Source organism: Bufo gargarizans, chromosome 3 (assembly GCF_014858855.1).
Source record: "Bufo gargarizans isolate SCDJY-AF-19 chromosome 3, ASM1485885v1, whole genome shotgun sequence".
Classification (NCBI taxonomy): Eukaryota; Metazoa; Chordata; class Amphibia; order Anura; family Bufonidae; genus Bufo; species Bufo gargarizans.
In genome coordinates this window covers 70,104,557-70,176,645 of record NC_058082.1, presented here as the reverse complement: position 1 = coordinate 70,176,645, position 72,089 = coordinate 70,104,557, and positions in this window count along the sequence as shown.

Below are 72,089 nucleotides of genomic sequence, written 5' to 3'. Positions count from 1 at the left end.
CAATTCTGACTTCGGATTTGTAATCTGCACACTCGATTTAGTATAGGACAAATTGTTTTTGCCCAGTAGCAGATGAAAAGGTTTTTTTTTGTTGCGTGGTGATATGGTTGTAATCAGGACATTTTTCAACTCAAATGTTTGCGGATCATAAAGATTCCTTGTCTATTCAGTACAGATAAATATGCCAAGACACATGCATGTAGTGAAGTGTCATGTAGGCAAGTGTCATGGCATGAATTCTGCATATCTTAAACTTTTATTTTTAGGAGGTAGTGTGAGTTATGGGCCCACTTAGGCAAAAATAATAGCCTCAAACTTTGTATGCATTTTTCCAAGACATCATTACATGAAGGTGCTCATGATTGTAAAGTTCTGGGTAGCATTTTCACAATATCTCAGGTAGATTTTTAGTCTGTCTGAATCCCAGCATATTAGCCATTCCATCATAGGCAATGGGCCCAGCGGACATTGCAGTAACATCCAGTTATGCCGGAATCCAGAGAGCTCTGGCAGGCTGTTCTCTGCCAGAATAGGCTGCTGGAGACCATAACGCTAGTGTGAAGCTAGCCTGTCCAATGTGTCCAAATTAAAGTCAGGTAGAATTTAATTTGGTATATTATTGTGACTTTGATGTTAGAGTTATCAAATTTGAAAGAACATGTTGTATCTGCTTCTTTAGTTAATATTCAAAGCCAACTCCATAGCAGAATTTTGTTCTAGGTGGCTAACCACTGGTTTGGCAGGACATTGTGTGCCCTGTCATGAACAATAAAGAAGTTGACCATGGAGAATATGTGCTATACTTTGTGGGAAACACATGCTTGACATTAATGAATTAATTTTCATAAAACAGATAGACTGGCCCAGTGTGCTCTTATAATAAGATTTAATGCTTGAGATTTTGTAATCAGATTTAATATTGTTATGTTTGTTACAACAGTCTTTACTCTTTAGAAGTTGAATGTGCTTCCAGTTCGGCAATGTGTTTGCATTACCGAAGAATGACTTCTGATGTTTTGTTATTTTTGCTTAACCCCTTTCTACCCCAGGCCAGTTTTGACCTTTCTGCCCAGGCCATTTTTTGCAAATCTGACATGCCTCACTTTATGTGGTAATAACTTTGGAACGCTATTACTTATCCAAGCCAATCTGAGATTTTTTTTCTGGTGACACATTGTACTTCATGACAGTCATAAATTTGAGTCAATACAGTTCACCTTTATTTATGAAAAAAAAAAATAATTACCCAAAATTTGGAAAAATTAGCATTTTTCAAAATTTAAATTTCTCTGCTTTTAAAACAGAAAGTAATACCTAAAAATATTTATTAGTTAACATTCCCCATATGTCTACTTTATGTTTGCATCATTTTGTAAATGTCATTTTATTTTTTGGGGATGTTAGAAGGCTTAGAATTTTAGAAGCAATTCTAAAATAATTTAAGAACATTTCCAAAACCCACTTTTTAAGGACCAGTTCAGGTCTGAAGTCACTTTGTGGGGCTTACATAATAGAAACCCCCCCATAAATGACCCCATTGTAGAAACTAGACCCCTCAAGTTACTCAAAACTGATTTTAAAACTTTGCTAACCCTTTAGGTGTTCCACCAGAATTAAAGGAAAATGGAGATAACATTTCAAAATTTCACTTTTTGGCCAGATTTTCCATTTTAATCCATTTTTTTCTTTAACACATCGAGGGTTAACAGCCAAAAAAACCTCAAACTTCTCAAAATTATTCTGAGGTTTACAGAAACACATGGCAAGGCGCAGAAGGAAAGGACTGCCGCATGGTTTTTGGAAGGCAGATTTTGCTGGACTGGTTTTTAGACACCATGTCCCATTTGAAACCCCCCTAATTCACCCTTACAGTAGAAACTCCCGAAAGTGACCCCGTTTTAGAAACTAGGAGATAAGATAACCGTTTTATAGTTTGGTACTATTTTGGGGTACTTATGTATGATTTTAAATCGCTCTATATTACGTTTTTTGTGAGGCAAGGTAACCACAAAATGGCTGTTTAAATTGTAATTTTTTTACAATGTTCACCTGACAGGTTAGATCATGCGCTATTTTTATAGAGCAGGTGGTTATGGATGTGGTGATATAAAATATGTCTACTTTATTAGTTTATTTGTTTCAGTTTTACATAATAAAACATTTTTGAAAAAAAAAATGTTTTTGTGTCTCCATTTTCTGAACGCCATATTTTTTTTTCTGCCAATCGTCTTGTGCAGGGGCTCATTTTTTGCAGGAAGAGTTGACAGTTTTGTTGGTACCATTTTTGGGTACATAGGATTTTTTGATCATTTCATCATTATACTTTATGAGGCAAGGTGACCAAAAAAATGGTTGTTTTGGCACAGTTTTTATTTATTTATTTTTACAGCATTCACCTGAGGGGTTCGGTCATGTGATATTTTTATATAGCAGGTCGTTACGGATGTGGCAATAACTTATACGTATACTTTTTTTTATTTCACTTTAACCCAATTTGCTTCAAACATTTTTGAAGTAAAAAAAATAAATCATATTTTAGTGTCTCCATTGTCTGAGAGTCATAGTTTTTTTTTATTTTTTGGGCGATAGTCTTAGGTAGGAACTCATTTTGTGCAGAATGAGGTGACTGTTTGATTGGTACTGTTTTGGGGGGCATATGCGTTTTGATCGCTTGGTGTTGGAATTTTTGTGATGTAAGGTGACAAAAAAATATTTTTTTTGGGACTGTTTATATATTTTTTTTTTACTGTGTTTACCTGAGGGGTTAATTCATGTGATATTTTTATAGAGCTGGTTGTTATGGATGCGACGATACCTAATATGTATACTTTTTAATTATTTATTTCAATTTAACACAATAATTGCAATTTTTGAAACAAAAAAAAAAATGTTTTAGTGTCTTCATGTTCTGAGAGCTATAGTTTTTTTTAGACGATTGTGAAAAATAGCTTTTTTTAACAGTTTTTTTTAAAATAAATTAATGTTTTTTATCGGACGGGGTGGATCATGTGATATATTTATATAGCCGGTCGTTACGAATGCGGCTATACCTAATATCTGTGTGTTTTCTTTTACTTTTTCTATTTTTTTATTTTTCTTTTTTTTACCTGAAACATAATTTTTTTTATTAAAAAATTATTTATTTATTTTTACTTTTTTTAAAACTTTATTTCTGTCCCACTCTGGGACTTTACTTTTAGGGGTCTGATCCCCTCTGCATTGCATGAAAATACATATGTATTGTAATGCATTGCCTGTTAGTGTATTACGCTGAGAAATACACTAACAAGTTGCCTAGGAGACCCAGCCTGAGGCTGGATCTCCTGGGCACCTGTAGAAGGCAGGTGCCGATGTCATGCAGGGCATTGGGCAGCCTCTGCATGGCATAGGGCTGCCTTCTCAGCCATCGAGTTTCCACCACAGCAGTACAGGCACTCGATGGGCTCCCTCACCTGCCTCAAATCCCTTCTATGTCGCAGTCAGCACTGATTGTGGTATAGAAGGGGTTAATCCGCCGGCATCGCTGTACAAGCAGGGGCCCGGCTATCAGGCACTGCCGGACCCCTGCAGTGATCGCGTGCGCAGCACTCTAGTGTCTGCCCAATCACCATGACGTAATAGTACATCAAGATGCAGGAATGCACCTGCCGCCATGAAGTACTATTACATCATATGTCGGGAAGGGGTTAAAGGAACATTGCAACACAGAATAATTAAATTGGCTGGTAAACAGCTGCAAAAATGAAGTAAGATGAGACCGCACACTAATCCATGTTTTGATTGGTAATCCACTTGTTTGTATACACTCTTATTCTGCAGGAAGAGCTTAAAAAAATTTCTACTGTATAAATTCATAATGTTTACCAGCTGAAAATGTAACATTCTCAGAAGAATAATGTTAAATTAGACATCCCCATTCAGCTGTATTGAGTTGTCGAGGCTGGAGGACATAGAAGGTGCTATCATGGCAGACCCAAAGGGGCCAAACATCTAGCCGGACATCACCAAAATTAAAAATGGACCTATAACCTCTCTGGATGTGTACAGTGGTGCTTGAAAGTTTTATATATATTTGCATAGATGTGACCTAAAACTACATCAGATTTTTACACAAGTCCGAAAAGTAGACACAGATAACTAAATAAAACAAATGAGTCACAAATATTAGACTTTGTAATTTATTTATTGAGGAAAATTATCCAATACCACATGTCTGTGAGTGGTAAAAGTATGTGAACCTTTAGTATTAGCAGATAATTTCAAGGTGAAATTAAAGTCAGGTATTTTCAATCAATAGGATGACAATCTGGTGAGTGGACGATCAGTTGTATTTAAAGAACAGGGATCTATAAAAGTCTACTCTTCAGAGCACGTGTTTATGGAAGTGTATTAGATTTCTGAGGACCAAAGAAACCCAAGGTAACTTTTAGGGAACTAAAGGCCTTTCTCACATTAGCTAATGTTAATGTTCATGAGTCCACCATCAAGAGAACCCTGAACAACAATGGTGTGCTTGTTAGGATTGCAAAGAGAAAACCACTGCTCCTCAAAAAGAACATTGCTGCCGGTCTGCTACTGGGACATTGTTTTGTGGATGGATGAGACCAACACAGAACATTTTGGTTTAAATTAGAAGCATTATGATTGGAGAAAGGAAAACACTGAATTCCAGCATAACAATGTCATCCCATCTGTGATACAAAATGGTGGTAATATCATGTTTGTGTTGCTGCATCTGATGGAGCAATGAATTCCGAAATAAACCTGCAAATTCTAAAGGAAAATGTCAGGACATTTGTCCATGAACTGAATCTCAAGAGAACATGGGTCATGTATCAATACAACAACCCTACAGTAAGTACACAAGTTCCACCAAAGTAATTGTTAAAGAACAATAAAGTTAAAGTTTTGAAATGCCCAAGTGTGTGTGTGTATATATATATATATATATATATATATATATATATATATTTATACACTCACCTAAAGAATTATTAGGAACACCTGTTCTATTTCTCATTAATGCGATTATCTAGTCAACCAATCACATGGCAGTTGCTTCAATGCATGTAGGGTTGTGGACCTGGTCAAGACAATCTCCTGAACTCCAAATTGAATGTCAGAATGGGAAAGAAAGGTGATTTAAGCAATTTTGAGCGTGGCATGGTTGTTGGTGCCAGACGGTCCGGTCTGGGTATTTCAGAATCTGCTCAGTTACTGGGATTTTCACACACAACCATTTCTAGGGTTTACAAAGAATGGTGTGAAAAGGGAAAAACATCCAGTATGCGGCAGTCCTGTGGGCCAAAATGCCTTCTTGATGCTAAAGGTCAGAGGAGAATGGGCCGACAGATTCAAGCTGATAGAAGAGCAACGTTGACTGAAATAACCACTTGTTACAACCGAGGTATGCAGCAAAGCATTTGTGAAGCCACAACACGCACAACCTTAAGGCGGATGGGCTACAACAGCAGAAGACCCCACCGGGTACCACTCATCATAACTACAAATAGGAAAAAGAGGCTACAATTTGCACGAGCTCACCAAAATTGGACTGTTGAAGACTGGAAAAATGTTGCCTGGTCTGAATCTCGATTTCTGTTGAGACATTCAAATGGTAGAGTCCAAATTTGGCGTAAACAGAATGAGAACATGTATCCATCATGCCTTGTAACCACTGTGCAGGCTGGTGGTGGTGGTGTAATGGTGTGGGGGATGTTTTCTGGGCACACTTTAGGCCCCTTAGTGCCAATTGGCCAACGTTTAAATGCCACAGGCTACCTGAGCATTGTTTCTGACTATGTCCATCCCTTCATGACCACCATGTACCCATCCTCTGATGGCTACTTCCAGCAGGATAATGCACCATGTCACAAAGCTCGAATCATTTCAAATTGGTTTCTTGAACATGACAATGAGTTCACTGTAATAAAATGGCCCCCACAGTCACCAGATCTCAACCCAATAGAGCATCTTTGGGATGTGGTGGAACGGGAGCTTCGTGCCCTGGATGTGCATCCCTCAAATCTCCATCAACTGTAAGATGCTATCCTATCAATATGGGCCAACATTTCTAAAGAATGCTATCAGCACCTTGTTGAATCAATGCCACGTAGAATTAAGGCACTTCTGAAGGCAAAAGGGGGTCCAACACCATATTAGTATGGTGTTCCTAATAATTCTTTAGGTGAGTGTATATTTGTGCTTGTTTTTTACTTTATTATGATCATTCTATAGTTAAAACATTACAAATAAGAAATTAAATTACAAACTGGCTGATTCAGTGTCATTAAGCATCATGTACTCTGTGCTTAAAATAATTGAGTGATGCAAAGATTACTGTATGTTTAACTCCAATCTCACATAAAAGGATCTTCACCTTTCAATACAATCTAGAAAAAGCCCCTGAATATACAAAGCTTGTTAGAAAATGACAAATGTAATATATTGACTTTGACTATAGAAAGATAAATGAATCCATACTCCCATCTACCCTTTTAAATATAAAGTCAGTCATCAGTTTGTTGGCAGACTGTGTAATTCTTGTCAGCTTTACATGTAATGTAAATACTTAATGTATTCTGTCCAGGGGTCAAGTCCTGGGGAAAAAAGTGTGGGAACTCACCCAATATACACTGCTACTCGCAGAAAATTCAGTGCAACATAAAACGTAAACAAAAACTGGAATTTGCACTATATGTCTGTTCAGGCGTAATTCGTCTCTTTCATATTATAAGACCCCCTTATATATAATTTACTTACAGTTCTGAAGACTCAGGTGTGCTGGGTGGCTTGGCCTTCGGGGTGCTGTCAGGCTTGGCCTCAGGGGTGCTGGGTGGCTTGGCCTCAGGGGTGCTGGGTGGCTTGGCCTCAGGGGTGCTGACAGGCTTGGCCTCAGGGGTGCTGTGAGGTGGGAGACTGTGTGTGGGAGACTGTGAGGCCTTTTTTCTCCAAGCTGCTCCGGAAAAAACTATTTCATTATACCTCAGGTCAGACCTCAGCTAACAGCCCAATAAGATCTCCAATGTTAATAAGACCTCAGATAACACCTCAGCTCAGACCCCAATATGAATGACCCCCAATCAGACCTCATATAAGAGCCCCATGCCTCATAGCAGCCCCAGTAGCCTTATAGCAGGCCCCAGTAGCCTCATAGCAGGCCCCAGTAGCCTCTCACCAGCCCCCAGTGCCTGAATTTCTGTCAGACATGCCTGAGTGCCTGTTTTGAGAGATTAAATAAATCACCTATAGTAAATATGAAGCATCTAGATATCCCTGACAGAGGTATCCGACAGATCAGACACAGACATCTAATTTAAGGCTACTTTCACACTAGCGTTTTGTTTTACCGTTTGTGAGATCCGTTTAGGGCTCTCACAAGCGGTCCAAAACAAATCAGTTTTGCCCTAATGCATTCTGAAAGGAAAAGGATCCGCTCAGAATGCATCAGTTTGCATCAGTTCAGTCTCCATTCCGCTCTGGAGGCGGACACCAGAACGCTGCCTACAGTGTTTTGCTGTACGCCTGACGTAGTGGAGCCAAGCTTTTTCTCTGACAGTCTGGCACAATTGGAGATTTTCCTAGCTATTGTAACGGAAAATATGGATTTTATTGAAGACAGGAGGCGAGCATTGTGCATTAACTTTCTTTACTACTCCCATTAGCAGCAAGAATAACTATTACAACTAGTGAAAGAATTTTTTCAAGACAGGTATTGGATATGTAAATTAGGTAGTCCAGGTAGCCAATCAGAGACCTCCCTAATGTATATAAGGTGCTGTTGCTGTAGATTCTGCCTCTTTCTTGATGATGACTCACGATGAAGTAACTTGAAATTAAACAGATCTTGACCATAAAGGAATAAAGCGTAGATTCACACGAAGGAAATCCGAAGTAACAGGAACAGTGTAGGATGAATGGAAGATTGGAGATATCCTAGTATGCTATAGAGACAGAAAAACATATTTGAAAGATGATTAGGGTTGGGTTAAAAAAGGGTGGGACAATGCTCGCCTCCTGTCTTCAATAAAATCCATATTTTCCGTTACAATAGCTAGGAAAATCTCCAATTTTATTGCAACAGGAGGCTCACATTGTGCAAGTTTAAAGCTAATTTTATGCTAGACAATATAACTATCCTTCAATGATAGACATGGAAACATGAGTGTCAGGTTTGAAGTAAAATGTTTTAAAAGTGGATTCCGAAGACCAGTCCGCGGCCTTCAAAATCTCAGATAGAGAAGCTCCTTTTTGGAATGCTTTAGTAGAAACCGCCCCTCGGATAGAGTGTGGGCCAAATATTGTAGTATTAATCCCTGCCATTTGCATGGTAAGTTTAATCCATCTTGCTAGTGTAGGGGAAGATACTGGAAGGTGTGGTTTACGAAAAGAAATAAGAAGTTGTGAAGATCGAGGAGAGCGTAAAGATTGGGTCATGGATTCGTATGTTTTTAAACAGCGGACAATGCATAGTTTGTCGTTAGACGGGAAGGCCGGGTAGAACACTGTGTGTAGGTTGGTTTTGGTTCTTCTCGTTATTTGGAAAGTTACTCTGTTAGGGGTGAAGGACCTATGAGATATATCTAAGGCTCTAACATCCGATACTCTTTTTATGGATATGAGGCATAAGAGGGTCGTGATTTTAAAGGAGAGTAATTTTAGTGAAAGGTGTTCATTGTCTTCCCAGTTAGAAAAAAGGTTTAGAAGGGAAGTAACATCCCAAGTGGAATGGTACCTAGGTTTTGGGGGATTTCTAAAACGAATGCCTTTCATGAGCCTACAAATCATCGGGTGTTTGCCGATTGGAATGGAGTTAATAGGGGTATGTTCTGATGATATAGCGGAACGGTAAAGGTTTATGGTCCTATAGGCTTTCCCCATATTGAAAGCTTCCGAAAGGAAATTTAATATGTGGGTAATAGGTGCTCGAATGGGATCCAAGTCTCGTTGAGTGCACCAATGAAGCCAAATTTTCCAGGCTGATCTATAAGCCTTTTTGGTTCCCGGGGCCCATGCATCAGAGAGGATGTCGACAGTAGATTGTGAAAATCCGAGATCGATTGTTGGTTGCCTGAAATCAACCAAGCTATCAGTGTTAGATGTTCCGAAAGTATTAGGGGGTGTAGATGTCCCGAAGGGTCTCGGAGAAGATCTTGTGGAGAAGGAAGGATCCTCGGGATGTCTATCGTCAGACTGAGTAGTGTGGGGAACCATGTCTGAGACGGCCACCATGGGGTGATGATCACTAGTGTGGAATTCTGTGCCATCGTCTGTAGTAGGACTCTGGGGATTAGTGCAAATGGGGGAAAGGCGTAAAGACGTTCCTGTGGCCAAATTTGGCGGAGAGCGTCTATGGCTAAGGCCTCTGGATCCGGACGCCAGCTGAAGAATTTGGGGAGTTGGGTGTTCAGTCGTGATGCAAAAAGATCTATGAGAAAGGGACCCCATAATTTGTTGATCTGTTGAAAGATGAGCGGGTGTAATTGCCAGTCGCTGGAATCCGAAAGGTATCGGGAATTCCAATCGGCCACTGAGTTTATCAAACCTGGGAGGTACTCTGCTTTTAAGGTGATATCCCTGTCTAGACAGAAGTGCCAGAATTCTTTGGCAATGTCTGTTAGAATCTTGGAGGTGGTGCCTCCGAAACGGTTGATGTATTGAACTGCTGCAATATTGTCCATACGTAGGAGGATGCAGCAATGTGATTTGTCTTTTGCGAAACTTTTCATGGCGAAAAAGGCCGCCAGTAGTTCCAGACAATTGATGTGTAGTTGAGATTCCGAGTCTGACCATTTTCCTCCTGTGGAGTAAGGGCCACAGCGAGCGCCCCATCCCGAAAGGCTGGCGTCTGATTCCAATATCAGATCTGGTAGGGAGTTGAATATCATTTTCCCATTCCAGATCTGAATATGTTGAAGCCACCAGAGAAGTTCTTCTTTGGCTTCCTGGGATAGTGGGACTTTGCTTGAATATTGTAATCCCTCTCGTAAATGTTGCGTTTTTAGACGTTGAAGGGCTCTGTAGTGTAATGGGGCGGGAAATATTGCTTGTATGGAGGCCGACAAGAGGCCTACAATCCGTGCTATGGTCCTTAGTGATACTATTTGTTTGTTTAGTACTGAACGGATTTCTTTTCGAATCAATGTCAGCTTTTTTGTAGGAAGACTCAACAGAGCCGAATGTGTATTGATGTTGAAGCCCAAAAACTCTATTTCTTTGGAAGGGGATAGGATAGATTTTTTGTGGTTGATTAGAAAACCAAGATTGGTTAGAAGAGAAATGGTCCATTGAGTATGTGTGAGTATTAATGAGAGTGTTTGTGCCATAATTAGGATGTCGTCTAGGTATATGATTAGACGTACACCCCGGGATCTTAGTGAAGATATCACTGGTTTCATTAATTTGGTGAAGCACCAGGGGGCTGATGAAAGGCCAAACGGGAGACAAGTGAATTGCCATTTCTGATTGTTCCAATAGAATTGTAGGAAAGGTTGATGTGAATGGTGAATGGGTACAGTGAGATAAGCGTCTTTTAGGTCTATTTTTATTAGCCAATCTTGGGGAAGTAGGAGATCCCTGAGAAGGTGAATTCCCTCCATTTTGAAATGATGGTAAGTCACGAAATTGTTTAGAGTCTTCAAGTTTATGACTGGTCTGTGACCGCCGTCTTTCTTTTTTACTAGAAAAATGTTGCTGATAAAACCTGGGGATAAGAGTGGTACTTGAATGATAGCTTCCTTGTGGAGCAAATCTCGTATCTCTGACTCTATGAGGTATTGGTCTAAATTCGAGAAATGTATTGGTTGAGGGATGTGGTTCTGTGAGGGGAGAGATTGGAAATCTATCATGTATCCTGAGATAGTGTTCAGGATCCATAAGTCTGAGGTTAGAGAGGACCATATTTGGAAAAAATGTTTCAGTCTTCCCCCTAGAGGGAAGTGGGGATAGTTTGGGATAGAAAAGCTTACCTGATGAGGGTCTGGATCTAGGGAAACCTCGTTGGCCTCGGGTTCTCCATGGGCGCCCTCTGGTTGGGAAAAAAGGTGTGGTGTGCGGTGTGAAGGTGGTAGTTCTGTCTGATTGGAAGGGAGCCTGCTGGGTCTGTCTGAACTGTGAAGTTCGGCTGGGAAAGCGGCCCCTGCCTTTCCCAGCCCTGCCAAAAATTTTGGGTTGACCTACTTTTTTCAAAGAGGTTTTGGCTTTATCTAGGGAGGAGAATACTCCCACGAATTTTCCTATTTCTTTTATGAGGGAATCCCCAAAAAGAAGACCGTCGGCAGACTCATCGGGGTCAGAATTGGCCAAATGGGTGAGCTGAGGGTCTAATTTCATCAGAATATTTCTTTTTCTTTCCGCACTCAAGGCGGAGTTGATGTTTCCGAAAAAACAGATGGCCCTTTGGGCCCAACCACGTAGAACTGATGTGTCTACTGGTTCGCCTGTAATAACGGCCTGTTCTGATAGGTCTAAAATTTTTGTGAGGGGTCCTAGTAAATCTAAAAGTTTATCCTGGCATAGTTTAAAAGATCTGTCCAGACCTCTTTTGGGATTTTTTCCTGTTTTGTTTAAATATTTAAAAATTATGGGGTCTAACTCTGGAGTTAAGGATTTTTTCTTTGGTAAAGTAGGCCTGGGACATTCGGCTTTTAGTTTGTTCCTGGAGGATCTATCCAGGGATTTATTGACCCATTGTGCCAAAAATTTGGAAATTTGGGGTTGGGGAACCCATTCGCCCGACCTGGGGTGTTTTATTTGATCGGGATTGAAAAAGGGGATACCCTGACTGTCTAGGATCAAGGATTCTGAGATTTGATTATTTGAAGAGGATTCCTCAGGATCCTCGGTATAATCATCCTCATAGAAAAAAGGTAATTCATCTCTTAACACGGAATCAGAATCATCTGAATGTGATGAGGAAGATATTTCTTTGTAAGAGATAAACTTAGCCCTCTTACTGGCTGTCATAACCCGGTTATTGGTAATCTCCTCCCGGGTGGAGGGTCCTTTGTGGGGATTTTCGCCACTGTTATCGTTATCGTGAGGTTTATGCGGACATTCTTGGGGATTGTGACCCTTTCCCATGGTATGGGGTTTAGGGTCATCTATAAATCTCCTCTTTTTGGTTGCTTTGCCTGATTTTTTAAAACCTTTGGCAAGTTCCGTAACTGAGTCCTCCGCTGAGAGGAAATTGTCAGTTGGAGTAGAGGGGTAATTTTGCGGTCTTTGGTTTACTACCAAGGAGAGAGATTTGGAGATTGAATCCTGAATAGATACCATGGCTGATTGTATTGCCACTGATACCGATTTAGAAACGGATTGATCAACCATTTGTTGAATGGAATCCGAAATTAGTAGTTCATAATCAATGGGTATTGGTTGAGTGGGTTGGGGGTTAGGTTGTTCTTCAGAAGGGTTCATATTGCTAAATAAGGGATAGAAAAGGGAAAAATGGGAAAAATTTAAATGAGAGTTTTATTCATAAACATACATATATATATATATATATATATATATACATAGAAGTGTGTATATTCATATATGTATATATGCAATCATATATACACTAATGCATGCATTTCAGGAAAACACTAAATCCGTATAATACATACAGACCAGTATAAATTACCTGAGTGTATGCAAGTGTAAAATTTTTTGAAGTAAATGTGGTGTAATGTGTGGGTATACTCACAATTAGTTATGAAGTGTATTAACTGTTTGAATAATCTGTGAGAAACTGTTAGCATGTACTGTGTCCAGTGAGGTGACTGGCCGCTCTGAGGTAATTTGAAAAGCGCGCACAATCACCTCACAGGTCACAAGACCGGAGCGCTCGAAATCTCGCGATAGACGGGACTTCGGCGCTGAATGCAGGAGAAGGAGCTCAGAGACTGGGGACGAGACGGAGGCACGTTAGGAGGTATTGGGGGTTGGAAATAGTGTTATGGGCCGCAATAGAAGATGGGAGGGAGGGAGAAGAAACAGCTCATTAATATTGTAATGAATGGCGGCATACAATGCGCACCGCTGAACGGGGGACACGCGCCGTTGTTAAAGGTGTCAATACCGGACCTCAGTCCTGGTAAAATAATGCAAAGACTTATAATTTTGCTCTAAATACAATAATTATAATCGTAATAAGGTACTATTGAAAATACATATCTTTTCTCTGAGGGAGCAGCAAGAAAGAGGCAGAATCTACAGCAACAGCACCTTATATACATTAGGGAGGTCTCTGATTGGCTACCTGGACTACCTAATTTACATATCCAATACCTGTCTTGAAAAAATTCTTTCACTAGTTGTAATAGTTATTCTTGCTGCTAATGGGAGTAGTAAAGAAAGTTAATGCACAATGTGAGCCTCCTGTTGCAATAAAATTGAAAATTACTTTCAATGGAGTTCAAGACGGATCTGTCATGGCTGTAGAAGACATAACACAACTGGATCCGTCCATGACGGATCTGCAAAAAACGCTAGTGGGAAAGTAGCCTAAAATGAAACCTGAAATATCCTGTATATGAAAAATAAATTAAATTACAAGATAAGTGATTCCTGTATTGTGAAAAGCAGTAATATCTTTATGTTGCCAATCTGCCTGAAGATTATACTGCACATATTGACAAACTTAAAGAAGAACTCCCGAAATAATTTGTATTCTCTAATCTGCTAGGAAGGTACATGATGTAATCTTTAGTGAATGTAATCTTCTTACCAGTGACTGTATTGTGAGTTATAACCTCCCTCCTGATCCACAGCTGTATCATGTGACCAGCACTCTGACGTTCCAAATAACACAGCATCGTATGTCTGGCCAGGGAGCCAGTTTCTCTATGTATTCCTATAGGAACCTCAATTTCAGTCTCATAGGAAGGTAACTGGCTTCCTGTCCTGTGTCAGTTGGAGATCATAGAGTTGGTCACATGACACAGCTAAGAATCAGAAGGGAGGTTATAATTCACAAATTCAGTCTCTGGTAAGAAGATTACCTTTACCAACCAACCTCTTGTCACTACCCCTTTCCCTGACTATGTACATATGCCCTAACTACAGTTGCAAGAAAAAATATGTGAACCCTTTGGAATGATATCGATTTCTGCACAAATTGGTCATAAAATGTGATCTGATCTTCATCTAAGTCACAACAATAGACAATCACAGTCTGCTTAAATTAATAACACACAAAGAATTAAATGTTACCATGTTTTTATTGAACACACCATGTAAACATTCACAGTGCAGGTGGAAAAAGTACGTGGTAACGTGAACCCTTGGATTTAATAACTGGCTGAACCTCCTTTGGCAGCAAAGTTTCCTGTAGTTGCAGATCAGCGTGCACAACGATCAGGAGTAATTCTTGACCATTCCTCTTTACAGAACTGTTTCAGTTCAGCAATATTCTTGGGATGTCTGGTGTGAATCGTTTTCTTGAGGTCATGCCACAGCATCTCAATCGGGTTGAGGTCAGGACTCTCCAGAAGGTGTATTTTCTTCTGTTTAAGCCATTTTGTTGTTTATTTACTTCTATGATTTGGGTCGTTGTCTTGTTGCAATACCCATCTTCTGTTGAGCTTCAGTTGGTGGACAGATGGCCTTAAGTTCTCCTGCAAAATGTCTTGATAAACTTGGGAATTCATTTTTCCTTCAATGATAGCAATCTGTCCAGGCCCCGACGCAGCAAAGCAGCCCCAAACCATGATGCCCCCACCACCGTACTTCACAGTTGGGATGAGGTTTTGATGTTGGCGTGCTGTGCCTCTCTTTCTCCACACATAGTATTGTATGTTTTTTTTTTGGACAGCAGTGGCTTTCTCTGTGGTATCCTCCCATGAAATCCATTCTTGTTTAGTGTTTTTTATGTATCATAGATTTGCTAACAGGGATGTTAGCATATGCCAGAGACTTTTGTAAGTCTTTATCTGACACTCTAGGATTCTTCTTCCCCTCATTGAGCAGTTTGCGCTGTGCTCTTTCAGTCATCTTTACAGGATGGCCACTCCTAGGGAGAGTAGCAGCAGTGCTGAACTTTCTCCATTTATAGACAATTTGTCTTACCATGGACTGATGAACAGCAAGGCTTTTGGAGATACTTTTATAACCCTTTCCAGCTTTATGCAAGTCAACAATTCTTAATCATAGGTCTTCTGAGAGCTCTTTTGTGCAAAGCATCATTTACATCAGGCAATACTTCTTGTGAAAAGTAAACCCAGAACTGGTGTGTGTTTTTATAGGGCAGGGCAGCTGTAACCAACACCTCCAATCTCATCTCATTGATTGGACTTCAGTTGGCTGACACCTCACTCCAATTAGCTCTTGAAGATTTAATTAGTCTAGGGGTTCACATACTTTTTCCACCTGCACTGTGAATGTTTACATGGTGTGTTCAATAAAAACATGGTAGCATTTAATTCTTAGTGTGTTATTTGTTTAAGCAGACTGTGATTGTCTATTGTTGTGACTTGATGAAGATCAGATCACATTTTATGACCAATTTGTGCAGAAATCCATATCATTCCAAAGGGTTCACATTCTTTTTCTTGCAACTGTATCACTGCCCATCACCCTGCCTATCTCACTTGTTACACACAGACATCTTCAGCACTCAGTAAAACACTGAAGACTGACGACAGAATGTCCTTAGCAACGTTCAGTTAGAGCTTTGCTAAGAAGACTTCTGTCAGAACAGGGTATTTTTTATAAATAATATTCAAAGGAAACTTTTTAAAGTATTTTTTAGCTTTTTTATTTTCCAATTTACCAGTTCTATAACATTGAAAATTAAAGTTTGCCCTTCTGTGGAAGTCAGCACAGGGTGATAACTCTCCTGTATAGGTAGTCCATTGTCAGATTACTGCTATTGTGAGGGAAAGATGCTGTTAGTATAATTGTAGATTGTAGAATTGGGATTAGAGATGAACGAATCAAAGTTGACAAAGTGGAATTCAATCTGAATTTCAGGAAAAATTTAATTTGCACCCAAGCCGAATTTCTTCACGATTTGTGGTAATGAATCTCATTTTTTCATAAAATGGCTGCTGCACGTGTGAGGACATGGAGCAAGGAACTCTAGAAAGGTGGGATCATCCACAATGCCATGCATACAGCCAATCAGCAGCCAGCCAGCTCTGTGATGTCACAGCCCTATAAATAGCCTCAGCCATCTGGGATTCTGCCATTTTCCAGTGTACTTAGTGCAGAGAGAGACGTCAGCAGGCGCTAGGGACAGTGCAAGGAAAAACTTCATTGTGCTAAAAAAACTATTTACAAGTGCAGGGAAAGATTATTCAAGGTGTAGGGAAAGGATAGGAAGGAATTATTCCATAGTATTTATGTTGGACAGGGTTCAGTAGGGGAGGTTACAGCCTGGATAAAAGGAACAATCCTATTACACCTTGCTGCACTGACTGTGGACCTAAAATTGCCATTATACAGCTCTGTAATTCCAGCAAACTGTTCTTCTTATTGGGGTGCAAGTGCTGTTTGATACAGCCATCAACAGGGTTTATTACAAGGAAATATTTCCCCGTTTTATTTGCCCTTGTGCGGTGCAGTTATATGTTCTAAAGCCTTTTTGGCTTGTATTAGTGGGAAAAAAGGGCTTATTAGCCGTTGTGTTGTGAAGTGCAAAAATTACATCCCTTTTTGTCGTGTAATAGTGGCAAAATAAAAATATATTTGCCGTTCAGCGGTGCAGTTATATTTTCTAAAGCCCTTTTTTGTGTGTATTAGTGGGGAAAAAAAGGGCTTATTAGCTGTTGTGTGCTGAAGTGAGAAAATTACTGAGTTTTTTGGGGTGTTTTCATTTCCTTTTTATTTATTTATGTCAGACAGAGAAGTGCCAGGCCCTGCACAGGGGAGTGGCAGAGGCCTAAATATTTCTGGCGCAGGCAGAGGTCGCAGCAGAGTAAGGGGTGTGGCAGTAGGAGTCGCAGCGAGAGGCCTGAGCTCCTGTGTCATCTAGTAGTCGTATCTTGTACCGTATCTCAACCGTTCTAGAACCCAACGGTTCTAGAACGGTTGACTCGGTCATCTCTGTTTTGGATCCACTCCTGTTTTTTGGGCATTAGCAATACTGATGGATTACTGACCAAATGCTGACCGAGTGAAGGCAGATGCTCAACAATCAGGATCCGTTTTTTGGGGGTTATTGTTCTGATGGATCAGCGGAAGGGCAAAATAATCAAAGACGTCAACACAAACTTACTGTTGACACCCTCTCCACTCTGTTCGGGGGGTCTCTACTCGTATACGCGTTTAATAGAACAGGGTCTGTAGACATCTATGTGGTCAGCTGACGACGGTGTAAAAGGAGTGCACTTCTTCTTGGCGCTAACATCGACCTGTAAGGCTGAGTTCATACTTGAGTTATTTGGTCAGTTTTGTCCCCGTGACTGCCCAAATAAGTGAAGTGTGCAGTGATTTTATTAGAGCGACACCTGTCATCTGCATATCACAGTATTATTTCACTACCAAAGGAGACTCTCTATGCATGTTACTACAAGGCACAGTGTTCTACACCACCATAAAGGCTCTCTGCAGCCAGGAAATAGCCACTTTTTGAAGCGATTCAACGCAAATAAATTCAGATCGAAGCAAATTTTTTCATAAAATTCGGCGAGCCGGCCGAATCGAATTTCTGAAACATTTGCTCATCTCTAATTTGGATGGCAGTTTGATAGGCCTAGATAAAGATACCTACAGAATAGACCTGCCTTGAGATACTTTGTTATGATAATTTTGCTTAATATGCAAATTATGCTTTTGGTGCAATGAGGGCATCACCATTGCTCTTGTTGCATGAAAGCTTCAAGCGAGGGAGGGGCTGAACACAGAAAGGAGGGGAGCTTGGGTGCAACAAGAGCAGGGTTGAACTGGGAACTTAAAATGGCCCTGGAAAAAACAAAAACTAAAGTGGCCCCATGTTGTAGGGGGGTGCAAACTGACAGAATGCAGGGCAACACACTAGTGCAAAGTATCATCCCAGCAGAACTAAATACCACAGTACAGCACAATATATTTCCCCAAAAGCTGTCCTTCTGTTGTGTCCATCAATAGCTGCCATTTTCTGTCCTCCTGCAGTTGTCTCTGATTAAGATATGGAGCAGGGGGCTTAGGAGATAAGATGTGGGCCACAACAGTTGAATTCAGAGGGCATGTTGGGGGGTACATAAGTTTCTGATTCTCACAGCACTAATTACAGTGGAGACCTCTTTCTTTACCTGGCCAGTGGCAGAGAAGAGGGCTTGGGCAGCCCCTTGGGCATTGGCCAACCAGTATTTTTCCCTGTAAGGTCTATGGTCAATCGCCCATGAATAAGAGCATTGAGTCTATGCAGACAGTTTGATACGGGATGCCACTGGTTCCATTTAGAGAGTCAGGACAGGAACTAGAATACATGGAGTAACTTTAAAAATGTATATTCAGAAAGCCATTCTCACATTATTTGTAGAAGAAATTACATAGAATATTTACATAGGTTGTTAATATGTGATACATTTTTTTTATGTTATCTTTAAGGTGTCAAAATATTCAAAGGTGTTGTACTTGCATAGTTATGAAAAACATTGGGGTAATTTATTATACTGTTATACGCCTAAATTAGGTGTATTTATGGCACAGATGGAGACTTCTCCCTGCTCATGTCAGGTCTAAAATTGTGGGCGTGGCATTCTTCATTTTCTACCCTTGTTTTAGGCGTAGGAAATGGTCTAGGAAGCTGTCTTACATTTAGAACTGGTGCTGGATGCGCCAAAGTTATGGAAAGGCCTGTGCCTCTTCATAACTTCAATGGATCCTCCTCCAGCTATGTGGCTTTATTAAGACCAGCGTCCCATGCTTATTTTTTTCTGGATTATCGATGCTATCAAAACTCCTTTTTATGTACTTTGACTTCGCACTATTATAATAGGGTCTTTACTTGGATCCAAATTACCACCCAAATCGATGTGCATACTGTGGGGATTCGCTCTGGTAGTTAGGACTAGCGGATGCAGTATAGAGGCAAAGTACACAGTTCTTGAATCAAACAGCGGTGTTTATTCACACATTGGTGTATAACAAAACACAGATAAGCTGTATCACAAAACACAGGTGGCTTGGTGTTTGTTCACATACAAGGAAAGTCCATTAACAATAAAAGTCACCTGTTCTTCTGGGTGTTAATTCACACCCTGTTAGCAGTTCAGCCTCATCAAGTCCATAGACGGTCTGTTCGCCTTTAGAGGGGCCTGAGTCCTCCAGCCCGGCTCAAACTTCAAATCCCAGCACAGCCCTCAGTTCACAGCACAAAGACTCCTGAGCTCCACTGTCAGCGGGAGGTAAATCCACACACCTGGCAGAGCTGGCTGGTTTTTATGTCTGGCAAAACCCAAACCTGGAACACGGGGAGTAGTCACCCACCCAGCACTTTGACTATTCCCACTAAGAGCCGTCCCGGATCAGCTATGACAGCTATGCTAAATCTCAAGGTGTCAATTAGCAATAGCTGCTGCTGACACATAAAATACCGGCTCTTACTTCACCGAGGCCAGGAACCTCGGTGACACATACCTTCCATCCTTGATGATTCCAGGTACCTTCTTACAATACATTCACCTGCTCACATAACTGTCAGTTTCAAGCCAGATCCACACAATACCACATGACAAGGCTGAACCACCAGAACCGAGAACAACATTTTTTTTTTTGTTAGGTCATAAGGGATTATTTGCTTTTGTCATTCACTGACAACTCAACAAAAGTAAGCTACAATAAAAATATTTCTGCATCTTTCAGGTGCACTAAGAAACCTTTTATATAGATTCTGAAATTTTTCCTTTCAGGCTCAGAAAGTCTCCAGTGTCAGTCAGTGGGACATTTAAAAAAAACAAGCTTATTCTTAGAAGAATTGAACATGCTTTCAAGACCTGTAATAATCTAAAGAAATGCAATGATTATAATTTAATGGTTTGCAACCTACAACCTCCTCTGTGAAATCTGGTAGGAAAGTTGAAAAGTGTGCTTCAAAGAGATAGGAGCAGATTTTGATAACCATCTGCTAATGGATTGCACGCAAACGATAGTTTACTTAATTATTCTCGTAATCAGATTTAAGCCACATTCATGCGGAAGATCAAAGTAGAGCTGTTCTTAGGAAACTAAAATCTTCCTGCTGCGACATAATAAAAAGTTGGTAAAAGGAGAATGTACATGCCAGAAGGTAATTCTATAGGGTGCATTAGAAAAATGGACACGTAGACAAGGTAGTGGAGCCCTCGTATAGAGGGTGCACTCCAATCTTTACTGTAATAGAAGAACTTATAGGCTATACAAGAAAAGTCAGAACGTTGCTATAACTTTCTGGTGCGGGTTATGCTACAGGAGCCTAAACTATACAATAAAGTATTAGTTAGAATAGTACATGTGTGAATAGCTGTTCATAGCCTATTACACCTGTGAACTCCTGCTCTATTTAATGGGGCACAGCATGGGAAGGTAGCAGGAAATATGCCTAGTTTGCTGGGAAAAGACAAAAGATTGCAGGCGGCGCTTCATTATGTATAACCGTTTATGCAAAACAATGCCCATGGCATGTTTGTAATGCTTACTGCTTTTGCAGGTTGTGCACGGAGCACAGTTGCCTTCAACAGGCATTTTGTAGACTGTCGCACATTCCCCTGATCTGGTGTGTGATCTGATGCTGAGATGTGTGAAGAGTTTTTAAAACTATTCATGCTGGCATAGAACTGCAGGTATGTCCCAACCAGGATGATGTTGATAGTTTTTTCTTGTCTACATCTTCCTGGTTGGGACATACTATATTTTCCACTCTATAAGATTTATCCGACCATAAGGCACACCTAAGGTAGGTTTTAAAGGAGGAAAATAAGAAAGAAAAATATTTTTCATCAGACCTCAAACCCTCAATCTTCATCAGACCTCAAATCAGAACCCTAATCATCAGACCACCAAATCAGATCCCCAATCCCCATCACACCTCCAATCAGATGCCCAAATCTTCACCAGACTTCGACCAAACCCCCAGTCTTTATCAGATTACCAAATCAGACCTCCAATCTTCATCACACTTCGATCAAACCCCCCATTTTTATCAGACCCCAAATCCGACCCCTAATCCTCATCAGATCTCAGATCATATCACCAATTTTAATCAGAACTCAGATCAGATCCCCAATTCTCATCAGACCTCAGATCAGATCCCCAGATCAGACCTCCAATTTTAATCAGACCTTAGCCCAGACCTAAAACAACTTACTTCTCCTGCTCCTGGTGGCCACTCGGGAGATCCAGCTCGCTCTTCCTGCAATGCTGCAATGTGACCTGACATCGCCCAATGTCATGGCATAGTGCACGCTTATGCAGTCAGGACACAGCACTATATTCACCGCTCCCTGGTAATACTATGTACTAATGAGAGCTTCAATAATGGAAGCACTCATTAGTATTTGCTTTATAAGATGCACTGATATCCCCCCTTTGGGGCGTAAAAGTGCATCTTATGGAACAAAAAAAAAAGGTACTTACCAGCGATTCTGCGCCAGTATGAACAAATGCAAAACCTTTTCACACATCTCAGTTAGCTAAGTGACAGAAAATTCCAAGTGTCACTTTGCCTTGGCCAAGGCATACAGATATTGGGCAGCAAACTGAATATTTTTAGGTAAAGGAAAAGTTAGAGCTTACTTTGTCTATATAACATGGCTTGTCTGCTTGCTGCTGGAAATTTGTATTGCACCCGACCTTGCACCAGTAATCTTCTCAGTGCTGCAGTTGGTTAAACTTATCCTTTTTTCTGTGATTGTTTTTCTGATAGTATAGTTCTTGACTATAATGATAACAATTGACAAAAGTTTATTTACTTAGGGCAGTGCCCTCAGGAGGTGCGATTCAATCTAAATGTATTGATGTGTGATTACCAATAGACTGCTAGTGATGTGTAACAATGTGTATATAATAATGCAACTACCACCAAGATTCTGTCAGCAGACCATGTCTATGAGTACAGCCTGACTGGATAGTGAGTTGTCTGTATTGTTTTCCCTGTATGCCAGATACAGGTGTAACTTGAAGTTGCTGCTGGTCCCCAAATGTGCAACCAGGTCCACCATGGGCCATTTATAATATTGTCATCAATCTTCTTGGTCCAGGCACCAGGACTGAGGTGTGACTGCTATCTCTGCATTCCGGAGTGGCAACCACCTATCTCCTCCCCCCCATAAAAATAAGTAAAATAAACCAGTCTTACCAATCTATCTTTTTAAGTAGTTGGAAAGACGTGTCCTTTCATAACAGCTATAGTGCCTTGAAAAAGCATTCATACCCCTTGACTCCACATTTTTTAACATTACACCCACAAAATGAAGCATATTTTATTGGGATTTTATATGATAGGCCAACACAAAGTAGCATATATGTGTGAAGTAAAAAGAAAATGATACATGGTTTTCAAAACAAATTATAAATAAAAATCTGAAAAAAATAAGCATTTTCTTTGCATTGCTGTACACTATACCCATATATTTTTTTATATTTCCATCTACAGAGCTGTGTGAGGGCTTGTTACTTTGCAGGGCAAGCTATAGTTTTTATTGGTACCATTTTGGAATATATACATCTTTTTGATCTCTTTTTGTTCAACTTTTTTGGGGGTAAAGGGACCAAAAAAAAGGTGAATTGAGCATTTATTTTTTTGTGTTATATTTATTGCATAGCAAATATATTTTAATATTTTAATAGCTAGGACATTTTCAGATAGGAGATACCAATTATGTTTATTTTTTGTTGTTTATTTCTATATATAAAATTGGGAAAAGGGGGTGATTACATTTTTTATACTGTAATTTTTAATCCCCTTGAATATGTTTGTACAGTAGACTGCAGTAGAATACTATTGCAGTCTATGGGGTGCTTTTTTACTGACTGCTTTTCGAGCAATGTCAGAGCAACACCTTGATAGGCAGCTTACTATAACAGCCTGGAAGCCTTCACAAGGCGCCAAGCTGCCATAGCAATGGATCAGAGCCCCACATTCTCACCATGGGGTCTCCAAGGACAGAGCAAGACCCCTCCATCTAACCGCTCAAATGTCACAATCTCGATTGACCACAGCATTTGAAGGGCACCTGCTGCATATGGAGTGAGCTCAGCTCATAAGTCCATTTCATACATTCCCTGCAATGCCATAAATGTATGTGTTTTGTGTTAAGAGATTCATAATTTTATTGCTATTGTGATGTTAAATGTATCAAAGAGGGAAAATCATGGATTACATGTTGCTTTTTAAAAATGCACAAAACCCCCCCAAAAAAATCCAAAAACATATCATACAGGTGAAATGTTAAATCAATGTATGTCATCTGTACAAACTGCATATGCAATTATCACATTGAATTAACATGTTTCACCTGTAAAAACAAACAAACTGTTATTGTGGCAAAACCACAGTTTTTTGCTTTTTTAATCACTTCACGTCCGCCCATAGGATATAAACGTCCTATTGGTGGATGTTTAACTCTGAATGGACGTTCTGGAACGTCCATCCAGAGATCGCAGCTGCATGCTAATCGTGCAGCTGCAGAGTGGGTTGCCCGCTGTCAGTGATAGCAGGGCAACCCAGAAAAAAGGCAGGAACAGTTCCCAGGTGTCCCTACCTTACAGATCGCTGCATACACGACGCTCACCGAGCGTTCTGTATACAGATCAGGAAGTGCTATGCGCTTCCTCTCCCGGCCCAGTGGTCATGTGACAGCCAGGGCCGGGAAAGTGCAGGAGCTGTCGGGTCTTTCACAGACCTCGATCAGCCCTGCACTAAGACTGTACAGCGCTGTATTCTGCTGTACATACTCTCTGGGGGGTGTATTTCCCCTGTAACTGGGACTACCATGTCAGCCAGAGTTACAGGAGAAATCAATATTGAAAAAAATAAATAAAAATTAAGTCAAATGTCCCCCAGAGGTCTTATATGACCTTATGGGGGACATAAAGTGTAAAATAAAAAAAATTAAATAGAGTGTTTTATAAAAAAAAAAAATTTAACATTTTTTTTCCAATTAAGTAATAAAAAAAATATATAAAAAATAGGAAAAAATAAATAAAATAAAACATCTGAAATTTCATCTCCATATTCCATTAACTCTTGTGGAAGACCTAAAAGTTTACCAAAGTTAGTAAAATCAGTTTTGAATACCTTGAGGGGTGTATATTACAAAATGGATCACTTTTTGGGGGTTTCTACTCTAGGGGTGCATCAGGGGGGGCTTAAAATGGGACATGGTGTCAAAAAACCAGTCCAGAAAAATCTGCCTCCAAAAACCATATGGCGTTCCTTTCCATCTGCGCCCTGCCGTGTGGCCATACAGCAGTTTACGACCACATATGGGGTGTTTATGTAAATATTGAGTCTTGTTTGGCTGTAAACCCTTGCTTTGTTAACGGAAAAAATAATTTTTAATGCAAAATCGGCCCAAAAAGTTAAATTCTGAAATTTCATCTCCATTTTCCACTAATTCTTGTGGAACACCTAAAGGATTATCAAGATTTGTAAAATCAGTTTTTAATACCTTGAGGGGTGTAGTTTCTAAAATTGGGTCATTTTTGGGTGGTTCTATTATGTAAGCCTCTTAAAGTGACTTCAGACCTGAACTGGTCCTTAAAAAGTGGGTTTTGGAAATTTTCGGAACAATTTCAAGATTTGCTTCTAAACTTCTAAGCCTTCTAACGTCCCCCCCCAAAAAAAATTACATAAAAAAATGATCCAAACGTAAAGTAGACATATGGGGACTATCTATGATAAAAGTAGAGAAATTGAAATTTGCTAATTTTTCAAAATTTTTGGTAAATTTGGTATTTTGTTTATAATTAGAAATGACATTTTTTGACTCCATTTTACCACTGTCATGAACTACAATGTAACGAGAAAACAATCTCAGAATGACCTGAATAATAAAAAGCGTTTTAAAGTTATTACCACATAAAGTGACACATGTCAGATGTGCAAAAAATGGCTCTTTCAGAAAGGGGGAAATGGCCCGGATGTAAAGTGGTTAAAAAATAACACAAAAACAATGTGTAAATCCAGCAAAAGACTCTCAGTCATACAAAGTGATTATCTCATTGTAGTAACTGTTTGAGGATTGGCTTTTCCAAAAGCAATAGTAATCAAGAGCAAAAATAAACAGAAATGCTTGAGGATGAGAACTTTATTGTATTTAAAATAAAAAGACTGTGGAAATAAGAAAAGGCTATTTTACTGCCAACTGAGAACTCTCTGCTCTTGGCCTATGACTCCCCACATGGATTGCCAATGTTTATTTGCAAGTATTGAGAAAGGCTGAGAGAAAGCAGGTGAAGGTTAAGAGTTTTGTAAAGATTTGGAGAACTTGGACTTCTTTAGTTTCCATATTTTAGTTAATATGTTTTATAGCCCTCATTTGCTTCTTCCAAAGACCTTCTCCATAAAATATTTTGCCTCAAAAATATTGCCTCTACTGCTACTCTAAAGAATAATAGGAACATGTGCCGTACCCCAGATCTAGGGATATCTGTCACGGTGGGGAGTGAGGGAAACCCCCCACCGTACAATGGGAAGCAGATGGGAGAGCAACTAGGCCTGAATGCGGGGAAAAGGGAGCTGATCACCTCCTACTGCAACCCTCATCCTAGCCCTGACCTTCTAACCGCATGAATGAACCAAGATGGTAGGAGGGCTCATGCACCATAACCTCAGACCCTAACTGCTCCCTGATGATCCCTGGGAAAAAGGTCAGGAAAAGAAGACGACCAGTTTATCCACAACACAGGTGAACTGGAGTCTCCAGCAGGCCTAGGTGCAAGCAAAGGAAAGGCAGAAAACAGCAACTGGATAGGCAGGTAAGAGCCCACAACAACAAGCACTCACCTGCCGGGGCAACAACGACTGGAACCCATGCCTTCATACGTGAACCCGATCACCTACCAGAACACAGCACAAAGACAACAAACACAGAGTCAAGCGAACCAGAAACTGCCTGGACCCCCATGCGGACAGGTTGCATAGTGGCCCCAGACAGAGCTGCTAACTGACTCGCAGTTCCCCCTCCGGAGAACCTAGGGACCCCTTTCCGGAGGACATAACAGACAGGGGAAATGTCTAGCAACCATGCTGGATAGCAACACCAAACATACCAGACATGGAACACAAAACTAGACATTGCAACACACCCAAAACACAAACCCACACAAAAATACCAAACATGTAAGGAAGGGTACAGAACAGAGGGAACAAAGGGAAGACATGAAAGTGACATCGATGTCCAACTAGGTGACCCTAAAACTGGATCAATGACATATCCAGGAAAGGAGCAACTCCAGCACACACCAAGGCTGGAGGACAACAGACTCCTGGCCTCCAGCCACAGGTATAATTAAGAAGCACCTAGTGACCACACCCAGCAAGGGAGTTAACCCCTCCAGCACCAGACAGGGAGGAACCATGATATGAGCACATACATGCAGCATAAACCACACGTTTCCACAGGCAACAGCATGCACAGCAAATGTGTCACGGCACACAACACAGAGGCCGTGACAATATCTTCAATTGCTTGTTATATTTTGTATTAATGTCATGTTATGTACAGTATGTAAGGTATGGTTGGCATTAGGAATGGAACTTACCATTCCATTGGTCCCCTCTTGGTAGGAGTGGGCTGGTCCGACTCCCTGTCAGTAGGGGGAGCTCTAGAGAGCTCTAGGGAGAGTTGGCTTAGCAAGCCTGGGGTGAAGTAGCACGTCCATCTGCTTCCCTCCAAGGCATTATGGGACTAAAGTTACAGCATGTCTGAGAGGACCACTATTTCAGGGAGACTACAGGGTTCCAATCCACAAACAATCTGCAATCTACAGCATTTACAGTCAGCAGCGTAATCAACACTACAGCTATACAGACTTCACTGCAAGTGAGGGGATAACAAGTTAAGACACCAATCATCACAGTTCAGGACATGCTCAATCAAAAGCCTGCATTTCACAAGTGGACACTTATAGAAATAAGTGCTAGCTTACTGCTGTAAGCAGGGGCGGACTGGTCATAGACCCTACAGGGAAATTTCTAGGTGGGCCGATGCCTAGGAAGGCCACCCATGCCCCCTGTTCAAGTACATAGTTATCTGATTCCCTCTTATGCACCTGGCCAACAGCTTCAGGTGGCCTCCTAATTCAACTGTATCAATGTCCTCAGGGCAAGGATGCAGTTTAATACTGTGGAGGCGGCAGTATTTTAAGCTGCACTGTAATATTTGGTTCAGCTGGAGCAGTATATTGCCCTGATCTATTTTACTGCTGGCCCTGCCTACTATTGTTGCCCAGGCTTCTGTCAATTTCGACTCGCCTACAACATGGGGCCACTTTTACCTTTTTTTCCAGGACCACTTTTAGTTCCCAGTCCGCCCCTGGCTGTTAGTGAAGGGAAATCAGGAGAGAGAAGAGCTACTCTACAGTGCTATTATCTGCCATCTTGTCTACCACCATACTTCATCATCTGAGGATAGAGACATTGCACCTTGTACAGATGACAGCTAGGTGTGCTGTAATTTGTCCTTTGCACTCAGTAAAGAAAAACATTTGTCGTTCTTCTACATCTGCCTAATTCCTCCAAACCCCAGGGAGTGATAGCCTGAGGGAGCACATCATGACATATCATCTCATCAGGGTCACTACCACTCACATCCTCTGCACCAACTCCTCAGGGGCTCTGCACATGCATAATATGCTTCACCTGTCAATGAATGATGGATAGAAATGAAAGGTGTTCAGTTTGTATCTGTCACTCATTTTATTTAAAGAGGATCTTTCACCACAAAAAGGCAGTGCATTCTGTGGTTGCAGCGAGCCCCCATTTAGAGGATGGGAGTGGTAGTGGCCCTGATATAGTGTAGTTGTGTCACGATGTCCTACCTCAGGCCATCACTGGGGTCCATAGCAGTGAAAGTTCTAACACTGAAGAATGAGGCCAGCCAGAGTTGAAATTAATAAAGTCCAAAGTACAATGTAGTGGAAATTAAAAATACATACAGAAGTAGCTGAGCTAAACTTGATGGTTAATGTGTTAAGTAAAGATTGACAAGAAAAAGTTTCCAATGGATTTCAATGGCTTTTGTCATGAGATAACCAAGATAACACTGTGACATGTGATATAAGAGTCAATTGTAACTCGGTTACATCTGTACAGTAGCAGCAGGCTTTAGTGGAATTCTTCTCGGGCACCAACAAGGAATATGGAGGCAGGATGGTTGGTAGCAATTTAGCACTTAGGTGATACTGGCCTAGTGGTTGTTTGATGATGAGGGTGTCTTTAGCTGTGTTCCCTCACTTCACAGCAGAAGCTGAATATAGAAGTTTACTCTGCTGTCTTTATCTTCTCAAGGCTTTACCTGAGGCAATTTAGTAATGGTTCTCTATAAATACATATGTAACAGGAGTATGAGCACTGTAGTCCGCTTCCTTTCCACTCTGTCTCTAGACAGGAGCTCTTGGCAGGAAGCAGAACCAGCCCATTCTTACCAAGAGGGGAGGAACAGGGTGGTTAACCCTGTTCTTGCCAACCTTTGCCTTACCTACCTTTCTGCTAGTAATAGCCAGGACACACATATTGATTCAGAAAAACTTGTAATTTATACACTTTATATCTGTGCTAATTCTGACTTCATAGTAGACAGAAGAGGTGTTATTAGTGCTGAAAGCTATCTCTGTATACCCACACAGAGAATGCTATCAATCATTGATAACATCTCCCATGTTTTTTAAATGTATAAATTACATTTTACTGACTCTTTTCCTACAAAACTTTATCTGCTCAGCTCCTCCTGCTCTATAGCCTGCTGTCTACAGATTGCATTGCATTTTTGGTGACAGGCAGTGTTCCCTCTAAGCCTTGGCAGCTGCTGAACGGGGTCGGCTCAGAGCTGGGCACAGCGCCATCAAAGGTGGGCGATAGGAAAACCTAAGATAATTGTCACATCAAAGAGCATACAGTGTAACCCCTGCACCATCCCATACAATACAGTATAATCCCTGCACCAAGCTGTGTAATATACAGTATAATCCCTATACTATGCTGTACAGATTACATTATAATTCCTGCACCATGCTATACAATATATAGCATAGTTAATACACCATTATGTACAATATACAGTATAATCCCTACACCATGCAGTACAGAATGCATTATAATCCCTGGCCCATGCCGTGCAATATACAGTATAGTTCATGCACCATGCTGTACAATATACAGTATAGTTCATACATCATGCTGTACAATATGCAATACAACCCCTACACTATGCAATACAATGTACATTATAATCCATACACCATGCTATACAATATACAGTATAGTTCATACACCATGCTTTACAGGATACAGCATAATCCCTACATCATGCCATATAATATACATTATAATCCATACACCATGCCGTACAATATACAGTATAATACATACACCATGCCGTACAATATACACAATAACCCCACAACTATACTGTATATTGTACGGCATGGTGTCTGAACTATACTGTATTTTTAAAGGCATGGTGTATGGATTACAATATATACTGTACAGCATGGTGCAGGGATTATAATGTATAATGTGCAGCATGGTGTATGAACTATATTTTATATTCTACGGCATGGTGTATGGATTATAATGTACATTGTATAGCATGGTGCAGGGATAGTACTGTATATTGTATGGCATGCTGTATGGATTATAATATACATTGGATAGCATGGTGCAGGGATTATACTGTATATTGTACAGCAAATATATGGAGGTTACACCATGCCGGACAATATAACCCCTGCCCCATGCTGTACAATAAACAGTATAACCCCTACACAGTGTAGAGGTATACTGTATATTGTGAGGCACAGTGTAGAGGTATACTGCATATTGTGTGGCACAGTTTATGCTACTGTATATGTGTATAACAAATATATTCCACATGAAAACTTACAATTACTTGGCTTGGCCCTTGAACACAACTTCAACACTTTGGCTGGGGGGCTAGGTCTAAGAAGATGTTGCCCCTCCTCTTTTCCCGTGCTCCACATGTTCTTCTCTTCCAGTAGCAGCGCATAAGGAAGGAGGCGGGGCCATCTTGAAGCGCTGCACAGGAACGTCCTGACACTGGATTACGTCAGGATATTTCATTAAGGGTATGGGCAGTATGGTTGGGTGCCTGTTCCGAGTTCTAGGGCCACCCACTATAGCGATGCACACAGTGAAAATTGTTTGCATTGCCAGGTTGGGCTTCCGCAGAGTACGGAACAGTCATACACCATTACATGAAGTCCGGGCTGCGGCGGTGAGCGGGCCTGCAGAGGTCCTGGGCGGAGGCATAAAGGAAGCTGCGCGGGCGCTTACAGGCAACACTGGTGACAGGCCCTCTTTAACAGATGCTTTTTTTTCAGTTCCCCTGACAGTACAAAGCAATCGAAAAGTTAAAACACATGTGAACTTAACCTAATGGAGCCATTCATTATTCACATGTTTAACTTTTTTCCTACTGTATTACATCTCCCAGTCTAAGCATGTGTCCTTCCAACTTCAAGGACTGGGATACATCTTTCACAACTGCCTCTCGCTTCATGTTTTAAATACGCTTTTTATGTGAAATGAAACTGTAGCCATATTTTATTGAATCAGGAGCCAAAGCTTGAATGTCCTTCTTTTTTTTGGACTGTAAGACACACTGAACTATACAATGCTCTAAGGTTTATATAACAGACATAAAAGAAAACAGAAAAGGATTGCAAACTTTACAGGTAATCTAGGCTAATGGAACCAGCTTCCCTGGTGGACTAGGATAGTAGACAGACTTCAGGATTATTCTTTCAGATTTTTAAGGAATTGATCTGGACTGGTGTCACTGGGTCCACTGACTTCAGACTTGTAACATTCTCTGCTCCAGAAGCCAAGCAAAGAGGTGGGAGAGTGTATAGCCTGATGAGCTCTCCCCTTGTAGATAACTCTTTGCATTTTGTCTCTGTACCTTTTTTCACATTGGTTCAGACTCGGCTTGTTTCTCTTAGGCCTCTTTCACACGGGCGTCACGTTTTGGCTCAGCATGCATCCCGGGTGCAATGCGGCAAACCCACGCGATTAGGTACGCAATTGCAGTGAGTTTTGACTGCGATTGCGTTCTGTTGTTCAGTTTTTATTGCGCGAGTGCAATGTGTTTTGCACGCGCGTGATAAAAAACTGAATGTGGTACCCAGACCCGAACTTTGTCACTGAAGTTCAGGTTTGGGTTCAAGGTTGTATAGATGTAATTATTTTCCCTCATCCAACCAACGAAAAAAGCACCAATAACCCCGTAAAAATGAGAGAACACACATATAAAATATATATGTAGTTTATTTAAACACAATTAAATAATATAAATATGACACAAAGGCACAAAGTAAAGGAGGGTGGGACGCCCCGTGTAGCGGGACCTTAAGCAACCACCCTCACATATACCTAACTAACAACGAAGGGGGGTCACAAACCCTGGGTAAAAAGCTGCATAAAGATGGGAAAACTGTACGTTCGCCCAAAGTGACCTATAAACATAAGTATGCTGCATGCTAGTAAATGGTAAATATGGTCACACATAGCAGACCTGCCCACCCTAGGTAACAGAAATGGCCACCTGGAGAGTACAGATAGCCAAATGTATCACAAATAAGGCAAGGCAAGAGTGCTATGTGTAAACAGTAACACTAAAATAACAAACTAACCAAGCATGGAGCAAAACATGAATTACCCATGGTATGCTGAAACCCAGGGACCGTGACCAGAGCTGCACCTCGACGCACGTTTCGCTGAGAAAGACTTCGTCAGGAGGTAAAGATAACAAACAGTGTCCGTCTTTAAAGGGAGTCTTTCACCTAAAATGACCATTATACACCACAAACATCATGATATCCATTACATTCCCCATATTATAATCTTACCTTTCATATTGCTGTCCGTCGCCTATTCTCTCTTAAAAACGCTTTTATTCCATATGCTAATCAGGTTCTGAAGGTGCCCAGGGGCGGCGTTTATGCGGCCGGTGCCCAGGCTCCACGGCGCTGTTCAAATCAAACCCCTCCCCTTTCACCCCTCTGGCCCGCCCTCGGTTCTTCAGATACCATCCTCCAGTCAATGACAAATCTGGCGCCTGCGCACTCCATTACCCACTAGGGCAGAGACAGCAGAGCGTTTAATGCGCATGCGCTGGGTTGTACATCCCGATCTAGCCGGCGGAAGTAAACTGCCAAAATATCGGGAATTACGGGCCGGCGCATGCGCATTAAACGCTCTGCTGCCTCTGCCCTAGTGGGTAATAGAGTGCGCAGGCGCAGGCGCCGGATTTGTTATTGACTGGAGGATGGTATCTGAAGAACCGAGGGCGGGCCAGAGGGGTGAAAGGGGAGGGGTTTGATTTGAACAGCGCCGTGGAGCCTGGGCACCGGCCGCATAAACGCCGCCCCTGGGCACCTTCAGAACCTAATTAGCATATGGAATAAAAGCGTTTTTAAGAGAGAATAGGCGACGGACAGCAATATGAAAGGTAAGATTATAATATGGGGAATGTAATGGATATCATCATGTTTGTGGTGTATAATGGTCATTTTAGGTGAAAGACTCTCTTTAAATAGTGTGGTCCACAGCCGGCAATTGATTAGCGCATACGCCCAGTATTGCAAGGCGTGACATCATAGAGGCGCGTGAAGGAAAGTGAAGGATACATAATAAATATAATCATAAGTGAACAGTTAAAGTGCATAGTGCAAAGAGGCCCTGAGCTAAATATTTGCACTATGCACTTTAACTGTTCACTTTATGATTATATTTATTATGTATCCTTCACTTTTCTTTTATATGTATTTTGTTTATGTACTTGAGATTTTTGAACATCAATATGAATTACAATTGGGTTTGGTGTATTGCTTATATGAATTTATTTATATATGATATTGGGATATGGGCATGGGAGAGTGTCATTTATATTTATATATATATATATATATATATATATATATATAATATGTTTTCTATGATCTCTCATTATTGCACTTCACTATTAAGTTATCACCTTTATTATGTACTTAATTTAGTATGTATAAGTATACCAAGATCATATGGTATTATATCACTGTACCACGCTCATAATATTGTATATGTCCATAGTGTCATTTCCCCATCCATGTTTAGATAAATAGTTGCTTATGGTCCCGCTACACAGGGCGTCCCACCCTCCTTCACCTTGTGCCTTTGTGTCATATTTATATTATTTAATTGTGTTTCAATAAACTACATTTATATTTTATATGTGTGTTCTCTCATTCTTATGGGGTTATTGGTGCTTTTTCCGTTGGTTGGCTCAGTATATCATACTAGACCCCAGTGTATCTCACACACCCAATTTGAGTTTTGTCTTATAGATTGGTCTAATTATTTCCCTCATAACACGGCATCTTTCTGCTGCGTGAGCAGGTAATATTTGAATGTATCCGTACATTGGGCTCCCAAAATAAATTTTACTGGTGGGCCCTAGGCACCCCACCCCGAGTCAGAGTATCAGTCATAAGACACAGCTGAGGACCAGAGGAAGTAGGATAACTCACAAATACAGACACCCTTCATGTACTTTTCTAACTGGTCTGTGGGAGTGTTTATGAAGGTGGCTATAGTTTTGTAATGTATTTATTTTTCTTTAATTTATTTCCTGTGATTTTCATAGGCTTGTCAAAGCAACAACAGGATCAGTGATAGGGGCGTCTATATAACCAGCTTGGTGGGAGGAGCTATAAACTAGCTAGGGATTGTTAGGGGCGGTGCTGGAGCTGTAGCAGAGGAAGGAGAAGTGCATCATGGGTTTGGTTGGATACAGCAACAGGAAGTGCTACATACAGGGTGGAAACAACCAGAGTGATTTATTTTCAGTACATGGTGAAAATTTGTTAGGTGACTCCACATTGAAAAAGTAAAAGCATAGGGAAGATATACATGAGGAAAGCAACTACATGAGGATATCTGTTAAAAATCACGGTGATACCAGAAAACCCCTTTAAATTACCTTTTCAGTAAATGATAGAAAACTTGAATTAGTAAATAAGAACGTGACATATGGTTTGCACTTTGCTAGACTGTATTAGACTTATATATGCAACCAAAGTCTCTCTTGAATTGAATTCCACCCATATATGGAATAACTTATGTTACAAGGACATATTTTTTGCTGTGCACTACATTAATTATTATGTTTCACAACTGCATGGAGATTGGTGAATGCTCTGAACTTTCTTCACATACTTAACATATGCTGTATTATTTAGGTATATGATCTTGGAGACTCAATGAAACTTGATTAACAACAAAAAGCAACCATTCAAGGTTTTTTGTTTAATTGCCATTTCTAGGACATCATTGAGTGAAGTATGAAAAGATTTCCTGTAGGTACAATGTGCCAGACTAAATATACTGGAACATAATTGTATCTTTGGGGAGGAAAGCCACATGTTTAAAGTAAATAATCACCTGTAGGAGCAAAAGCAGAGTGTGTCAGATATTCATTACCCACATACCCATAAATATACGCTCTCTCGCTGGTGTATGGCTAATATCAGACGTAAAAATTGACAAGTTTAATGTTTTGTTTCATCAATGTATAAATCTCTTATTTTTTCCATTTTTTTTATTTATTTTTTTATTGCTATTTATATGATAAATTATTTTTATCATTTTTGATTTTTTTTATCTTGAGCACGGAAAACATAATGAAGGTAAGAGCTTCAAATTGCTACATTGTGGACATAATTCTGTAACAGCATATACTAGAAGCCCAAGCCTCTACATAGTATACTTACAGTGAAATGTCCATAGAAGACCAGACTTTTCAGAGGACCCACTATTACAGACTAATGATTTCTGAGACCCATTTCTTACACATTATATTCTATGTAATACTACCCCCCTATCCAACCAAAGGCTACTTTTTACATACATTTTTCAGTGGAAACCCCTTTGAAAAGACCACCCATTAGACTTACATACTATGGTAATTGTCTGGACATGGGTACTTGCAAGGCACATCAAGAGAAAGTGAATAGTTTGCACAAAGTCTGAATAAGGCTGCTACTAGGGTCCATAGTTTAGCAGTGAAGGGAGAAAATAAATATGGGAAACAGACTTGGTACTGTGACGCTTCGCGATCTCAGCAATACGAAGAAATCACGAATGCGTCCTGTTTTAAAATCACAGAATCACCAGAGCCTTCACCTGCACACAAAGAGTTAAAATATTTGTTTCAACCCAGAAGTAATTCAACTTTCAGTTACTGCTCACAGATCAGAGATACAATTAACACCTCCTTGCCAAAGACTCTTCCTACCCCCATGCCAGATTAAGTACCCATCAATCTGGTATTCTCCTGACAGAGCCTCATAAAAACTCCCTTTCTGTAGTCGGAGCGGCTCCAACCCAGCATGAATCCTCACACCTTAAGCCTTGTCAGAAAGCTTCAAAAGAAAAGAACAGATCTGTATCAGACAGCTGCATGATACAGGGAGAAAGGTGACCTTGCAGTCACCCTCCATTCCATAGATTTCATAATTCTTCCCATATTTCCTCATATTTAATGGTTTAGGAAAATACGACATGAACCATCGCTTCAGAGGTTGTTCGGGTTATTCGAACCCACCTTTCTGGAATCAGAGATTCCCGCTCTATGAAGGTTCTCAGGCACACTGTATTGTCGTCCAGTCATATTTGGTATCAGATGATGTGTAAAATTGTACTGATTATCAATATGAACTCTACTTCTTAATTTGACCTACGGGTACGGAGAAACTGGCAAAGCAAAGATTCTGCCAGATTTTCTCTGTCCAGGGCAGGAACTGCCCCTCTTAAAATTACACAAGGCTGGACTTGTACTTGTCACAGCCACTCCCAGCTACAGAGTGGGTAAAACAACGTGACACTCAGGTCTTGGTCCTTCACCTACTATCTGACGTTGACCAACATCACGACCGCCCGCTGGACACGGGCACCCCGCCATCTTGGATTATTCATTGCTAAGACTTTATCTTTTACTGGAGACTACCACAGTAATTCTGAACTTACAGACATTCTATTCCCTTCCACCTTTTACCTATTTCTATCCAACCAATCTGTTCGACTGGCAGGTATATTTATCTGTCAGTTTTAATGTATATATTTTTGTGTATAGTTTTTAGAATAAAAGCTAACGATTTCATCGTTCTGATCTATGCTGAGAACTCTGTCCTCAGAAGACACATACTACCGCATTGTCTTATTTTTATAAATTGTTGATTGATTAGCTAGGTTGCAAATTACCGTTTCTTCCCTTTAGGATTAGATAGCCGGGGTCTCTTTGCCCCGATTCAATACGAAGAGTGGTGGCAGCAAATTAATTTGATTTCCAGCATGAAATCAATAATTTTATTTTTACGATTGTATCATGTACCAACCAATCTTAAACATCTACTGTGCTCACAGTGGATTCGCCTCCAGATGTCTCTAGTGGATGAGACCTGTATGGCAACTGTGGCATAGTACGAAGGGATTGATGGGTGGTTGTCACAGGTACCTAGAATGAAAGGGGAGTAATGCTGGGGGCAAGGAATGAGAGGCAGAGCCTTGCTGTGGACAAGGAATATGAGGGGGAGCAATGCTGGAGACCAGGAATGAGAGGGTAGCCATGCTGGGGACTATGAATTAGAGATACAAAGTACTGGGGGCTAGGGATTAGGGGTGCAGCCATGCTAAGTACCAAGAAGGAGAGGTGGAGCCATTCTGGGTAATATGAATAAGTGAGTATCCATGTTGGGGACCAAGAATAAGATGGGTAACCATGCAGGGTACCAATTATGAGAGTTGGAGCCATGCAGGGGACTAAGAATAAAAGGAGAGCCTTGATGGGGACCAGGAATGAGAGAGAGGACATAATGGAAACCATGAATGAGAAGATAGGACATGCTGGGTACCAAGAATGAGAGGTGGAATCATATTGGGGAACAGGACTAAGAATAAGTGCAGGGACATGCTGGGGACCAGGAGTGAGAGAGAGAGAGAGAGAGAGAGAGAGAGAGCCACGCTGAGCACTTGAAATGACAATAGAGCCATATTGGGGACAAGGAATAAGAGTGGAATCACAATATAGTGCAAAATGTAGGGAATGTCATACTGGAGAATAAGGATATGAGTGGTGCTGTGCTGGGGGCAAAGAATCATGGTACTATCTTGAAGTGGGAAAAAGAGGGGTCACCATAGAGACCGACAAAGAAAGGGGCCACCTATGATTATTTGTGTGGGCTGGGGCAACTTCTGCACAGTACCACGGCTGTTTTATTAGTCTTAGTCTGGAGCTGGTGCTGTGTGATATGATGCCAAGAATAAACATCATTATTCATTATTATTTGTGTTTATGTGTGTATTGTACGTTAGACTATAATCTTCATTCTGTATACATTGCTGTATACATTTGCTTTGAGGTGACCAGCACCATAAAAGGCCATTTTTCTGTGCAAATTTAGGTGGTTGGCTCAAAGAGGTTTCACTGTATATAGTCTTTATATAGTGCATTTGTGTGCTATATTATAGTTGAGCTTGTCTTTAAAATATAATTTGGAAAAAAATTAAATTAATAGGTCCTCAATTTCTTCACTACGGAGCATGAGTTTTTCAGAGATCTAAACCAAACTTTATACAATACAACTATATACAGACGTGGACAAAATTGTTGGTACCCTTTGGTCAATGAAAGAAAAAGTCACAATGGTCACAGAAATAACTTTAATCTGACAAAAGTAATAATAAATTAAAATTCTATAAATGTTAACCAATGAAAGTCAGACATTGTTTTTCAACCATGCTTCAACAGAATTATGTAAAAAAATAAACTCATGAAACAGGCATGGACAAAAATGATGGTACCCCTAACTTAATATTTTGTTGCGCAACCTTTTGAGGCAATCACTGCAATCAAACGCTTCCTGTAACTGTCAATGCACCTCTCAGCAGGTATTTTGGCCCACTCCTCATGAGCAAACTGCTCCAGTTGTGTCCGGTTGAAGGGTGCCTTTTCCAGACTGCATGTTTCAGCTCCTTCCAAAGATGCTCAATAGGATTGAGGTCAGGGCTCATAGAAGGCCACTTTAGAATAGTCCAATTTTTTCCTCTTAGCCATTCTTGGGTGTTTTTAGCGGTGTGTTTTGGGTCATTGTCCTGTTGCAAGACCCATGACCTGCGACTGAGACCAAGCTTTCTGACACTGGCTAGTACATTTCTCTCTAGAATTCCTTGATAGTCTTGAGATTTCATTGTACCCTGCACAGATTCAAGACACCCTGTGCCAGACGCAGCAAAGCAGCCCCAGAACATAACAGAGCCTCCTCCATGTTTCACAGTAGGGACAGTGTTCTTTTCTTGATATGCTTCATTTTTTCGTCTGTGAACATACAGCTGATGTGCCTTGGCAAAAACTTCGATTTTTGTCTCATCTGTCCACAGGACATTCTCCCAGAAGCTTTGTGGCTTGTCAACATGTAGTTTGGCATATTCCAGTCTTGCTTTTTTATGATTCGTTTTCAACAATGGTGTCCTCCTTGGTCGTCTCCCATGTAGTCCACTTTGGCTCAAACAACGACGGATGGTGCGATCTGACACTGATGTTCCTTGAGCATGAAGTTCACCTTGAATCTCTTTAGAAGTCTTTCTAGGCTCTTTTGTTACCATTCGGATTATCCGTCTCTTAGATTTGTCATCAATTTTCCTCCTGCGGCCACGTCCAGGGAGGTTGGCTACAGTCCCATGGATCTTAAACTTATGAATAATATGTGCAACTGTACTCACAGGAACATCTAGTTGCTTGGAGATGGTCTTATAGCCTTTACCTTTAACATGCTTGTCTATAATTTTCTTTCTGATCTCTTGAGACAGCTCTTTCCTTTGCTTCCTCTGGTCCATGTCGAGTGTGGTACACACCATATCACCAAACAACACAGTGATTACCTGGAGCCATATATATAGGCCCAATGGCTGATTACAAGGTTGTAGACACCTGTGATGCTAATTAGTGGACACACCTTGAATTAACATGTCCCTTTGGTCACATTATGTTCTGTGTTTTCTAGGGGTACCATCATTTTTGTCCATGCCTGTTTCATGAGTTTATTTTTTTACATAATTCTGTTGAAGCATGGTTGAAAAACAATGTCTGACTTTCATTGGTTAACATTTATAGAATTTTAATTTATTATTACTTTTGTCAGATTAAAGTTATTTCTGTGACCATTGTGACTTTTTCTTTCATTGACCAAAGGGTACCAACAATTTTGTCCACGTCTGTATATATATATATTTATATATATATATATATATATATATATATAGAGTGCTTTCTTGTAGAGTTGTAGCGGATTAGCGGATCGTTTTCCTTAATGAAAAAATGCACCATGAACCACCAAATAAAGTATATTAACAAATCATCAGTCATATTCATTATTGCTGCTGTTTTTTGAAAAAATATTAGCATGTATTAGAGATGAGTGAAATTGTCACCAATTTCTATAACTCAGGTATGCCCAGTCCAATCTGCCTAATACCAGCATTTTCAAATCCGGCATAAAAATTAATTGTAGATGGAATTGGAGCAAATGGATGTTAATATAATGACATCCGTCCTCTGAAGTGTAGGCTACATAAAATGGAAACATTCGAAACCACCCTAATGCATATTCTTCCTACTTGGTCGCCCAATCTCAGTTGTGAAGGCTTGGAAGTTACAGCTCAGGTCCGCGCTATTCACCACACCGTAGACACGTGAACGTAGAAATATAACCTCCAAATTCAGCGTTTTCTCAGCAACCTTGTCACAGATTCCAACCGGTAATCTCCAGTCACCAAGGCATCCTCATATAAAGATAAAACATATTGTGCAATACCCCAAGTGTATTGGAAAAAAAAAAAACTTTTATTGTACTCACAAACGCAGGCTTGTATTCAGCATATCAATTACAGATAAAACACCCGACCCGGGTTTCGCCTCTTGCTTCCTCAGGGGCTCCAAGTATTTAACGGCCCGTTTTGCAGAATATTCTGGTGTGGCAGCACACTACAGTATGACCATTAGTGGCAGAATAATCTATTATGTTGCATCAGGCACTGGTGTCTGGAAAGCCTGGTTGATCTAAGCCTGATTCATCTTTATGAAGGTTAGTTTCTCAACATTTTGGGAGGAAAGGTGAGTTCACTTAGGGGTAACTATGCCTCCCATTTCACCACTGGGCCAGGCAGGAAAGCAGAAAACTTCAAGTTTGCCTCCCCAGCAGTCCAGGGGATCTTGGGTGACAAGGTGCAGTCCAAGTATGCAACCACCTGCTGTGTGAAGTGCTGCTGGATGTCCCACTGCTGGTGCTGCTGGGTGGTTTCTTCAGAAGGCAGCTGAAGAAAACTGGTCATCAGAGACTCCAGACTTAGGCCTCTTTCACACTACAGTATGTCCATTTCAGTGTTTTGCGGTCCGTTTTTCACGGATCCGTTGTTCCGTTTTTTTGCTTCCGTTGTGGTTCCGTTTCCGTTCCGTTGTTCCGTTCCGTTTTTCCGTATGGCATATACAGTATACAGTAATTACATAGAAAAAATTGGGCTGGGCATAACATTTTCAATAGATGGTTCAGAAAAAACGGAACGGAAACGGAAGACATACGGATGCATTTCTGTATGTGTTCCGTTTTTTTTGCGGACCCATTGACTTGAATGGAGCCACGGACCGTGATTTGCGGCCAAATATAGGACATGTTCTATCTTTCAACGGAACGAAAAAACGGAAATACGGAAACGGAATGCATACGGAACACATTCCGTTTTTTTTGCGGAACCATTGAAATGAATGGTTCCGTATACGGACCGTATACGGAACGCAAAAAACGGACCGCAAAACGGAAAAAAAAAACGGTAGTGTGAAAGAGGCCTTAACTTGCTCCTTATGGAGCTGATGCTGCTCCTCTAGCCCCCCCCCCACCCCTCACCAGTCATGGCAGTGGAGTGTGAGTTCAGAGGGTCCCCACATAGGCAAAAACCAACTGACTACACAGCAAGTCTCTGTAGTAGTCTATTTTTGCATCCCTCTCAGAAGGTCTTATTTTTGCATCCCTCTCAGAAGGTCTAAAAATGCACCCATTTTTGACCCGTAGCAAGGGTCTAACGATCTGAATAGCCAGTAGTCATCCCTCTGCTGAATCCTGAAAATGTGCTGTCCCTACGCAAACAAGACAGCATGCATCTGGCCATTTGCGCAAGGGACTTAGAGGACCTCCCTGCCTTTGCATACTGCCCTACCATTGCGTACTGCCAAGGTCTGTCGAGGTCCTCTGTGCTGTCTTTTTCTCCTCTCCTGTCCCTTGGGCAGATAAACCACCTAGGTCTGTATAACATTTCTGTGAGTTTATGTCCTCCTCCTTGTCTTCATCCTCCTCCTCCTATTCATCCTCCTTAGGGGTCAGGTGGCCATGAGATGTAGGCACCACGTTTGAATGATATAATTCATCCTGTAGTTCTGCTGCCTGACAAATAAAGTGGCCTCCTCAAATGGCCTGAGCAAACGGCATGTGTCACGAACGAGCTGCCACTGACAAGGCAGAGTAAATCTGTCCATCTGCTACATTAACAAATCGCTGACCACCTTCCTCTGTTCGTACAGGTGGTCTAACATATGTAACGTGGAGTTCCAACAGGGGGAAACGTTGCATATAAGGTGATGTTGGGGAAGAGCATTTTGCCTTTGCAGCTCAAAGAGTATGTGTTTTGCAGAGTAAGAGTGGCTGAAGTGCATGCACATTATAAACAGCTCTTACAGTCCAGTAAACGACTTGAGAAATTTGGTGAAAATGAGATTGAAGACATGCTCCACGCAGGGCACATGGGTCAGCCCTCCCTGTTGCAGCACAGACAAAATGTTCTTTCTGTTATCAGTGACCATGGTTCCTATGTTCAGTTGGCGAAGAGACAGCCAGTATTCGATTTCTTTATTGATGATGCGGAGCAGTTCCTTCCTGGTGTAGGAAAGAGCCTTGTAGCAGAGTCTGTAGTTCAGCAGTCTCCTATGCTTTCCCTCCACTCTCTCAGCACTCTCCCTGCAGAATGTCCGCACTCTCCCTCTCCAATATTGTCCTACACTCTCTGTTAACAGTTTGCAGCAACACTGTCCCTAGTGCATAAGTGTCTTGTCATCTCTCTCCCTATGCTCAGCTCACAAGGAAATGGCAGCGACCGTGCAAGATCAGGGTTTTATAAGGCTCTGCCTAGCTTTGACATCACAGGGGGGTGCCTACCTGCAGATTGGCTGGCTGCATGGCATTATGAGTGATCTGGCGTTCCCTGGCTTGTCTCCTCTACACTTACTTTAACTTTCTAATACATGCAGCTGCCATTTTAGGAAAACTGATTTGTTACTAAGAAGCGCAAGGAAATTCAGATTAGTTTGGAATTGAAGTTTTTCTAAACTTCGGACCGAATTCCGCTTCGGATGCTTTGCTTCGCTCAACACTAGTATGTATACTTGAACTAGAACTGACTGAAAGGAGCCAGCCACTGTCAGCTGCATATAAAACAGCAGAATGGAAATATACAAAAACTATCCTTGACCTATATTGTTCTTGACATTGTCATTACAATGAAACAACTAAAATATTTGATTAATTTCCCCAATCACTGGGGATCACTGATTCCTTCTCCATAGTTAATCAGCCTTACTGTGTTTTTGAATTCCAAATACTCGTTTTCCATGAAAACTGAAGAACATTTTTCTGGCATGTTTTAAATAACACAATACCATATTAGAATTACATTGGAAGGTGGACTATGCACATGTTCTACGATATTGGAATGTGGTATTAACTTTTGCCAAATCTAGCTTTTAAATATATATTGTCCGACATTTTTCTTTGTCAAGGGGATAACGGAGGCCTGAGTAGTCTGCAGTTCAACTGCTAATGCCAAGCCACAACTCCCATCATATACATCCATTCCAATAGATGACTGTAAATAGAGTAAAGAGTTCATATATTTATTTGTGCAATCTAGGAGAAGGTAATGACCTCAATGTCCTCTTACCTCTGTTTGCTTCTTGTGTATCAATAAATAATCAAAAAAATATATTCTATGTAATGTTGCTAGAGATGAGCGAATCAAAGCTGATGAAGGGGAATTCGATCTGAATTTCAGGAAAAATTACTTTGCAACGAATGTGAATTTCCTCGCGCTTCGTGGTAACGAATCACAATATTTCCTAAAATTACGGCTACAATGGCAGCTACACGTGTGAGGACATGAGGCAAGGAACTCTGGGAAGGCGGGCTGACCCATAATGCCATGCATTCAGCTAATCAGGAGCCAGCCAGCCCTGTGATGTCACAGCCCTATAAATACGGCAGCCATCTTAGATTCAGACATTTTCCAGCATTCAGAGTGCAGGGACAGACATGAGAAGGTGCTAAGGACAGCAATAGGAAAACCCTCATTGTGAAAAAAATAAATGATTTATAACTGCAGGGAAAGGATAGGGAGGAATCATTTCACAGCATCTTAGTGCAGGGAGAGACGTCTGAAGTCGCTTGGGACAGTGCTAGAAAAACCTAATTGTGAAAAAAAAAAAAAAAGATTTACAAGTGGAGGGAAACATTATTTGGGGATCTAAATAGCCATTATACAGCTCTGGCATTCTAGAAATTTGTTCTTGTTATTGGGGTGCAAGTGCTATGTTGAAAAGCCTTTAGTGGCTTATATCTGTGGAAAAAGAAAAATATATACACATTTCACTTCTGCAGTTATTTGTGTTGAAAGAGTTTAGTGGCCTATTTCAGTACAAAAGGGAAAATATATATGCATTTCACTTCTGCAGTTATATGTGGTGAAAGCGTTCAGTGTCCTATTTCAGTATAAAAAGGAAAAAAATATACGCACTTTACTGTTGCATTTATTTTTGAAAGAGTTGAGTGGCCTATTTCATTACAAAAAGAAAAAATATATACAAGACAGCATGCATCTGGCCATTTGCGCAAGGGACTTGGAGGACCTCCCTGCCTTTGCATACTGCCCTACCATTGCGTACTGCCAAGGTCTGTCGAGGTCCTCTGTGCTGTCTTTTTCTCCTCTCCTGTCCCTTGGGCAGATAAACCACATAGGTCTGTATAACATTTCTGTGAGTTTATGTCCTCCTCCTTGTCTTCATCCTCCTCCTCCTCCTATTCATCCTCCTTAGGGGTCAGGTTGCCATGAGATGTAGGCACCACGTTTGAATGATATAATTCATCCTGTAGTTCTGCTGCCTGACAAATAAAGTGGCCTCCTCAAATGGCCTGAGCAAACGGCATGTGTCACGAATGAGCTGCCACTGACAAGGCAGAGTAAATCTGTCCATCTGCTACATTAACAAATCGCTGACCACCTTCCTCTGTTCGTACAGGTGGTCTAACATATGTAATGTGGAGTTCCAACAGGGGAAAACGTTGCATATAAGGTGATGTTGGGGAAGAGCATTTTGCCTTTGCAGCTCAAAGAGTATGTGTTTTATACAGTAAGAGTGGCTGAAGTGCATGCACATTATAAACAGCTCTTACAGTCCAGTAAACGACTTGAGAAATTTGGTGAAAATGAGATTGAAGACATGCTCCATGCAGGGCACATGGGTCAGCCCTCCCTGATGCAGCACAGACAGAATGTTCTTTCTGTTATCAGTGACCATGGTTCCTATGTTCAGTTGGCGAAGAGACAGCCAGTATTCGATTTCTTTATTGATGATGTGGAGCAGTTCCTTCCTGGTGTAGGAAAGAGCCTTGTAGCAGAGTCTGTAGTTCAGCAGTCTCCTATGCTCTCCCTCCACTCTCTCAGCACTCTCCCTGCAGAATGTCCGCACTCTCCCTCTCCAATATTGTCCTACACTCTCTGTTAACAGTTTGCAGCAACACTGTCCTATTTCAGTATAAAAAGGAAAAAAATATACGCACTTTACTGTTGCATTTAATTTTGAAAGAGTTGAGTGGCCTATTTCATTACAAAAAGAAAAAATATATACGCATTTCACTTCTGCAGTTAGATGTGGTAAAAGCGTTTAATGTCCTATTTCAATAACAAAAGAAAAAATATATATGAACTTCACTGGTGTATTTATTTCTGCTAAAAGCGTTTACTGGCCTATTTCAGTACAGAAAGAAAAATATATATACACTTCACTGATGCAGTTATTTGTGATAAAAGCATTTAGTGGCCTATTTCAGTACAAAAAGAAAAATATATTCTCAGTTCACTTCTGCAGTTATATGTGTTGAAAGCGTTTAGTGGACAATTTTAGTACAAAAAGAAACATTTATACGCACTTTACTGGTGCAGTTATTTGTGATAAAAGCGTTTTGTGGCCTATTTCAGTACAAAAAGAAAAATATATTCTCAGTTCACTTCTGCAGTTATATGTGTTGAAAGCATTTACTGGCCTATTTCATTATAGAAAGAAAAAAATATACACACTTAATTGGTGCACTTATTTGTGGCAAAAGCGTTTAGTGGCCTATTTTAGTACAGAAAGAAAAATATATATGCACTTTAGTGGTGCATTTCTGCTAAAAGCGTTTAGTGGCCTATTTCAGTACAAAAAGAAAAATATATACACACTTCACTGTTTCAGTTATTTGTGGCAAAAGCATTTAGTAGCCTATTTCAGTACAGAAAAAAATATATATATTTGTCGCTTTTAGCCATGTTTTAATTTGCTTTTGATTTATTTAGTTCAGCTAAAAGTATGTCAGACAGAGAAGTGCCAGGCCATGCACAGAAGAGGGGAAGAGGCCTAAATGTTTCTGGCGCAGGCCGAGGTCGCAGCAGAGTAAGGGGTCGTGGAAGAAGGAGTCGCAGCGAGAGGCCTGAGCTCCCGGTGTCATCTAGTGGTCGTGTCTTGATCAGCAACCCAGCAGTTCTTGATTTGTTAACTTGGGCATCCATTTCATCCCAAGTAACATCAGACACCCCCACCCAACAGTCGGTTGGTTCGTCAGACACAACCCTTAGTTGGCATGGTCCGGGAGCAGGCCTTGTGCCCTCACCTCTCCTCAACCTGCCTCTGTCCTTTTCTGTTCCCTCAGCCAGAGAAGTTATGTATGCTGTCAGCTCAGCTCCACTATACAGCGAGGACGAGCTACTAGAGGACAGTCAGCAGCTGCTGACCAGCCAAGATCTGGAGGAGACATCCGCCGCTTCCTCCACTAGGCGTGCAATACACTTCGTCTTTTAGAATATTCGTAATATTCTAAAAGACGAAGTTAGAGCAATATTACGAAATTTCGTAAAATACACATATTAGCCTAGCCATAGTCAATTAGTCATAGGGACATTGCCTTATACTATTAAAAGAAAAATCGCAATACGCGCTTAATTAAATCGCATATTATTCGCGATAATTGGAAAAATTACGAATATTCGATTTCGACGAATATATCACGAATATTCAATCGAATATTCGTGAAATATCGCGAAATCGAATATGGCACCTCCCGCTCATCACTATTAATTAGGTGTCTTACTGTTTTACAGTTTTTGCACAATCGGCATGGGAAAAAGCCTTTTCTGAGACATGCTTTGTTTCCCAATGTGTTTCTTTTGTCAGATGGGGCTACTAGGTTGGCTAAATTTGAGGCTTTCCTAAAAATAAATGTGGGGTTGGTCGGGATCTTCTCCCCTATGATTTTATCATACCTGAGAATATCCCAATGCTTGTTGATAATTTTCTTAAAGATGCCCATCCCTGCACTATATGTAGTAATGATGGGGACCTTGATTTTATTAGTGTCTTCACTGGCGCATTTATCCTTATCTATTGTTTTTTCTTTTAATAGAAAATCCATCTCTATTTTACTTACTGTATTGGTAATTGGGATCAATAGGTCTGCATTGTACCCTTTTTCCAAATTTTTTTATTTAAATCTGCCACCTCGTACTGGTAGTCCATATCTATGGTACAGTTCCTACGGGCCCTAATGTACTGACTGTAGGGGATATTGTTTAGCCATATGGGTAAGTGACAGATTTCCAGAGGGATAAAGATGTTAGTGTCTGTTGGTTTGTGGTAAGTTTTGGTGTGTATACTCCTATCTTCAATGAATATAGTTAAATCCAGGAAGTTCATTTCTTTTTTGTCAAAAGATGTGGTGAAATGCAAGTTAAAATCATTTTTATTTAAATTAGTTAAAAAACTGTTGAGGGAAGGTTCATCTCCCTTCCATATAAAAATGACGTAGTCGATGAACCTTTTCCAGAGGACCAGACCCGCACCGAGCTCTCCTCCGGAAAATATGGTAGGCTCCTCCCATCTACCCATGTAGAGATTAGCGAAGCTCGGTGCGAATCGGGTCCCCATCGCGGTCCCCCACGTCTGAAGATAAAAATCTGAACCATATCTAAAATAATTGTGTTCCAAGATGAACGTAATACAGTCACACGTGAAATTGATTTGTTCGTCAGATATTGTTTGGTCCTTTTTAAAAAAATATTCCACAGCATCATAGTAACATAGTAACATAGTACATAAGGCCGAAAAAAGACATTTGTCCATCCAGTTCGGCCTGTCATCCTGCAAGTTGATCCAGAGGAAGGCAAAAAAACCCTGTGAGGTAGAAGCCAATTTTCCTCACTTTAGGGGAATAAAAAATTCCTTTGCGACTCCAATCAGGCAATCAGAATAAATCCCTGGATCAACGACCCCTCTCTAGTAGCTATAGCCTGTAATATTATTACGCTCCAGAAATACATCTAGGCCCCTCTTGAATTCCTTTATTGTACTCACCATCACCATCTCCTCAGGCAGAGAGTTCCATAGTCTCACTGCTCTTACCGTAAAGAATCATTTTCTATGTTTGTGTACAAACCTTCTTTCCTCCAGACGCAGAGGATGTCCCCTCGTCACAGTCACAGTCCTGGGAATGAATAGATGATGGGATAGATCTCTGCACTGTTCCCTGATATATTTATACATATTAATTAGATCTCCCCTCAGTCGTCTTTTTTCTAAAGTGAATAACCCTAATTTTGATAAACTTACTTTAGTTGCCCTCCTCTGGACCCTCTCCAGCTCTGCTATGTCTGCTTTGTTCACTGGAGCCCAGAACTGTACACAGTACTCCATGTGTGGTCTGACTAGCGATTTGTAAAGTGGTAGGACTACGTTCTCATCACAGGCATCTATGCCCCTTTTGATGCAACCCATTATCTTATTGGCATCGCTCCCCTTTTTCGATTACTGTGTATAAGGCGGTCACATCCAAGGTGCCCAAAAAGAAGTCCGTCTGCCATTGAATCCCCTCTAGGATTTGAAGGATATGCTTCGTATCTTTCAAATATGCTGGTAGCTTTAAAACTTTTTCTTGCAATAAAATATCCACATATTTAGATAAATTTGAGGTGAGGTTATCTATCCGTGAAATTATTGGTCTGCCTGGCGGACTGGTTTTGTTTTTGTGGATTTTAGGTAAATAGTAAAATATAGGTATCTTGGGGCTTTGGTTGTTAATGAAAATAGTTTCTTTCTTGGAGAAGGCCCCCATATTTTTACCCTTTTGAATTGGTAGATTCAATTTGCCTTTATATGGTACTGTAGGGTCGAAAGTTAGAAGATTCAAGACTTCACAAAAGAAGGAAGGCGAACACCACTAATACAAAGAGAAAAACCAGGCAGAAGCATTTCAGGTACAGGTCGCATTACTTCACATAGGTGCCTTTATGCCCACAGTCGCTGTACATATACCGACATCTTCCCATATAGATAGTCGGCTGACACACTATCTTGCCTGTGTACTTTCCCCCTTTTCTTCCTTCAGTGCCATCGATCTATTCAGTTTATCCATTTAGAGGGTAGTAGCTGTCTAGATTGTAATTCCAGCGCTGATGTCCAACATCACCCACGGGTGATATATTAGTCTTTAGTATAACTTAACCCCGAGGAGGACAACAGCTCCTTTTTAGGACATCCAGCTGCGGTATCATCCTGCCCAGGCTGATTTTTACATATCTAAACTATAGGAGCGCAGCGAGACCTATTCTTTTTGTATACCTTTCACCGTTACTGTTGTAACCCACCTGCAGCACACCGCTACTTCCCATCATGAGCGAACTATGGTATGACAGGAGAAATAGAATGATTTTTGTTCAGACTTTCTTTAACAATAAAAAAGGAAACCCAAACCAACCCAACCACCATTGGAAAGATAAGAAAAATGAGGTGATTAACCATGTCAAAAGATTAGAACAACTACTAATCACTGAGATGCGGGACCTGTGGGAAGTCTCCTCGCTTGAATAATATTTAGAGAATGACTCAGTCCCTAGGGGTCTTAAGGTATCCAAACCACTCAATGGTGATCTGGGGGATACAACTACCCTCAAGAAATGGGACACTTTATTTCATGACTTCTCCAAAAAAGCAGTAGGCTTCATCATTGAAAAAAGAAAGGAAAGCTTGAGGAGAAATAACCAAGAGATTCTGGAACTATTTGATAAAATAAGACCCTATAAAGAAGAGGAGGACCTGATTAGAATATCCAGGTCAGTAAAGAATAGAATAAAAAACAAAGAAGATGCCATCATAGTCAAAAAAACTAAGAGATTTAAGAGAGATGTACTAGAAATAGATAACTTAGCTAGCACAGTAGGCATGAAACAAGAAGTCAGCCCAGTGTCAGAGGGGGACTTTGACACCATTGACAATACATGGTGTGATTGTACCCTCAGCAATCTATCAGTATATGAGGGTAGCCAGGTGAATGAGGACAATTCCTGTGATAGAGATAGGGTAAGGATTCAAACACCATTAGCTTCAGGCAAGGAATCTAGTACAATTTAAAGAATACCTGAACAACATGAGAACGGCTCAATAATATCTCCGAACAGATATGCAATTTTAGAGAGAATAGAGGAATTTGCGGTTTTTGAGGAAATACCATTACCCAAGGGTCCCATACAGGCACACTAAATACACAAAAGAACCGACCGAGCTATGCTACTGTAGTTCAAGGAGAAAATATAAATATTAATTTAAATAAAACAACAACAAGTTCCAAACAAAGTAGATCTCGGAATACTGTTACGAGTAAAAAGATAAAAAAAAACATTAATAAGGATTTTTTTTGTGCAAGGAACCAAACAAAAAGAAAAAAACCAAAAGGGGAAGTAGAGGAAGAGGTTTAACCAAAACCATACAAAAACAAAAATGTGCAGGGGAAGGTATATTCAATCTGAGTAGTCACATTTTGAGTAATGAAGAACTTACCCTCCTCCATAAAGGCCTAAAATTCGCCCCCACGTCCAAACTAAATACGTTTGATGCTTTTATTGGGGTAAAAAAATTCTTGCGCAATCTAGCCTTAAAGAAATTTTTCATCAAAAAGGAAAAACAATCTCATATGAATAAATTACCAATCACCAATATAAATAATGCAGCACTAATAACAACAAAAATAGAAATGGGAAAAAAATGGAGTTGTGGATTTATGTTCTAATCAGACTTTACACAAACCTGAACGGAATTCAAGGACAGTAAGGACTGACACACATAATTATTTAGACCCAGAGAACAAGTTCACCCACACCAATCTAAAACCAGTATCCAAATTCAACCCCATTTCTGAATATTCAGACTCCTTAATCACTTTTCAATCGCTGGTCATCAGGGATCTACTCCGTATTAATCCCAAAAAGAAAACAGGTCCCCAAAATTTATCTAAGGGTGAGATTAGAGCCATAAAATCGCTACAAACCAACCACCAAATTATTATTAGACCAGCAGACAAAGGGGGAGGATTGGTCATACTTGATCAGAAGGATTACCATTTGGAGGCTTTGAGACTTCTCTCCGATCAGAAAACTTAGAAGAAACTAACTTTCGACCCTACAGTACCATATAAAGGCAAATTGAATCTACTAATTCAAAAGGGTAAAAATATGGGGGCCCTCTCCAAGGAAGAAACTATTTTCATTAACAACCAAAGCCCCAAGATACCTATATTTTACTATTTACCTAAAATCCACAAAAACAAAACCAGTCCGCCAGGCAGACCAATAATTTCAGGGATAGATAGCCTCACCTCGAATTTATCTAAATATGTGGATATTTTATTGCAAGAAAAAGTTTTAAAGCTACCAGCATATGTGGATGTGACCGCCTTATACACAGTAATCGACAAGAAAAAGGGTCGCAATGCTGTAGAATAATTTTTTTTAAAAAGACCAAACAATATCTGACGAACAAATCAATTTCACGTGTGACTGTATTACGTTCATCTTGGAACACAATTATTTTAGATATGGTTCAGATTTTTATCTTCAGACGTGGGGGACCGCGATGGGGACCCGATTCGCACCGAGCTTCGCTAATCTCTACATGGGTAGATGGGAGGAGCCTACCATATTTCCCGGAGGAGAGCTCGGTGCGGGTCTGGTCCTCTGGAAAAGGTTCATCGACGACGTCATTTTTATATGGAAGGGAGATGAACCTTCCCTCAACAGTTTTTTAACTAATTTAAATAAAAATGATTTTAACTTGCATTTCACCACATCTTTTGACAAAAAAGAAATGAACTTCCTGGATTTAACTATATTCATTGAAGATAGGAGTATACACACCAAAACTTACCACAAACCAACAGACACTAACAGCTTTATCCCTCTGGAAAGCTGTCACTTACCGATATGGCTAAACAATATCCCCTACAGTCAGTACATTAGGGCCCGTAGAAACTGTACCATAGATACGGACTACCAGTACGAGGCAGATTTAAATTAAAAAAAATTGGAAAAAGGGTACAATGCAGACCTATTGATCCCAATTACCAATACAGTAAGTAAAATAGAAATGGATTTTCTATTAAAAGAAAAAACAATAGATAAGGATAAATGCGCCAGTGAAGACACTAATAAAATCAAGGTCCCCATCATTACTACATATAGTGTAGGGATGGGCATCTTTAAGAAAATTATCAACAAGCATTGGGATATTCTCAGGTATGATAAAATCATAGGGGAGAAGATCCTGACCGACCCCACATTTATTTTTAGGAAAGCCTCAAATTTAGCCAACCTAGTAGTCCCATCCGACAAAAGAAACACATTGGGAAACAAAGCATGTCTCAGAAAAGGCTTTTTCCCATGCCGATTGTGCAAAAACTGTAAAACAGTAAGACACCTAATTAAACCCAAATTCGAATTAGATACCCCACAAGGGAAATACACTATTAAGGATTACATTTCTTGTAACACTAAAGAGGTCATTTATTATATCCAGTGCCCCTGCAACAAAATCTATGTCGGACGCACTAAAAGAGAATTAGAATTAGGGAACATATTAATAATATCCATAAAAAAGTAGACCACCATCCCCTATACCGCCATTATGTGGAATTTCACCAAGGAAAATTCCTGGGATCCAATTTTGGGGGCATTGAGAGAGTGAAGCAGGATAGCAGGGGAGGGGATTACATTAAACTTATGTCCAGAATGGAGAGTAAATGGATTTTTAGATACAATAGTTTGGCACCAAATGGGTTAAACCAGGAAATAGAACTCTTTGCCTTTCAATAAAAACTGTATCAATGAGGCCATCTGGACTATCAAGTAATCAATAAATCACTACCCGTATACATACTCATGGCGCCCTTTGGACAATTAAAGAAATAAAGAAATAGTGAACATAATCGCATGTATACAAATCACGATTTTACTTACAGCGCTTCACATAGGACTAGAAAATGGGACGTCCGTCCCTTTAATAACTTGTTGATACAGTTGCCATGGAGACCGAACCAGCTATTTAACCTCCACGGACACTTAGAACAAACCATCCCTGACGAAGGAGCCCGAGAGGCCCCGAAACGTGTAGGAGGTTTATTGTCCCACGGAGGCTACAGTATCCTTAGAGGTGACGTCACCGAAGCGGTTTCCCGGGCAACCAAAGCAACAAGCTACCTCGCACCGCGCGTGCTTCCGGCCGGGGCAGCGCTCGTGCTAGTAGGTAAGCTAGGAGGACGCGCTTACCTAATAGATACAAAAGAAGTGAAGAAAGAAGATTCAAGACTTCACAAAAGAAGGAAGGCGAACACCACTAATACAAAGAGGAAAACCAGGCAGAAGCATTTCAGGTACAGGTCGCATTACTTCACATAGGTGCCTTGATGTCATAAGCAACCATTACACCAGAATAAAGACAATTACACGTAATCAAAGTAAACCAAATTGAACTTTATTTAAATTTATGGTACTTAAATGGCCGCAATGCTTATTACGTTTTCCAATAATTATTTAAGTATAACAAACAGAATACCAATTAACCATCAAACAACCAAATTAATCAAAATAATAACCGTCAGTCCACTCAGAGAGTGACTTAACCCCCAAAGCGCCAAATCGGAAATAAAGATATCACAACCTATTTCTGAAAGCTGATCCAGACCAGAACAATAAAGTCCTTTTAAAAAACCTTCAAGTTCTACATGTCTGTAAGAAAAATGACCCATACTTAACATAAACTTCTCCATTTTTTTATTGACTCTTTTCCTTATTTTGTCCAAAAAGGACAATTCAGGACTTGACCAAGTAAATTCAGGAATAATATCCGAAAATATAAGAACAGAATTCTGTAAAATTTGTCTTATCTTGCACATCAATTCCTGTAGTTCATAAATCAACAAATTTTACCTATATCAAAAGACCCAACATGTAAAATTACTAAATCAGGAATATAACATTTTGAGAACAAATAGTCAACTTCAAAAATAATGTTTGAAATCCGGAGGTTAGGGAATGCACTCCACTTGATACAAACTTCCTCAGAAAAACCTAAATTTTTTGTGGATTCTCTGATATTGGATCGTTCCATAACACATCTAATTAGGTCGTCACTAGGGATGAGCGAACTCGAACTGTATAGTTCGGGTTCGTACCGAATTTTGGGGTGTCCGTGACACGGACCCGAACCCGGACATTTTCGTAAAAGTCCGGGTTCGGGTTCGGTGTTCGTCGCTTTCTTCGCGCTTTTGTGACGCTTTCTTGGCGCTTTTTGAAAGGCTGCAAAGCAGCCAATCAACAAGCGTCATACTACTTGCCCCAAGAGGCCATCACAGCCATGCCTACTATTGGCATGGCTGTGATTGGCCAGAGCACCATGTGACCCAGCCTCTATTTAAGCTGGAGTCACATAGCGCCGCCCGTCACTCTGCTCTGATTAGCGTAGGGAGAGGTTGCGGCTGCGACAGTAGGGCGAGATTAGGCAGATTAACTCCTCCAAAGGACTTGATTAACTGATCGATCTGCAGCTGTGGATCATTGAGCTGCTGATCCTCAATTGCTCACTGTTTTTAGGCTGCACAGACCGTTTGTCAGTCTCATTTTTCTGGGGTGATCGGCGGCCATTTTGTGTCTTGTGGTGCGCCAGCACAAGCTGCGACCAAGTGCATTTAACCCTCAATGGTGTGGTTGTTTTTTGGCTAAAGCCTACATCAGGGTGAAGCTGTCACACCAAGTGCATTTAACCAGCAATAGTCTGTTCATTTTTTGGCCATATACAAAATCAGGGGCAAGCTGCGCCTGTCACCAAGTGCATTTAACCCTCAATGGTGTGGTTGTTTTTTGGCTAAAGCCTACATCAGGGTGAAGCTGTCACACCAAGTGCATTTAACCAGCAATAGTCTGTTCATTTTTTGGCCATATACAAAATCAGGGGCAAGCTGCGCCTGTCACCAAGTGCATTTAACCCTCAATGGTGTGGTTGTTTTTTGGCTAAAGCCTACATCAGGGTGAAGCTGTCACACCAAGTGCATTTAACCAGCAATAGTCTGTTCATTTTTTGGCCATATACAAAATCAGGGGCAAGCTGCGCCTGTCACCAAGTGCATTTAACCCTCAATGGTGTGGTTGTTTTTTGGCTAAAGCCTACATCAGGGTGAAGCTGTCACACCAAGTGCATTTAACCAGCAATAGTCTGTTCATTTTTTGGCCATATCCCAGTCTAATTCTGTCACTAAATCCATACCGGTCACCCAGCGCCTAAATACTAGGCCTCAAATTTATATCCAGCTAAATCTGTCCCTAGTGCTGTAGCTGGGCGAGTTATTTAGTGTCCGTTCAAGCACATTTCTTGTTCTGGGTTGAAATACAATTCCCAATTTAGCAATTTCATAATTTAGTGGTTCCTGCTATATCAGAGCTATTTGAAATCTATCCCAAAAAGGGTATATAATATTGAAGGTGCACATTGGGTCATTCAGAATAACTTCACACACACCCGCTACTGTGTATTTCCAAGTCTAATTCTGTCACTAAACCCATACCTGTCACCCAGCGCCTAAATACTAGGCCTCAAATTTAAATCCCTCTAAATCTCTCGTTACCCACCGCTGTACTGTTGTTGCTGGGCAAGATATTTAGTGTCCGTCAAAGCACATTTTTTGTTCTGGGTTGAAGTACAATTCCCAATTTAGCAATTTCATAATTTAGTGGTTTCTGCTATATCAGAGCTATTTGAAATCTATCCCTAAAAGGGTATATAATATTGAAGGTGCACATAGGGTCATTCAGAATAACTTCACACACACGCTTCTGTGCATTTCCAAGTCTAATTCTGTCACTAAATCCATACCGGTGACCCAGCGCCTAAATACTAGGCCTCAAATTTAAATCCCTCTAAATCTCTCGTTACCCACCACTGTACTGTTGTTGCTGGGCAAGATATTTAGTGTCCGTCAAAGCACATTTTTTGTTCTGGGTTGAAGTACAATTCCCAATTTAGCAATTTCATAATTTAGTGGTTTCTGCTATATCAGAGCTATTTGAAATCTATCCCTAAAAGGGTATATAATATTGAAGGTGCACATAGGGTCATTCAGAATAACTTCACACACACGCTTCTGTGCATTTCCAAGTCTAATTCTGTCACTAAATCCATACCGGTGACCCAGCGCCTAAATACTAGGCCTCAAATTTAAATCCCTCTAAATCTCTCGTTACCCACCGCTGTACTGTTGTTGCTGGGCAAGATATTTAGTGTCCGTCAAAGCACATTTTTTGTTCTGGGTTGAAGTACAATTCCCAATTTAGCAATTTCATAATTTAGTGGTTCCTGCTATATCAGAGCTATTTGAAATCTATCCCAAAAAGGGTATATAATATTGAAGGTGCACATTGGGTCATTCAGAATAACTTCACACACACCCGCTACTGTGTATTTCCAAGTCTAATTCTGTCACTAAACCCATACCTGTCACCCAGCGCCTAAATACTAGGCCTCAAATTTAAATCCCTCTAAATCTCTCGTTACCCACCGCTGTACTGTTGTTGCTGGGCAAGATATTTAGTGTCCGTCAAAGCACATTTTTTGTTCTGGGTTGAAGTACAATTCCCAATTTAGCAATTTCATAATTTAGTGGTTTCTGCTATATCAGAGCTATTTGAAATCTATCCCTAAAAGGGTATATAATATTGAAGGTGCACATAGGGTCATTCAGAATAACTTCACACACACGCTTCTGTGCATTTCCAAGTCTAATTCTGTCACTAAATCCATACCGGTGACCCAGCGCCTAAATACTAGGCCTCAAATTTAAATCCCTCTAAATCTCTCGTTACCCACCGCTGTACTGTTGTTGCTGGGCAAGATATTTAGTGTCCGTCAAAGCACATTTTTTGTTCTGGGTTGAAGTACAATTCCCAATTTAGCAATTTCATAATTTAGTGGTTTCTGCTATATCAGAGCTATTTGAAATCTATCCCTAAAAGGGTATATAATATTGAAGGTGCACATAGGGTCATTCAGAATAACTTCACACACACGCTTCTGTGCATTTCCAAGTCTAATTCTGTCACTAAATCCATACCGGTGACCCAGCGCCTAAATACTAGGCCTCAAATTTAAATCCCTCTAAATCTCTCGTTACCCACCACTGTACTGTTGTTGCTGGGCAAGATATTTAGTGTCCGTCAAAGCACATTTTTTGTTCTGGGTTGAAGTACAATTCCCAATTTAGCAATTTCATAATTTAGTGGTTCCTGCTATATCAGAGCTATTTGAAATCTATCCCAAAAAGGGTATATAATATTGAAGGTGCACATTGGGTCATTCAGAATAACTTCACACACACCCGCTACTGTGTATTTCCAAGTCTAATTCTGTCACTAAACCCATACCTGTCACCCAGCGCCTAAATACTAGGCCTCAAATTTAAATCCCTCTAAATCTCTCGTTACCCACCGCTGTACTGTTGTTGCTGGGCAAGATATTTAGTGTCCGTCAAAGCACATTTTTTGTTCTGGGTTGAAGTACAATTCCCAATTTAGCAATTTCATAATTTAGTGGTTTCTGCTATATCAGAGCTATTTGAAATCTATCCCTAAAAGGGTATATAATATTGAAGGTGCACATAGGGTCATTCAGAATAACTTCACACACACGCTTCTGTGCATTTCCAAGTCTAATTCTGTCACTAAATCCATACCGGTGACCCAGCGCCTAAATACTAGGCCTCAAATTTAAATCCCTCTAAATCTCTCGTTACCCACCGCTGTACTGTTGTTGCTGGGCAAGATATTTAGTGTCCGTCAAAGCACATTTTTTGTTCTGGGTTGAAGTACAATTCCCAATTTAGCAATTTCATAATTTAGTGGTTCCTGCTATATCAGAGCTATTTGAAATCTATCCCAAAAAGGGTATATAATATTGAAGGTGCACATTGGGTCATTCAGAATAACTTCACACACACCCGCTACTGTGTATTTCCAAGTCTAATTCTGTCACTAAACCCATACCTGTCACCCAGCGCCTAAATACTAGGCCTCAAATTTAAATCCCTCTAAATCTCTCGTTACCCACCGCTGTACTGTTGTTGCTGGGCAAGATATTTAGTGTCCGTCAAAGCACATTTTTTGTTCTGGGTTGAAGTACAATTCCCAATTTAGCAATTTCATAATTTAGTGGTTTCTGCTATATCAGAGCTATTTGAAATCTATCCCTAAAAGGGTATATAATATTGAAGGTGCACATAGGGTCATTCAGAATAACTTCACACACACGCTTCTGTGCATTTCCAAGTCTAATTCTGTCACTAAATCCATACCGGTGACCCAGCGCCTAAATACTAGGCCTCAAATTTAAATCCCTCTAAATCTCTCGTTACCCACCGCTGTACTGTTGTTGCTGGGCAAGATATTTAGTGTCCGTCAAAGCACATTTTTTGTTCTGGGTTGAAGTACAATTCCCAATTTAGCAATTTCATAATTTAGTGGTTTCTGCTATATCAGAGCTATTTGAAATCTATCCCTAAAAGGGTATATAATATTGAAGGTGCACATAGGGTCATTCAGAATAACTTCACACACACGCTTCTGTGCATTTCCAAGTCTAATTCTGTCACTAAATCCATACCGGTGACCCAGCGCCTAAATACTAGGCCTCAAATTTAAATCCCTCTAAATCTCTCGTTACCCACCACTGTACTGTTGTTGCTGGGCAAGATATTTAGTGTCCGTCAAAGCACATTTTTTGTTCTGGGTTGAAGTACAATTCCCAATTTAGCAATTTCATAATTTAGTGGTTCCTGCTATATCAGAGCTATTTGAAATCTATCCCAAAAAGGGTATATAATATTGAAGGTGCACATTGGGTCATTCAGAATAACTTCACACACACCCGCTACTGTGTATTTCCAAGTCTAATTCTGTCACTAAACCCATACCTGTCACCCAGCGCCTAAATACTAGGCCTCAAATTTAAATCCCTCTAAATCTCTCGTTACCCACCGCTGTACTGTTGTTGCTGGGCAAGATATTTAGTGTCCGTCAAAGCACATTTTTTGTTCTGGGTTGAAGTACAATTCCCAATTTAGCAATTTCATAATTTAGTGGTTTCTGCTATATCAGAGCTATTTGAAATCTATCCCTAAAAGGGTATATAATATTGAAGGTGCACATAGGGTCATTCAGAATAACTTCACACACACGCTTCTGTGCATTTCCAAGTCTAATTCTGTCACTAAATCCATACCGGTGACCCAGCGCCTAAATACTAGGCCTCAAATTTAAATCCCTCTAAATCTCTCGTTACCCACCGCTGTACTGTTGTTGCTGGGCAAGATATTTAGTGTCCGTCAAAGCACATTTTTTGTTCTGGGTTGAAGTACAATTCCCAATTTAGCAATTTCATAATTTAGTGGTCCCTGCTATATCAGAGCTATTTGAAATCTATCCCAAAAAGGGTATATAATATTGAAGGTGCACATTGGGTCATTCAGAATAACTTCACACACACCCGCTACTGTGTATTTCCAAGTCTAATTCTGTCACTAAACCCATACCTGTCACCCAGCGCCTAAATACTAGGCCTCAAATTTAAATCCCTCTAAATCTCTCGTTACCGCTGTACTGTTGTAGCTGGGAAAGTTATTTAGTGCCCGTCAAAGCACATTTTTTGTTCTGGGTTGAAGTACAATTCCCAATTTAGCAATTTCATAATTTAGTGGTTCCTGCTATATCAGAGCTATTTGAAATCTATCCCAAAAAGGGTATATAATATTCAAGGTGCACATTGGGTCATTCAGAATAACTTCACACACACGCTTCTGTGCATTTCCAAGTCTAATTCTGTCACTAAATCCATACCGGTCACCCAGCGCCTAAATACTAGGCCTCAAATTTATATCCCGCTGAATTTGAATACAATACATTGGGCCAAATAATATATTTGTTGTTGTGGTGAACCATAACAATGAGAAAAACATCTAGTAAGGGACGCGGACGTGGACATGGTCGTGGTGGTGTTAGTGGACCCTCTGGTGCTGGGAGAGGACGTGGCCGTTCTGCCACATCCACACGTCCTAGTGTACCAACTACCTCAGGTCCCAGTAGCCGCCAGAATTTACAGCGATATATGGTGGGGCCCAATGCCGTTCTAAGGATGGTAAGGCCTGAGCAGGTACAGGCATTAGTCAATTGGGTGGCCGACAGTGGATCCAGCACGTTCACATTATCTCCCACCCAGTCTTCTGCAGAAAGCGCACAGATGGCGCCTGAAAACCAACCCCATCAGTCTGTCACATCACCCCCATGCATACCAGGGAAACTGTCTCAGCCTCAAGTTATGCAGCAGTCTCTTATGCTGTTTGAAGACTCCGCTGGCAGGGTTTCCCAAGGGCATCCACCTAGCCCTTCCCCAGCGGTGAAAGACATAGAATGCACTGACGCACAACCACTTATGTTTCCTGATGATGAGGACATGGGAATACCACCTCAGCATGTCTCTGATGATGACGAAACACAGGTGCCAACTGCTGCGTCTTTCTGCAGTGTGCAGACTGAACAGGAGGTCAGGGATCAAGACTGGGTGGAAGACGATGCAGGGGACGATGAGGTCCTAGACCCCACATGGAATAAAGGTCGTGCCACTGACTTTCACAGTTCGGAGGAAGAGGCAGTGGTGAGACCGAGCCAACAGCGTAGCAAAAGAGGGAGCAGTGGGCAAAAGCAGAACACCCGCCGCCAAGAGACTCCGCCTGCTACTGACCGCCGCCATCTGGGACCGAGCACCCCAAAGGCAGCTTCAAGGAGTTCCCTGGCATGGCACTTCTTCAAACAATGTGCTGACGACAAGACCCGAGTGGTTTGCACGCTGTGCCATCAGAGCCTGAAGCGAGGCATTAACGTTCTGAACCTGAGCACAACCTGCATGACCAGGCACCTGCATGCAAAGCATGAACTGCAGTGGAGTAAACACCTTAAAACCAAGGAAGTCACTCAGGCTCCCCCTGCTACCTCTTCTGCTGCTGCCGCCTCGGCCTATTCTGCTGCTGCCGCCTCGGCCTCTTCCTCCGCCTCTGGAGGAACGTTGGCACCTGCCGCCCAGCAAACAGGGGATGTACCACCAACACCACCACCACCACCTCCGTCACCAAGCGTCTCAACCATGTCACACGCCAGCGTTCAGCTCTCCATCTCACAAACATTTGATAGAAAGCGTAAATTCCCACCTAGCCACCCTCGATCCCTGGCCCTGAATGCCAGCATTTCTAAACTACTGGCCTATGAAATGCTGTCATTTAGGCTGGTGGACACAGACAGCTTCAAACAGCTCATGTCGCTTGCTGTCCCACAGTATGTTGTTCCCAGCCGGCACTACTTCTCCAAGAGAGCCGTGCCTTCCCTGCACAACCAAGTATCCGATAAAATCAAGTGTGCACTGCGCAACGCCATCTGTAGCAAGGTCCACCTAACCACAGATACGTGGACCAGTAAGCACGGCCAGGGACGCTATATCTCCCTAACTGCACACTGGGTAAATGTAGTGGCAGCTGGGCCCCAGGCGGAGAGCTGTTTGGCGCACGTCCTGCCGCCGCCAAGGATCGCAGGGCAACATTCTTTGCCTCCTGTTGCCACCTCCTCCTTCTCGGCTTCCTCCTCCTCTTCTTCCACCTGCTCATCCAGTCAGCCACACACCTTCACCACCAACTTCAGCACAGCCCGGGGTAAACGTCAGCAGGCCATTCTGAAACTCATATGTTTGGGGGACAGGCCCCACACCGCACAGGAGTTGTGGCGGGGTATTGAACAACAGACCGACGAGTGGTTGCTGCCGGTGAGCCTCAAGCCCGGCCTGGTGGTGTGTGATAATGGGCGAAATCTCGTTGCAGCTCTGGGACTAGCCAATTTGACGCACATCCCTTGCTTGGCGCATGTGCTGAATTTGGTGGTGCAGAAGTTCATTCACAACTACCCCGACATGTCAGAGCTGCTGCATAAAGTGCGGGCCGTCTGTTCGCGCTTCCGGCGTTCACATCCTGCCGCTGCTCGCCTGTCTGCGCTACAGCGTAACTTCGGCCTTCCCGCTCACCGCCTCATATGCGACGTGCCCACCAGGTGGAACTCCACCTTGCACATGCTGGACAGACTGTGCGAGCAGCAGCAGGCCATAGTGGAGTTTCAGCTGCAGCACGCACGGGTCAGTCGCACTACAGAACAGCACCACTTCACCACCAATGACTGGGCCTCCATGCGAGACCTGTGTGCCCTGTTGCGCTGTTTCGAGTACTCCACCAACATGGCCAGTGGCGATGACACCGTTATCAGCGTTACAATACCACTTCTATGTCTCCTTGAGAAAACACTTAGGGCGATGATGGAACAGGAGGTGGCCCAGGAGGAGGAGGAGGAGGATGAGGAAGAGGGGTCATTTTTAGCACTTTCAGGCCAGTCTCTTCGAAGTGACTCAGAGGGAGGTTTTTTGCAACAGCAGAGGCCAGGTACAAATGTGGCCAGCCAGGGCCCACTACTGGAGGACGAGGAGGACGAGGATGAGGAGGAGGTGGAGGAGGATGAGGATGAAGCATGGTCACAGCGGGGTGGCACCCAACGCAGCTCGGGTCCATCACTGGTGCGTGGCTGGGGGGAAAGGCAGGACGATGACGATACGCCTCCCACAGAGGACAGCTTGTCCTTACCCCTGGGCAGCCTGGCACACATGAGCGACTACATGCTGCAGTGCCTGCGCAACGACAGCAGAGTTGCCCACATTTTAACCTGTGCGGACTACTGGGTTGCCACCCTGCTGGATCCACGCTACAAAGACAATGTGCCCACCTTACTTCCTGCACTGGAGCGTGATAGGAAGATGCGCGAGTACAAGCGCACGTTGGTAGACGCGCTACTGAGAGCATTCCCAAATGTCACAGGGGAACAAGTGGAAGCCCAAGGCCAAGGCAGAGGAGGAGCAAGAGGTCGCCAAGGCAGCTGTGTCACGGCCAGCTCCTCTGAGGGCAGGGTTAGCATGGCAGAGATGTGGAAAACTTTTGTCAACACGCCACAGCTAACTGCACCACCACCTGATACGCAACGTGTTAGCAGGAGGCAACATTTCACTAACATGGTGGAACAGTACGTGTGCACACCCCTCCACGTACTGACTGATGGTTCGGCCCCATTCAACTTCTGGGTCTCTAAATTGTCCACGTGGCCAGAGCTAGCCTTTTATGCCTTGGAGGTGCTGGCCTGCCCGGCAGCCAGCGTTTTGTCTGAACGTGTATTCAGCACGGCAGGGGGCGTCATTACAGACAAACGCAGCCGCCTGTCTACAGCCAATGTGGACAAGCTGACGTTCATAAAAATGAACCAGGCATGGATCCCACAGGACCTGTCCGTCCCTTGTCCAGATTAGACATTAACTACCTCCCCATAACCATATATTATTGGACTCCAGGGCACTTCCTCATTCAATCCTATTTTTATTTTCATTTTACCATTATATTGCGATGCTACCCAAAGTTGAATGAACCTCTCCTCTGCCTGTGTGCTAGGCCTAAATATATGCCAATGGACTGTTGCAGTGGTGGCTGACGTGAAGCCTCATTCTCTGCTATGACATGCAGACTAATTCTCTGCTGACATGAAGACAGATTCTCTGTTACGGGACCTCTCTTCTCTGCCTGGGTGCCGGGGCCTAAATATCTGAGAATGGACTGTTCCAGTGGTGGGTGACGGGAAGCCAGATTCTCTGCTATGGAACCTCTCTCCAATTGATTTTGGTTAATTTTTATTTATTTAATTTTTATTTTAATTCATTTCCCTATCCACATTTGTTTGCAGGGGATTTACCTACATGTTGCTGCCTTTTGCAGCCCTCTAGCCCTTTCCTGGGCTGTTTTACAGCCGTTTTAGTGCCGAAAAGTTCGGGTCCCCATTGACTTCAATGGGGTTCGGGTTCGGGACGAAGTTCGGATCGGGTTCGGATCCCGAACCCGAACATTTCCGGGATGTTCGGCCGAACTTCTCGAACCCGAACATCCAGGTGTTCGCTCAACTCTAGTCGTCACCAAATATCCAAATATTCCGTTTGGTTCCTGCAATTAATGAATAAGTAGATTAGGTCTGATATAACGCTTGTAGCAATTGGAATTCCATCTTCCAATGCATTTTATAATGGAAGAATTTAAACCTATTTTTGCCGCAAATGTTGCTGCACCAATGCGAAACGAATGTGCAGAAATTTTTTGATTTGTATGACCTAAACTTTGCAAACTCTTACGTAAAACAAAGTTAAATTGGTATTTTGTTAAATATGATCCATCAACATGAGAGAATAATGCAGGAAATGCTTTCTCTCTCATACTTAACCACTTTGACATATGTTCAAATGGGCAGATACATTTATAAGAGAATTTATTAAGAGTAATCCAAATACCTTTTCCCATTTGATCTGTTTTGGATTTTTTATGAATAATTTGACTTGTTCATTAACAATTAATAAGTCGGAAATAATTAAAGGAGGACCAGAATGCTTGTTTTCCGCTGCAATCTCTCCAATTCGTAGAGCGGCAAAAAAAGTCAAAGAAAAAGCTGCAGAAAACAAATATTCTTCGTAAGATGAAGAACAAACTTTAGGTAATTGTTTTATATTTCCGGCTAATTGGTGAATAGATAACGGATTGGTTTTATCCCTTGGGATCGAAAATCTTTTGATACCTTTAATTATTTGTTTAATTTTGAAATTATTTAATATTGAATTGTGACCATTCAATTTAAAAAAGAAAGAAATAGCAGATAATCTTTTTGAGATAGATTCAGCTGCCATTCCCCTATTCCAAAGATAAATTACAAAAGTGTTTAAATTCTCCAAATTAAATTCTGTGGCTGTTAATCGACCCTTTCTGCAGAACTCCGTCCAATCGAACCATGCAGCAGAATAGGCTGCCCATGCATTCTTGGCTAACGAATTAGTTAATAATTCGTTATTTATTCTTCTGTAAAACTCCATAAATGATCTGGACAAGGTATTCCTTTCAAAGATGCCTGAGGTGCCATTGCGAAAAATTTCAAGAGCTGCTGACGAGATAAAGCATCAGCAATAATGTTATTTCTACCTGGAATAAATTTTGCTTTTAACCAAATATTAAATTTGAGACAGTGCAAAACCAATTTCCGTAATAGAGAAGATACTAGAGGAGACTTGGACGACAAACAATTTATGGCGAATACAACACCTATGTTGTCTGAACATAATAAAATGCGTCTGTTTTGAAATTCCTCATGCCAAATTAATAAAGAAACCAAAACAGGGAAAAGTTCAAGAAAAACTAAATTTTTTTTAATAATATTTGTTGTCTAACCAAGATTGAGGCCATTTTTCAGCAGACCAATTGTTGTTGAAGAATGCTCCATAACCAATGGCACCCGAAGCATCAGTAAAAAAGGAAAGTGAGTCAGAGTCTATAAATTCTTCCTGCCAAATTGTATGTCCATTGAAGTCTTTCATAAATTGTAGCCATATGTTAATATCACTTTTTAATTCCCTTGTTAATCTAATGTGAGAATGATGAGAAGACTTACCTGCAGTTGCTGCGTAAAGTCTTTTTGAAAATACCCTTCCCATGGGAATTACTCTAGTGATAAAATTTAGGGATCCCAGTAATGACTGCAATCGTTTCAAAGTAGTTTTTTCCTTGCTTACCATTGAAGATAAAATATAAATAGTTTTGGAAATTTTAACCATAGGAATACTAAATTCCATAGTATCCGTGTTAATGCAAATACCTAAAAATTTCAACGTAGTAGTGGGAAGAACTGTTTTTTCCACAGATAAAGGTACATTAAAATAATCTGATACTGCTATGAATCTGTTAAGAAGATTCAAACATTCTGGAGTATCCTTATGACCTATAAATAAAAAATCATCTAAGTAGTGTAAAATAAATCCGGAATAAGAATGAACTTCTACTATCCAATGTAAAAAAGTGGAAAACGCTTCAAAATAGAAGCAAGATAGAGTAAAACCCATGGGTAAGGCCATATCATAAAAGAACTTGTCCAAAAATTTTAACCCAAGAGAATTATAACCTGCAGGATTTATTGGTAATAATCTGAATGCAGATTTTATATCTGCTTTAGCTAAGAGAGAGTGTCTACCAGCTTTCTGAAGAAACTCCAAAGCTTGATCAAAGGAAGAATATTTAACACTAGCTTTATTATTATCAATTTCATCATTGAGGGAAGAAAATTTTGGAAAAGATAAATTATGAATGAGTCGATACGAATTACATTCTTTCTTAGGAACAATAGCTAGAGGAGAAACACGAAAATTAATAAAGGGAGGGGAATCAAATGGACCAGCTATTCTACCTGCAGACAATTCAGATAATATTTTATCCTTAACAATATCTAAATTTTTCTTAACAGAATATGCATTTTCTACAATAACACAACCCGGACCTTCAAAATGAGGTACGTAAAAACCTTCAGAAAAACTTTTAAACAGTAAATTAGCCATCTGTGTGTTTGGATAAAGTTTTACCCACTGCAGTATTCTTTGCAAATTCAGAGGTGTCACCTTGCTTATTTGTATGAAAGTCTCTGATGGGATTTGGGAAATGAATTCCTTGCTTCTTAAAGCATTTGGAAACTGGGTGAGGACCTGAACAGAAGGAACATTCATGGCGATATCTGCAGTTGGATTGCCATCTGCAGAAAGACTCGTTATAGGAGAAACAAATACCTTTTTTGGGATTACTGGGACTTGATTGCTGACGAAAAAGATAATTTTTATTAGGTAGCATAAGACTCAACCAAAGTCCCACATCTTTGTTACCCCAATTTAAATTAGGATAGACTGCCATCTTTTGACGAAAAGATTCGTCATAAGAGCACCAGCCCATGCCTCCAAAATTCCTATATGCCTCCAATATGGAATCTATATGATAAAAGAGACCGGTACATACAGAAGGGTGTTTTTCCCCTAAAACTGCAGCATAGATACAAAAAGCTTGGATCCAATTAAGAAAAGTTTTTTGTACCGGTTTCTTTTTCTCATCAAAATCTGATTTTTTTCTCCTTAGCTGTTTCATTTTTTAATAATTCATTTGAGGAAGGTAATAAGGAAAATAAATCGATATAATCCTTCCTCCAGATTTTTTCCTTAATGGCTTGGGGAAGATGAAATCCTAAAGGAGAAATTTGTCAAGCCATGACTTCTTTTACTACTGTCTCTTTAATCCCAGAACTATTTTCTAATTCCGGAATAAAGAGATCAGAAGATTTTTTGAAGGTATTAGATATAGAAAAGTTTTGATTACAATCCGTTACATCAGAGGCAATATTGGATTGGTTATGATTAATAGACTCAGACCAAACATTACCTGATGTAACAGATTGATTGGTAAGAAATTGCATAAATTCATTAAATAATTGTAACTTAACAGAAGAGTTAAGAAGTGTAATAGAATTATCTTGAGTGGAAGTGCCCTGCAATTTGCAGTCACTTAAAAAATTGTCAGTATTTATCTCACCACTTGGATGTTGGTCAGGATGACAGTTGGGCTGAATGGCAGATGCTGGCTGTAAAGTGGCAGTTGCAGAAGAATTGCGTCTATGTTGGGAGGCACCTTTACTGATAGATGGCTGCTGGATCGATCTCTTTTTAGAAGAAGGAGGCGCATATTGAGATGGTGAATATGCCCTCTTTTCTTTGCGATTCCTTTTCTTGACTGGCGAAGAAACCTCCGGTTCACTGCGCATGCGCGCCCAGTGACGGAGGTTAAATCAATTAGATCAGGGCTCGCGCTGCGGACTGGGCAGACGAAATCTGTAGCCGTAGAGAAAGGAATGATTTCTTCTTGTCCGGACGGTAAGGACAGACATTTACGTAACCACTCTTCACCTCCGTTGCCTACGGCCTTCAGAATGAGCTGTTTGAGTAAATCCTCCATGAGTAGAATTAGCGCAGGTGGTTATCTGGTGAAAATACTTACGTGAATGCGCCAGTGACGATGATTTCTTCTTTTATAGGAACTAAAAGACCGTTAGAAAAACTCTCCAATCAGCTGTCCAGAAGGCCCCGAGATCAACAGACCCAGGGATTAGTCCAAACTCTTAAACACAGGTAAGTTTAATATAATTAATGCCATAACTTGTAGGTTGCCATGACATCATGGCTCCCCACAAGTTATACACTAGTGGTTCGCTCCATTATGCCCACAGTCGCTGTACATATACCGACATCTTCCCATATAGATAGTCGGCTGACACACTATCTTGCCTGTGTACTTTCCCCCTTTTCTTCCTTCAGTGCCATCGATCTATTCAGTTTATCCATTTAGAGGGTAGTAGCTGTCTAGATTGTAATTCCAGCGCTGATGTCCAACATCACCCACGGGTGATATATTAGTCTTTAGTATAGCCTAAATACTAGGCCTACAATTTATATTCAGCTAAATCTGTGGTTACTGCTGTGCCTGTATTAGTGTAATACGATACCTAAATAGATAGCCAGATAGTGTTAGGTGCCTGTAAAAAAAGGCCTGAATTTGAATTTAATACATTGGGCCAAATAATTTTTTTTCTTATTGTGGTGAACGGTAACAATGAGGAAAACATCTAGTAAGGGACGCGTACCCGGACATGGTCGTGGTGGTGTTAGTGGACCCTCTGGTGCTGGGAGAAAATATCTGACAGTGGCCTGTTCCAGTGGTGGGTGACATGAAGCCTGATTCTCTGCTATGACATGAAGCCTGATTCTCTGCTATGGGACCTCTCTCCTCTGTCTGGGTGCCGGGGCCTAAAAATATCTGACAATGGCCTGTTCCAGTGGAGGGTGACATGAAGCCTGATTCTCTGCTATGGGACCTCTCTCCTCTGTCTGGGTGCGAGGGCCTAAAAATATCTGACAATGGCCTGTTCCAGTGGTGGGTGACATGAAGCCTGATTCTCTGCTATGGGACCTCTCTCCTCTGTCTGGGTGCCGGGGCCTAAAAATATCTGACAGTGGCCTGTTCCAGTGGTGGGTGACATGAAGCCTGATTCTCTGCTATGTAACCTCTCTCCTCTGTCTGGGTGCCGGGGCCTAAATATCTCACAGTGGCCTGTTCCAGTGGTGGGTGAAATGAAGCCTGATTCTCTGCTATGGGACCTCTCTCCTCTGTCTGGGTGCGAGAGCCTAAAAATATCTGACAATGGCCTGTTCCAGTGGTGGGTGACATGAAGCCTGATTCTCTGCTATGGGACCTCTCTCCTCTGTCTGGGTGCCGGGGCCTAAAAATATCTGACAGTGGCCTGTTCCAGTGGTGGGTGACATGAAGCCTTATTCTCTGCTATGTAACCTCTCTCCTCTGTCTGGGTGCTGGGGCCTAAAAATATCTGAACAGTGGCCTGTTCCAGTGGTGGGTGACATGAAGCCTGATTCTCTGCTATGACATGAAGCCTGATTCTCTGCTATGGGACCTCTCTCCTCTGTCTGGGTGCCGGGGCCTAAATATCTGACAGTGGCCTGTTCCAGTGGTGGGTGACATGAAGCCTGATTCTCTGCTATGACATGAAGCCTGATTCTCTGCTATGGGACCTCTCTCCTCTGTCTGGGTGCCAGGGCCTAAAAATATCTGACAATGGCCTGTTCCAGTGGTGGGTGACATGAAGCCTGATTCTCTGCTATGGGACCTCTCTCCTCTGTCTGGGTGCCGGGGCCTAAATATCTGACAGTGGCCTGTTCCAGTGGTGGGTGACATGAAGCCTGATTCTCTGCTATGGGACCTCTCTCCTCTGTCTGGGTGCCAGGGCCTAAAAATATCTGACAATGGCCTGTTCCAGTGGTGGGTGACATGAAGCCTGATTCTCTGCTATGGGACCTCTCTCCTCTGTCTGGGTGACGGGGCCTAAATATCTGACAGTGGCCTGTTCCAGTGGTGGGTGACATGAAGCCTGATTCTCTGCTATGGGACCTCTCTCCTCTGTCTGGTTGCCGAGGCCTAAAAATATCTGACAATGGCCTGTTCCAGTGGTGGGTGACATGAAGCCTGATTCTCTGCTATGGGACCTCTCTCCTCTGTCTGGGTGCCAGGGCCTAAAAATATCTGACAATGGCCTCTTCCAGTGGTGGGTGACATGAAGCCTTTATTCTCTGCTATGACATTAAGCCTGATTCTCTGCTATGGGACCTCTCTCCTCTGTCTGGGTGCCGGGGTCTAAATATCTCACAGAGGACTGTTCCAGTGGTGGGTGACATGAAGCCTGATTCTCTGCTATGGGACCTCTCTCCAATTGATATTGGTAAATGATATATTTTTTTTAAATTAATTTCCCTATCCACATTTGTTTGCAGGGGATTTATCTACATTTTACTGCCTTTTGCAGTAAAAGTTCGGGTCCCCATTGACTTCAATGGGGTTCAGGTTCGGGGCGAAGTTCGGGTCGAGTTCGGATCCCGAACCCGAACATTTTCGGGAAGTTCGGCCGAACTTCTCGAACCTGAACATCCAGGTGTTCGCTCAACTCTACTATCTAGCTAGCTTGCGTTCCACGACCGGGCACTTCCGGCCATTGGAACGCAACTTCCGGTCCCGTTGCGTTCTATCGGCCGATGTGCATCCGGCCGGTGGAACGCACAGCGTCCCATGTGTTTAGAGCAGGATCCGCCCACCGACTAGGGCGCAATCCTGCTTCGCTCTTGAAATAGGACCTGTGGGTACAGGACGATACCCCCACTTAAGTGTTTTGGAGCATAGCTCCCTATTTCTGGCGTGACCACACCACTTTTCTTCACTATATCTAAATCTACTGCGGCACAGGTAAGGGATGGAAGGCCTTGTTCCCATATGAAAACTATGGATACCTTGAAATTGTATGGGGGTATGATTAGGTTTTTGATGACCTGATATAATAGGGGTCATTATGCCAGTAACAGTATAAACTATTGAATGCAGCACTATTCTATTAAGATGTCGTATGCATTAGATCTAGGATATTGGGATTTATAACTGGATATTTATTCCTTAATATATGATTTTGAGTTGATATGACGCCTCTGCGAGATATGTAATAGGTCGACGCAGTCTTCATCTTATATAGAAAAGTGATTTTGGCTCCAGACGATCTCGAGATCCGGAAAAGTGCATTTCTCTAGATTTCATAGTGTCGACATCTGTATTTTAGGTTATTTTTGTATATTATTTTATTTTTTTCTATAACTATATGCTTTCAATTGAATATAGTATCTACATATGGCTTTATTATCATTTTTTGCAATTTCTTAGTGTCTGAGGAAGGCTTTGCATAGCCCAAAACTTTCACACGTACTGCCGTATGTTACTTTGCTTCGATTTGAAAACAAAATAAAATAAAAACACAGGAGAGGAGGAGCAGGAGCAGCCAGAGGAGCTCCAGGGCAATGAGGAGGACGCAGTAGAGATGGAGGCAGGGAGTCCCTCTGTGTCACTTGCACAAATTGCCCAATGCATGCTCACTTGCTTGCGTAGTGACAGCTGCATTGTCCCCATTCGGCAGAGGGATGACTTCTGGCTCTCCACCTTGTTGGACCCTCGCTGCCGGTCCAGTATGGGGGTCTTTTTTACACCCACTGAGAGGAAGGACAAACTGAACTACTACAGAGACATCCTATGTAGTCAGTTGGCCGCTGCCTATCTGTGCCATCGTCCATCCTCTCGCAGGTCTGACCGGAGGGGCCCTCTGCACTCACATTCCACTGCTAAGGCTGCTGGGGAGGGGTGGGGTGGCAGGAGCAGGAGCACCAGCTTCATCAGCAGCAGCCTGAGTCTACAGTCACTGATGAGTAGCTGTCTTCACCAGCATAGTGAAGAACCTACTCACCAGCAGCAGCAGGTAGACCTTGAGCTAAACCAGCAGAAGATGGCATACTTGGACAGCACCCTGCCAACCCACATTGAAGATCCGCTGGACTACTGGGCAGCCAGACAGGATTTGTGGTCGCAACTAGCAGAGTTTGCCCTGGAAAAGCTGTCCTGCCCGGCCAGTAGTGTGGCATCAGTGCAGGTAATTAGTGCGGCGGGGGCCTTGGTTACCCCAAGGAGAACTCGCCTGTCCAAAATGTGGAGAGACTGACCTTTGTCAAGATGAATCAGGTATGGATCAGCCAGGATTTCCAACCACCAATTCCTGATGCATCAGACTAGATCATCCATGGTGCCACATCAACACTTTGATAAAAGAGACCAGTTTCTTCTGACTACCTGCCTCAGCTACTACTCTGTTGCTGCCACCT